General features: G+C 37.7%; 2 protein-coding genes across 5 annotated transcripts in view; both read left to right on the forward strand.

Moving 5' to 3' along the window:
- Positions 1-6,647: 6,647 nt before the first annotated feature.
- On the forward strand, positions 6,648-51,863 carry NUP107 (nucleoporin 107). The gene is made up of 28 exons (XM_073215579.1): positions 6,648-6,802; positions 8,584-8,675; positions 9,180-9,266; positions 9,939-10,054; positions 12,295-12,439; positions 16,205-16,308; positions 19,719-19,846; positions 20,531-20,579; positions 24,251-24,322; positions 24,740-24,828; positions 26,527-26,605; positions 28,183-28,296; positions 40,767-40,863; positions 41,028-41,104; positions 42,720-42,779; positions 43,441-43,586; positions 43,708-43,756; positions 45,154-45,223; positions 45,508-45,626; positions 46,332-46,370; positions 46,677-46,827; positions 47,150-47,262; positions 47,898-48,000; positions 48,445-48,605; positions 49,313-49,438; positions 49,808-49,921; positions 51,008-51,178; positions 51,539-51,863. Exons 1-28 carry the CDS (start codon positions 6,795-6,797, stop codon positions 51,644-51,646), a joined length of 2,787 nt encoding a protein of 928 aa, XP_073071680.1. The 5' UTR covers positions 6,648-6,794; the 3' UTR covers positions 51,647-51,863.
- A 12,958-nt stretch (positions 51,864-64,821) lies between these two features.
- The window catches only part of SLC35E3 (solute carrier family 35 member E3), a 15,247-nt gene continuing 7,979 nt past the window's right edge, over positions 64,822-72,089 (forward strand). For 2 of the 4 annotated variants that reach the window (XM_017656085.3, XM_017656086.3), the window contains exons 1-3: positions 64,825-65,444; positions 66,293-66,403; positions 69,903-70,061. In XM_017656085.3, coding sequence (XP_017511574.1) covers positions 65,043-65,444; positions 66,293-66,403; positions 69,903-70,061 — 672 coding nt within the window. In that variant the 5' untranslated portion in view covers positions 64,825-65,042. Of the gene's footprint in view, positions 65,445-66,292; positions 66,404-69,902; positions 70,062-71,168; positions 71,444-72,089 lie in introns of all 4 variants that reach the window. The other 2 variants (XM_073215580.1, XM_017656083.3) reach the window with 2 other exon arrangements.

Raw genomic sequence — 72,089 nt, forward strand, 5'->3', positions numbered from 1 at the left:
TGATTCATGAATTGTAATTACACATCTGAATCTTCAAGGGCACATGCAGTCTAAACTCTAGACTTAAATTTTTTCCTTATCTGTCTCATGATCTTCTTGAAACTTAACATTTTTTTCCTTTTTTTGTGCCAACCTATCTGGACCAAACACATGTCTTGCAGAGTCCCCCTAAAACACATTCAAGATCTGTTTTGCTTCATATCACTGATGTTTAACCACCTTGGATTATGACTGCTACTTATAAAGTGTTTGCTAGAATTTCAGTCTGATTACATCTGCTACATCTTAGCAGGGAGCCAAATTAAATAAAAATCATTTGGGATTTATTTTGGCTTATACATATTCAATAGACATATATATATTTAGTATATACAAGACTAAAACAATGTCTTGTTCAACAATGTGAACGTACTAAATGTCACTGGAGTGCACACTTAAAAATATCTGAAATGGTAAATTTTATGTATATGTTACCACAATTTTTTTTTTTTTGAGAGGGCATCTCTCATATTTATTGATCAAATGGTTGTTAACAACAATAAAATTCAGTATAGGGGGGTCAACGCTCAATGTACAATCATTAATCCATCTCAAGCCTAATTCTCGTCAGTCTCCAATCTTCTGAAGCATAACAAACAAGTTCTTACATGGTGAACGAATTCTTACATAGTGAATAAATTCTTACATGGTGAACAGTACAAGGGCATTCATCACAGAAACTTTCGGTTTTGATCATGCATTATGACCTATAAACAATCAGGTCAAATATGAATATTCGTTTGATTTTTGTACTTGATTTATATGTTGATCCCTCATTTCTCCTATTATTATTATTATTTTTATTTTTAATAAAATGCTGAAGTGGTAGGTAGATGCAAGATAAAGGTAGAAAACATAGTTTGGTGCTGTAAGAGGGCAAATGTAGATGATCAGATGGTCAGGTGTGTGCCTATGGACTAAGTATTAATCCAGGCTAGACAAGGGCAGCAAGACATCCACGGATGCAGAAGATTTCTCTCAAAGCAGGGGGGGTGATGTTCTGAGCCTCACCTCTGTTGATCCCCAAATTCTCACCTGATGGCCCCCCTGCGACTGTGCCTGTCTTAGGTTGTTCCTCCCTTGAGGAATCTTACCCGTCTCTGGCTAACCAGTTCTCTTCCAGGGCCATACAGGGAAATGTAAAGTTGGTAAGTGAGAGAGAAGCCATATTGTTTGCAAAGGTTAGCTTTTTACTTCTTTGCAGATTTATGCCCTGTGGCTTCTATGCCCAGCACTTGTCTCGAGGTATCTTTACACCTGGAGGAATTATGATACTCGGTAAATTCGATATGAGGCACGAATTCTATTTAAGGGTTGTAATTAGGAAGGAAGAAGAAAAGCTATAGATGTAGCATATGAAGGAAACATGGGAGGATTGATTATTTCTTTGACATATCTTCTTGTATAGTACCTTAAGTATGTATAGGTTTTAAACTACTAACTAATTTGCACACACATATTAACATAATAGGAATACGGTGACATAAACAAAGCAAATCTATAATTACCATCCATCTCCAGTTAAGCCAAGAAAACCATTTAGGCACCCTAGGCATTTGTGAAAATTTATCTATGATATGATGGATATTGTCCAACTGTGCTTGAACCATCAGACAAATTAAAGCAGCCCATTTCTGGGATCTGTTCACATCCCATATGTTCTTTTAACCATAGATAGTCTATAGTCATGAGATTTTGGAGTGCTACAACTTGCACCCCTCCCAACTCCTGGTTGAGTTCCATCAGTACAGATCTGGTCAAATTCGTTGTCTCACTGTATGCACATGCCAGCCTAGACATCTCCCTCCTCATTCCTATGGCAAGTCCAGGAGACGGTGGGCTGGATGCAGCCACAACCGCAGCATCGTCCGGATACCTGTGGAGGCTTTTTGATGATCATCCCCCTCATAAAAGATTTTAAGTAAGAATTTTAAATTAATGCCCAAGTTTTATTTGGTAACTACAATAGTAATTTAAAATATTTATGGATTCCATGTTATGATCAATTAAGCATGTTTGAATAAGTAAGTCTACATGATTTTCTTATAAGTAAATGTACTTTCCCCCCAATCTGTATCTCCCAGGTCCAAGCAAAGTGCCCAGCACATAGCAGACACTTAATAAATATGTGTGAATGGACTGAATTAAAGGGTTCTTCAGGATAATACCCACTGAACTGCTTTCTATGAAGACTTTTGCAGTCATATTTCTGTTCATCAATATAAGGCATTAATTATTTTTGAGCTTGCATATAGACAGGAAAAAGCTTCTGCTGTTGTTGAAGCATTGCAGAAAAAAGGATTGGGATTGGTTCAATTCAGTTTATGTTACTAAAGCCTCTATCACTATATCTCCAGTTTGATGTTGCCAAATATGAGTAATTTGTCTAAGGCTCCACCGAGTAGTCATTATTATATGGGTAAGAATAACATCATTTTCAAACATGAATATTATGCCACACATATAATAGTGCCTAGTTCTACTCTAGGAGTGTACACATACTAATTCTTTCAATCATCATAACCTGTGGTCTAGTACTATCTTTAACCTAAAAAGAAGAAACTAAACCATAAATTTGTGCCCAAGATCACTTAGCTCATATGTGGTGGAGCTGGCACATGATCATGGGAAATCCATCTAACATGTGTGAGCTTTTGACCACTTTGTTCTTTGGCTATTTTTATATTTAGTCCTCATAATCACCCTAACAGAATATTCTCATTTACAGAGATGAGGTTTGGAACAGTTAATAGCTGATATTAATGATTTAAAAGAAAAAAGTCTGGGGACTATTCTAAACAGAAGCAGAACAAAGCCACATGACAACTAAGTGCAAAATACTCTCTTGGTTCCTGTATTGCATGAGGGATGTTATAAATGGCAATATTTAGACAGTTGGGGAAATTTTAGTATGTTAATTAGTCAATGTTAAATACTCTGAGTGTTTATTTTATTAGGTACGAGAATGTCTTGCTCTTGATTTGGGGATACATTCTGAAGTATTTAGGGGTGGTATGTCAGGATGTCTACAACTTACTCTGAAATGGTTCAGGCAGAAAGCAAACAAAAAAGAGAGCAATTGTGGGGAAATGGTAGCAATTGGTGAATGTAGGTGAAGAGTATATTGACTATTATACTATTTTTACCAATTTGTGCAGATTTGAAGTTTTTCAAAGCAAAAAATTGGGGAGGTGGAAAAAAAGTGATGATGTTTGATTTCCTCCGCTGTTGGAAAAGAGTGAGAGGAAAGGGTGCTCCAGGTTTGAGTGTTTTGGGGATATCTTCTAGTAAATTCCCTTTTGTTTAAGTTAGTCATAGTGGATTTTTGTTATTAAAACTAAAAACCCTAAAATTAAAGCTAGAATGTATACAATATACACCACATAGGAGTTTATTACAAATAGTTTTAAGGCAATTGAACGTATTTTGAAATATGTGGGGGAAGTATGGTATTCATGCCTACAAATTGAACGTGTCAAAAGCGAACCTCAGTGCACTTTTCACCAAATGTTCTCTCCTTGTATGTACTAAAAAGACACAGGTCCAACATGCTGTCACTTCAGCTAGGCCAAGTCACCAAACTGGGATTTAATACCTAACATAATTGTAGTTTCAACCTCCCCCAGAAATGTAGTCAGTCAGGAATTTTCTGGTCAGCATGGATCAGATAAGTCACATATGCCCTCTCCATCCACAGAGGAAGATGAGGTAACCCACCTAATGAGACCCTTATCCTTGCCTCCTCTTACACACACAGATAACATCGGAATATGTATAACATGATCTTTTAGGACACTAACTAAATGTATCCATGCTACACTGATTGATGTAACTTTTCTTCAAGTATCCCTTGCTGTAGGAAAAGTATTTAAGAGGTCTCAAAGAGGATTTAGTGCAGTTTATCAGAGCACATGGATAGGCTGCTCTCCAGCCATGGTCCTCATAAATGAATTCTATCTTTCTTAAATACATGAGTCAGTGTTGAACTGAACATTGGGCTAATCCTTTGCCCCAAAATTGATCTTCCTTTTTGTGTACCTGTAGCTCTGGGCGGGGGGAGGTTTCAGCCCCAGGCAAGTTCACTATGGATTCGGTGAGACAGAATAATGACAACGGAACATTGTCGGTAAAAAGGGGCTCATACCAAGCTATATTTTCACTGCAGTCACCCAGCTGTCTATAAGTGGCAAGCCCGTCTTTGTCTCTACCCCTGGCTCCAGCCTCTGTATAGGTTCTGCCTCCACTCCAAGCTCTGCCCTCTTATTTAGGCTCTGCTCAGCCGTAAATAGCTCATTGCCAATGGGTATGCAAGCAAACACCTGTGCAGTAGGCTAAGTATTACTTCATCGTATATCTACAATGGGTGAGATTAGGATCAGGTGAGAATCATGGCTATGGAATTTCCATTTTCCCCACAGTACCTTATGGTCAATCGCATCGAGTACATTATGTGAATAAAACACATTGGAATTCAGTTGCCAGGGGATGTATGGTGAGAACCTGAGCCAGTGGCTCGCACCTTGAATAAACTTACTCCAGCAATGACAAAAGTCATTAGGACCACATTTAACTTTCCATACAAGAACAGTGCACTTTTGTATAGGACAATTAGGAAATGGGAAGAATGAGAGCACAGAGTGGGACCCATCAAGTAGGTTATTGAAGGAGGAGAAATGTAATATTCCAATGGCTACAACGTGCAGTGTACATTTGATATCTACTTTTTAATCATCACAAGAACTCTGTGATAAAAGCATTATCTCCAATCTATGTGGCAAGGGCCTCAAACCTAGAGCCCAAAGACATATTTTTTCAAAATGCCTATGTTGTCTTGGTGGTAAGAAGGGGCCTATCTGGGAACACTGCCTCCCAGTGCTGTTGGGTAATCTAGTCCTGGGAGGTGTCCCTGCATGTTCAGTGAGACCTCAGCCTGAAAGAGGGTTCTTGACTCTGATGGAGAAATAATTCATGAAAAGGTCCGACAAGTGTAGGAAGGGAAGGAATTAATTAAAGCGAGAGTGGTTGTGGATGGCAGCAGCCATGAAGGCAGCAGAGAGCAAGGAAGAGCAGAGGGAGGAAAGGAAAGTTCATTGAACTCCTGCTCAGCACAGGGCACATCCCTTGCCAAGTCCTGAAGTGAGGGCCACCTGGTGTCCATTGTCCACCTGACCTGCAACTGTGGGAATAAGCCTCCATCACCCCAGAATTAGAGGGAGCCATAGAGCACTGGATGGAGTGAGATTATGTTCTGAGAACTTCCCAAAGCAAAGGAAGATTTGGGGCAGGCCTAAAGAGAATGATCATGCAGCTGCAGTCCCATCCCAGGGACTTGCAAGCCCAAATCAGAGATCTCAGTAGCTCTTGCCTACTTGTCTGAAGTAGAACAGAGAGGGAGAGAGAGAGAGAGAGAGAGAAGACTTATACTTAAGTCTAGAAAATTGAATGAAATAGTGAAGTAACAAAGATGCTTATCACAGGAAAAGGGGTCTTTTATTAATCTCCCAAACAGCATGGAAAAGCGTGGAGACAAAACCCAAAAAGTTGAGCAGCAAGAAAGCTTTATTTAAGGTAAAGTACACACTTGAAGAAAGGGGAGTACAGGCAGCCTCGGAGGAGCAGTGTGCTTAAAGGCTTAGAATTTGGGTTTTTAAGGAATGCAAGAATGGGGTAAAGGGCCAAGGGAGTGTAGGGTGATGTGTCTTGTGACATCTATCTTTGGTGATAGAGACATTAACATGGTCAGTCCTCTAGATATTCTGTAAGACAAACAATACAAGCAATCTGTTGGTCCTGTGCTTCTCCAAGATAATGGTTAACCTCAAGCAGTGGGAACATTTAGAACTGCTTGCTCTGCCTTAACACAGGGTAGGTTATTGGCTAATAACCATAAAATATGTTACTATTATTACCTCCTAACTCCCTAGTTTTTAAAATGGTATCTTAGCCTTAACATGGAGTCCCTCATGTTCTTACTATACTATTTATATCTCAGCATTTTCATCATAGGCAGGAAAAATTAAGAATAATGCTTGTTCCATGTCCCTGCTCTACCTCTCCAAGATTAGAGCAGAATGTAAATACCTCAGGAAAAAACTTCGACTGATTGAGGGCCCAAATGTACTGTTCTGCCTGGATGGCATTTTGAAATAAGAGACAATACTATCACCTTTTATTCTTTTTAAGATAGGTGATCCCTTTTCTCCTTAATAGGGAAAAATACTAATTAGAGAACAAATAGCCATTATGAAAAACAACTGCAAATACCGTGAAGGGTTTATATACAATTCAAACACTCAGTACAGTGACAGACACGGACCCCGAGGTGTAAGGCTGAGCCTGAACGTTTGAATTCCAAGTCCAGGCAGGCTCTTTCTCAGGTAGAATACCAGAAAATGACTTCACTTTTCTGTAGTATTAGTACGTCAAGTCGGATAACCACGCCCACAAATGTAAACGAGTAAAGCCCCTATTAGTGCTTCGCCACTAATTCAGTCAGGCTCCGCTACCTGCCCGGCCGGCGGCGCCGTCACACACTGTTACAGTTTCGCGTCTGCGCAAAGCGGATCTGCGGGGGTAGGTGGAACTCGCGCATGCGCTTGGTGCAAAAGTGGGTTCGCCTCCTGACCTCTCTTCCGCGGTTTAGCAAGGAAATGCTTCCGGGTCGAAGGGCTTGCTTCCGGAGAGCGGGAAGGCTGAAACGTGGAGGTTAAGCCGGGGCCAAGTTTGCTGGATTGTCAGTGGAAAAGGCAGCTTCTATGGACAGGTCAGTTCTGGTGGTAACGGCTGAGCTCAGAGGATTGTCCTTTCTGTTTGTTGGCGCAACGAAATAGATGAAACCCGACTCCTAGAGGAAGCCGAGGAGGGCTAAGTTACTGACCCTGGGATCGCTTTCCTGGGGTGGGGAGACTGCCGCCGATGGAAGAAAGGTCGCTTGTTGGGGGAGGGATACTGGTAATGATGATCCCCTGCATTGCCACGGCGGTTCTGCCATCTACTCTGCCTTTTCAAGGGACGTTTTTCGCTCCTGGAGTGGGCGGGTGGGAGGCGGTCCTGCCCTCGCGAATGATAAGTGCCAGAGATCACAAAACAGTCAGTGACGGAACTGGGTGGGATCTTACCCAGGTTTTCTAATTACAGGTTCCAGCATTAGGTATTGAATCGAGTTCTTTCTGTGACCCTGGCACTATAGTGTTCTAATGTTATGGCACACTCAGTGACCCTGGCGCTCCCCTGGCGACAAAGATGAGTTTTTCAAGGTTCTTGGCCTCAGGAAAATCGTTGTGTAGTGGAAACAGCCGAACAGTACAAAGTAATGAGTTTTGTATTGCTCTGTAGGAAAAGAAATGAGGGAACAATTAAGTTTCCCTTAACTCTGTCAAGAGAGTTAGCAGGAAGCTCTCTCAAAGGAGGTAACTTTCTAGTTGATCTTTGAATAATAATAGTAGGCAACATTGAGTTTCTTAAACGCTTTAAATGTACTATTAGCTAATTTATTCTTCATAACCGTTCCATAAGGATAGGTACTATGATCCTCTTTTCATAGGTAAGAGTAGGACTAAAAAGAATAAAAAACTTAGTCAAAGTTAGAAAGCTGATAAATAAGAACCAAGTTACGGGCCTGGATCTGTGTCTGTGTCTCCAGACTCCAGGAGGCTGTTGTTGAGTGTTTGCTAGTCCCCCAAGAGGACAAATGAAGGTAGGCCTTGTACAAAGTTATAAGGGCATAAAAGTGCATGTTTTGTGTAGCTGCATAATTACATGCAGTATATGTTTGTATGGGAGTGATGTTACTGGCCAAATATAAGGCTAAACTGTAAGATAGGGTCAGATTGTAAACACCATGCTAGGATATTTGGACTTGATTCTGTAGGCCAGAGATAGCTACCTGATAGTTTTAATATTCGATTCTTGTCATAAATACCAGTCTCATAATTCACACAATTTATTTTCTAGACCTTTGGCTGAGAATGACATGGGAGATTCCACGTATTGTGACTATAATAGTGCTGAGACCAGAGACACCCTTGAGTGTACTCTAGAAAAAAGTAACTTGAAGGCTAATTTCTGCAGTTTGCTAGAACTTTTTTTACTTAGCCTCCCATCTCACCAGCTCAAACAACAGGTTTTTCATAGTACCCATGGTTTGAAGTATTTTGAATACTACAAAAGATGCTTCAAAGACGTAGTTCCAGCAATTTTAGGCAACTACTCAATCCAGCAGGGGAAAGATTTAACTTCATGAAGCAATTATCTAAAACAGTGTTAAATATATATTCCAGGTGTTGAAATACTTCCATAGGAGAAAATAACAATGCTAGAAAGTCAAAGAAGTGTTTGTGCAGGTAAAATTTGAGGAAAACTTCAAGGGATAAGCAGAATTTGAAGCTGGGAGGTCACTGTCAACAAAAGGATCAAAGACTTGGCTCCTGGGCTGATCTGCACCTCTCTCTCATTCAGGGTCCTTTACTCCATTCATGACGATGAAGTTCTTTGCATATGCTACAGTCTCCTTTTATTCACTTGTGCTTGATTATCCTATTTTAGGAGTGGCTTTGGAGAGATGTCCTCGCCTGTGATCCGTGAGGCAGAGGTGACACGGACTGCACGGAAACAGAGTGCACAAAAAAGAGTTTTAAGTATCCTTTGCATTTTAAGCATAACAGTAAAAATTACAGCATGTTTGTAATCAGGATTAGAGAATTTTCTTTTTGTCAGAGAAACACTAGCTATAATAATAAAATGCTGTGGCAATTAGTTGTTTTTAACTCCCCAGATGTATTTCTTGATTTTTCTTATTTGTTATATGCTATCGGTGAGATTAAGATTTATGTTTCCCTGAAAAGGAGGATGTTCCATTTTGCTGCTTTCTTAATTGTGGTTAGCTAATGCTGAAATTAGATAACCTTTTTAATTTAAAATCCAACTAAACTCTTAGTTCATAGCATAGTAATCCAAGACAGATAACTGAGATTGTGAATCGTAGAGGGAACCATTTACTCTTTACATATAAAATATAGTAGCCATAAAATATTTTTTCTTGAAAAATGTATTCACATATTTTGTATAGTATGAAATATGGTTAATTCTAACTTTAATGATGTCTTCTTTACCTGGAAAACTTTTCTTAACTCTTCCTACAGTTTGGGCATCCCAAGATGACATTTTTGCTAATACTACACCAAGAAACCAGGTTATCCCTCGAACTCCCAACTCATCTCGACTTCCTTGTAAGATTCTTTGCTTTTAGAGCATTTAGTAATAATAATAATAGCAGCTAACCCTTACACTACATATAATAAATAGACAATATTTGGTTGGAATATCAGTAATTAAGAACAAATAATAACAAATGCAGTTACTATTTGTTGAACTCCTTACCACGTGTAAAGCACTGTATTTTACGTAAGTACACAATAACCATAATGTAGGTGTTTATCTCTGTTTTGCCAAAACTGAACATGAGACTTAGAAGTTATTTAATGAAAATAACACAGCTAAGTATGTTAGTAAGGGAACCAAAATTCAAGCCATTATCTGCTTATTCCAAAACCTATGCCCTATACACTGTACTACCTCCTCAGTGAGCTTTATACACTTAGGATATGAAGAATCTATGGACTTACTAGTATCCTTATTTTTACTGGTCAGTTATGTTACAATGAAAGCATCTATACTTAATATTCTTCCTGATGGTCTTGTAGTCCCAAAAGATCAACTTTAGAAAATCAACTTAAATCTCCATATCATAAAAATCTTAATATTTAAAATATTTATTTGATTAGAACCCAGATAACTGAAGACTGAAATTATCTATTTTTTAGTATTACTTGCTGCTGATTTTGTTTTCATGATCAGTGCTCATGCACATGGAATTCTTTTTACTAACCTCTTATTTGCAGTTACTCCACTGAATCGAAGCTTACTAAGGCAGCCAGATGTTTCCTGCATTATTGGAACAGGAGGGAGGTCTCCCCGCCTTACACAGTCTTCAGGGTTCTTGGGAAATCTGTCAATGGTATGTAGAAAAATGGGGCTGAAATTTTCTACCTTTTTATTAAAGTATGATATTTAGCTTAAAAGCCTTTAATGCAAATTAAAGTCTTACTCATCATAAAAGTAGACTATACATGGCTTGAAATAATTACTTTGTTAGGCTTTCAGAAAACTTACACCTAAGCATCTCATGACACATATGGAGGCTGTGATAGCAGCCTTTAGGTGCAAATACAATGTGTGAATCTGATAGTTTGATGATCAGAGGAATTATATTCTGATTGGTTGCTGATGGCTATTAAAGCTAGGCCATGTTTTGAATCACAGAATAGTGGGAAGCCAAGAATAATCCAGGAGGAATATCCTAAGGAAGAGAGTACATTAAAAGGAAGAAAAGATTTGAGGGAAAGTAGATGAGACATTCTTTAGGAATCACTGATATAGTATTTAAAATAGCAGAAGAAATATACAAAGTGTGGTGCAGAATGGCTTGACTTAGGTGTTTAAAATATCCTATAGAGAAAGAAAGAATTGTATCTGAGAAGAAGGAAACTGAAGAATTTTGTTAGAGTAGTAGAATGTTATGGCATACTTAGTTCCAAAAAAAAGGAAAAAATGGTTCTTCTCTCTTTAGCTCCATACTTATTAAGAAGGCAGAGAGATTTTTATGCAGACTTAAAATTATCTAAATTAGGTGTTTTTGAAGAGTGGTTTTTTGCATGTTAAACTTCCCCTGTCTTAGAAGGTTAAATTGTATTATAGCCTTGTGTAGAGTGTTAATATCTATTAATGATCTAGTCATTGAACAATTTAGTCTGCTTATGAAACTGGCTTATTTTGGCAGTGTTTATCTTGTTCTACTTTAAACAGGAGTAAGTTAACTGCCTCTGGGTTTTAGCAAAAGGAGATGACTATTATTTTTTGTTTCGGAACTGTTAAGATTAATAGTAAAATTGTTACTCTCCTAAAACACCAGAATAAAGTAAAGTGTATTGATCATTATGTTTGAAATTGCTTGTGGTCAAATGTGTTTTCTCAATTTATTTTACTAGTTTTATTGTCAGCTGTGGGATGGTCTTGGATATATAGGTTGACCTGAAGGAAGTAGAATTATTTACTATGTTAATTTTACTATGTTTGTGAGGATTTCATTGTGGACCAGTTTTTTTCCGAATGTAAAATGTCATTGCTGTTTAACATTTTCGTATACTAGTGTATACTGACAATTAGTGTAGGCTACTGATGGTAAGTATCCAGAAGAGAGTGACCTGTTAATCCATCTCTTGTAGCTGAACTGAGGTTCTCCTCAGCCCATAGTTACTATGTCATGAATATATGGGGTTCCAGTGCCCATCTTTAGCATTTTTCTTGGGGAGACTGATTTAAAGGTACAATTTTATTGTGGCTTGTGCTTGAATTTTACATAAAGGTGAGTTTTAAAAAACTTTTTATTATGTATATTTGTAAACATGTCCAAAAATAGAATAGTAGAGGAAGGCCCTATGTGCTCTTGGCCCAGTTTCAATAGTAACCAACATATGACTGATCTTGTTTCACCTATACTCACAAGCATTCCCCCACATTACTTTACAACTCCCAAATTACATACCATTTTATCCATAAATACTTCATCACATAGCCCTGACATACAAGGAAGCTTTCTTTAACATAAGCAGAGTACTGTTACCTCAGGTACCGCCCCCTACACACACACACACACACACACTCTCTCTCTCTCTCTCTCTCTCACATATATTTCTTTTATCATCATGAATATTTCAGTAGGTGTTGACATTTTCTTTTTTGTATCAAATATTTTTAAGTTGCTTTGTTCAAGTCAGGATTCAGACAAGGTCAACACAAGGGATTTACTTGGTATATCTCTTAAGTCTTTTAATCTGTAAATTCCTCCCTCATTCTTTTTTGTTACCATTTGTTGAAGAAACTGAATCATTTGTCTCGTTCGGTTTCCCAAATGTGAAAAATTGATGTGAACTTAAGAGCAACAGGATTTCCTTATTTTACCTATTAATACCAGCCTAAATATTACAAAATACTGTCCTTTTGGCTTTTTATTTAAAGTATGCAGTAGTGGAAAGAAGAAAAGTTTAAAAGCCATTATTTCCTTAACAAAATAGCCCTGTGGCTATCTTTAAAAATGAGAAGTACATACATAAGGTTTTTAAAAATTGAGTACTGTTGAAGTCTGTATTCAGTCAGTGGCAATACCTCCATTACATTTCTGTATCTTTTTTTTTTGAGGTTACTAATCTGGATGACAGTAACTGGGCTGCTGCATTCTCATCACAGCGTTCAGGGCTCTTCACAAGCACAGAGCCCCACAGTGTAACAGAAGACGTAACTCTCAGTGCTGTTATGTTACGTGAGGATGATCCTGGAGAAGCTGGTAAAATGGCTTTCAGCTCTCTAATAGCGTAGTTTGTCACTTTATTAAGATCAAGAAAACTATTCGCCTCCTGTCCCTGAACATCATTATAAAATACTTTTTGTTAAGCTAATTAGTTATGTGTATGGATAAGCCATTTGATCTAGTAGCTCTGGAAGTCTGGGAACCTCCTGTTCTTAGTTGGAGCGGCATCTTGCCATTTTATCTTTCAGTGTATATCACAGCCTGTCAGGTTATTAGACAGGTCTCTAATATTTTTATTCTTTTCTATTTGTGCTGTTGTAAGAGCTCTTTTTCTTTAGGTTAAATTTTGATTTAACAATGTTAAAATGTTTTTTTTGGCCTGGATGCTAATGCTGTTTTTCAAATAGTACTGTGATCTTTCTAGTTTTAGGTTGGTTATTACCATTTCCTTTTGGAAAAAACATTTGCTTTTAATGTTGCTATATCTATGCATTTTTACATAGATACTTCATCATAAGCTGTCATATGAGTGCTAGTCAATATGCTTAACCATTGTATGAACATTAACTCATATAGTGGTCCATTAAATAGATACAGTAACTATTCCCATTTTAGGAGAAAGGAAACTGCTGTTCAAAGGGTTAAGTAACCTGCTTATCACTGACTGGGAAGTGATGGCACCAGGATTTGAAACTAAGCAGTTTGGTTACAGAGCCTCTCTTAACACTGTGGTAACCACTACTTCCTTTAGTTTCTGCAATAATAAATACTCAAATTTTGAGTGACTCAAAAACTCAAAAATACTTTGTACTTAATCTATAAAATACAAATATTTCATTTGTAGTATGAACAATGGGTGAGATCTTAAATAATATTCTATCATATTGTAGTAGAGCATATGTATTTTCCCTGAGTAGAACATATCATGTTAGAAATCTAACTTTCCCAGCTACTTTGTTATGATGTGCTTAAAATATAATTCAGATATTTTAAAATTTGGCTCATGTTTTTGTAGTAATTGTTGACAGACTAATAACCAGTACTTCTCTAGAGTCTTAAAAAACTTGAGCTAACAAAAGAAAAATCATGTAAGTTGGTCTACATCAAAATTTAAACCTTCTATGTATCAAAAGATACAATCAGTAAAATGAAAAGGCAACCCACAGAATGGGAGAATATATTTGCAAATCATATATCTGGGAAGAGGTTAATATCCAGAATGTAGAAAGAACTCATCCAACTCAACTACAGAAACCAAACAACCCAATGAAAAAAATGGGCAAAGTACTTGAAAGGACATTTCTCCAAAGAAGATCCAAAAGTAGCCAATAAGCACATGAAAAGATGCTCAACAACACTAATGAATAGGGAAATGCAAAACAAAACCACAGACACCACTTAACACCCATTAACATGCCTGCTATCAAGACAAACAGAAAATAACAAGTGTTGACAAGGATGTGGAAATCATAGACCTTGTATATGGTTGGTGGGAATGTAAAATGGTGCAGAGCTATGGAAAACAGTATGTGGTTCCTAAAAAAATTAAACATAGAATTACCATATAACCTAGCAATTCTCCCTCTGGGTATGTACAGAACTCAAAGAGATTTGTATACTCTTGTTCATTGCTTCATTATTCCTAATGGCCAAAAGGTAGAAGCAATCCAAATGTCCATTGATGGGTGAATGGATAAACAAAATGTGGTCTATACATACTGTGAGATATTATTCAGCCTTAAAAAGGAAGAAAATCCAGACACATACTGCAACAAGCATGAACCTTGAGGACATTATGCTAAATGAAATATGCCAGTGACAAAAGGACAAGTACTGTATGATTCTACTTATAAGAGGTACTTAGAGTAAATTCGTAGACAAAAAGAATGATGGTTGCCAGAGTTTGGGGAAGGAAGGATTGAGAGTTATTGTTTAATATGTACAGAGTTTTTGTTTTTTTAATTGAGATATAATTGACATATGACATTGTGTAAGTTTAAAGTGTACAAAATACTGATTTGATACATTTGCATATTACAATAAAATGATTAATGTTAGCTGATGCCTTGATTACATCTTCATATATAATTACCATTTCATTTTTGTAGTGAGAATATTTAAGATCTAGTCTCTTAGCAACTTTGAACTATATAATGCAGATTTGTTGACACTATCAATGTTGTGCATTAGATTTCTAGAACTTACTCATTTTCTATTACAAGTCTATACCCTTTGTCTGATAGGTCTCCAGTCTACTCCCACCAGCCTCTGGTAAAAAAACATTCTACTCCCCATGTCTATAAGTTTGGCTTTTTAGATTCCACATATATGTAATATGATGCAGTGTTTGTTTTTCTATCAAATTTACCTCACTTGGCAGAATGCCCTCGAGGTCTATCCATGTTATTCTAAATGGCAGAATTTCCGTTCTTGTGGCTGGACAGTGTGTGTGTACATCCCACTTCTTTATGCCTTCATCCAGTGATAGACAATTGGGTTGTTTCCATATCTTTGCTATTGTGAATAATGCCCCAGCGAATCTGTGAGAATCCTATTCTCATTTCCTTTGGACATGTACCCAGAAATGGAATTGCTGGGTCTTATGGTATTTCTATTGTAAATTTTTTGAAGGACCTCCATACTGTTTTCCATAGTGCTGAGCCAATTTATATTCTCAGTAATAGGGCACAAACGTTCTTTTCTCCTTCCCTTTGCCAACACTTGTTATTTCTTGTCTTAATGATAGCCATTCTAACAGGTGTGAAGTGCTGTCTCATTGTGATTTTGATTTGTATTCCCTGATGATTAGTGATGATAAGCATCTTTTTATGTACTTGCTGGCCATTTGTATGTTGTCTTTGAAGAAAAGTCCATACAGTTACCCTGCCCATTTATCAGTCAGTCTGTTGTTCTTGTTCTTGAGTTGTATGAGTTCTTATATTTTGGAGAGTAACCCTTTACCAGGTACATGTTTCACAAATAGATTCTATGAGTCCATAGGTTGCCTTTTCATTTGCTGATTGTTTCTTTTGTTTTTCAGAGCTTTTTAGTTTGACATAGTCCCATTTGTTGATTTTTTTTTCACTGCTTATGCTTTCGATATCATATCCAAAAAATTATTGCCAAGACTAGTGTCACAGAGCTCTTTTCCCTACCTTTTTTCCTAGGAGTTTTACAGTTTAAGGTCTTCTGTTTAAGTCCTAATCCATTTTGAGTTCATTTTTATGAGTGATGTGAGCTAAGGGTCCAGCTTCATTTTTGTAAATGTGGTTACCTAGTTTTCCCATCACCATTTATTGAAGGGGCTATCCTTTCCCCATTGAGTATTCTTGGTTCCCTTTTTAAATCCTAGTTGACCATTAAAGTAGGAGTTTTATTTCTGGACTCTATTCTGTGCCATTGGTCTGTGTGTCTTTTTTAGGCCAGTGCCATACTATTTTGATTACTACAGCTTTGCAGTATAGTTTGAAGCCAGACCATTTGATGCCTCAAGCTTTGTTCTTTCTCAGGACTACTTTGGCTGTCCTGGGTTTTAGTTTTGTAAGATAAAAAGAATTCTGTGGATGAATGGTGGTGTTGGTAGCACAACAGTGTGAATGTACTCGATACCACTGAACTATACACTTAAAAATGTTCACGGTGGTAAATTTTGTTATGTGTATTTTACCACAATTATGATTTCTTAAAAATACAGCAGTAAAAAAAAAAAGGAATGGTAGCTGTATTTTTAAGTTTTGCAGAATTACCTAGAAGTGTGTCACTCAATTTTAATTGTTCCTTTTCTTTCTTAATGTGTTCTAGCATCCATGAGTATGTTTTCTGATTTCCTGCAGTCTTTTTTAAAGCATTCTTCAACTACAGTTTTTGACCTTGTAGAAGAGTATGAAAACATCTGTAGTAGTCAGGTATTTAATTTCATTCCATTGTTTCATTGTTGGTCGAACTTCAGTACTCTTAGTTTTTTTGAATAGCATCAACCTGTGAATTTCCATGTTGTATTAAAGGGAGATGTCTTTGGGGTATAATAGCAGGAGTGAATGGTTGGCAGCCAGAGCAACTCTTTTTATATATAGAGGGTCCATATATGATTTCTTTTAGGGGCAAAAGGATTCTGCTGCTTTAAAAAATGAAAATCCTTAATATAAGAACTTTTAAAACTCAACCATAATGAAATGAACAATCCAGTGAAAAAATGGGGAAAACATGTTACCAGAGAAGACATACAGATGGCAAATAAGCATAACAAAAGACGTTCAGTATCATATGTCATAGGAAATTACAAATTAATCAGTGAGATGCCACTGTAACAGCAAAAATCCAAAACACAAACAACACTAAATGCTTGCAAGGATATAGAGTAACAATAATTGTCATTCATTGCTGGTAGGAAGGCAGAATGGAACAGCCACTTTGGAAGATAGTTTCTCAGTTTCTTAGAGAACTAAATATGCTCTTACCATACGATCCAACATTTGTATTCTTTGGTATTTACCTAAATGGGTACAATCTTGAGTCCATGCAAAGACTTGCAATTAGATAAATGGCTGCAGCAGCTTAATTCATAATTACCTAAACCTAGAAGCAACCAAGATGGCCTTTAATATGTGAATGGAGAAATTAACTGTGGGAGATGCAGACAGTGCAATATTATTCAGCACTAAAAGGAAATGAACTGTCAAGCCATGAAGAGACAAGAAAAAGAAGCCAATCTGAAAAGGCTACATACCATATGATTCCAACAACATGACATTCTGGAAAAGGCGAAACTCCAAGTAAAAAGATGGGTGGTCGCCAGGGCTTAGGAGGAGGTAAGGATGAAAAGTGGAGCACAGCCTATTTTTAGGTGAGTGAGATTTTACTGTATGATACAGTGGATACATGTCATTATACATTTGTTAAAACTCATAAGACACACAACTCTAAGTGTGAGCTCTTACGTAAACTATGGAGTTGTGGGTAGTTATGATGTGTCTATAGGTTCATTGATAACAAATGTACCAAGGTGCTGGATATTGACAGTGGGAGGTGAAGTTGTGCATATGTTGGGGCAGAGAGTAATGAGAACTTTCTGTATTTTACATTCAGTTGTGCTGCTCTAAAACTGGACCTAAAACTGCTTTAAAAAATAAGTCTATTTAAAAAAAGGAAAAGGCTACAAGAAACTCTGGGATTCAAGAAAAAGTGAAAAAATAGCCAACACTTATGAACATTTAATATTATTGCAATAATCAATCTCTGAATTGTTCCCTTACAAAAAGCGGTAGCTTCATTAAATAACCAAAGCAGTAATCACTTTGAATCACTGGCATTAAGATTACAACCAAGAATTTAATAAATGAGTGAGAAGTACAGGTAACACTTTTCCTAAACACTGGCCTTTAGAGAGAAGTAACATAACCAAATACTTTCTAAAGGGAGGGAAAACCTGTTGTGATGGTGTTGAGTTTTCATGTTTTGAATGAGAACAATCCTGTTTCTTAACTCCTTGGTAAGATGAGGAGGCTCTCTTCATAACCTTTGAGAAAGGTTTCCTGTACCCTGGGTCCTTAACACTCCTGATAAACAATTTTGTGTGTGTTTCTGGGGAGAACATCCATACCTTTTATTAGCTTCTGAAACTTGCCTCAACCCCAAAGAACTACTGCTATAGAACTAGGAGTGACTTTGGTTAAATTTGGGTTAGAAATGACAATGTTTCGGTACCAATCTTAGGAAAATATTTTTCTTGGTTATGTGGTATAAATTTTTCAGACGTAAGTTGACGATACTGCATTTTTAATTTTCAGTGGTGCTCTGAAGTTCTGTTATGAATTTGTCAGGTGTAGATTAGATTTAGCTTATCTTCTGGGTAGATTATACACGGAGAAAAAAATGTGCCCATGGCTCTTACTATTGAGTATGAAATCTAGAGTATATTGATCTTTAACATAAATATTCATATAAACACACCTTAGTTCAAATTAAGGCCATTTCTAGTGGGAATGTTGCATGCAATTGTAAAACAATAGGCAAGAAAAATTTATATAAATATGTGGGTGTGTATGTATATAATATAATTTTAGCAGTAAGTACTTGAAGAACACAAAGTTTGACTCAAAATCATAGAGGAGTCTGAATATGAGTCTGAGGAGGAGGAGACTGAGGAGGAGAAGGAGTCTGAGGAGGAGGAGGAGACTGAGGAGGATGGCCACCTTGGAGCCGCCCGCGGAGCTGGTGGAGGCGCCCGAGGGGGAGGCAGCTGATATGGAAACCGAGGGTCCGGGAGAGCAAGGGAGAACCTCCCGTGGCATGAGCACAGGCCTTAAGGTGGATTGATTCATGTACATCCCAGTATGGCCTCTCAAGCTAAAGAAAAGGCATTTATGGAGTTAGGCAAGCGGGACAAGTTTGGTATAGTCACGTGATCTAACCCACCGGTTCCACCGGCATCCTATGGGAAAGGAATATGGAGTCAAAGGACGTTTCCATTTGTTTGCCTTTTGAAAGTAACAGGCCACCACTGCTTATCTGTGGAGAAATGCTAATGAAGAGAAAGATTACCGTTACAAGACAGAAGTCCTTGAGGTGGCCACAGGAGATGGCAATTCCCGTGCCCTGCTGTCAGAGTGCTTTCCAAAAGGGCACTTGTGATGATGCAATTCCTCTGCTCCAAAATTCTTCATGGCTCTCCACTGCCTACTACATGAACCCAACTTTCAAGACTGGAACCCAGCTCCAACCAAACCTTCCAGCCTTGTTATCCCTCAGCAAGTCCCCATGTGTATCCTCTGTGAAAGCCAACACAAGCTACTCACTGTACCTTCATACTCTGTGTTCTCATCTCCAGGGCTTTGCTGGCACCCTCTGCCCTCAGTTCTGTCTGCTAAAAGCCTCATGCTTCAGTGCCTTCCCTGACATCCTAGCAAGAAATAACCCCTCACTGCCCCAGTGCCTGCAGCACTATGCAGTTCTTAAGGCCTGTACAAAAAACTGTCAACTGTAAACACTCATAGTTTCAGATTATAAAGGACATATGTATGTTCTCATTTAGCCTCCTAATTAACACTGTCTTATCTAATAAAATGTTGAGTTTGAGGATGAGTCTTCTCTCTCCCACTAAATGATCCGCTCTCTGAGGTCAAGCACTAGGCCTTAGTCCTCTTTCAAGAGGCACAAAGCCAGTGCTCACTAAATGGTGTAGCGATATGAAATGATGCTGGATCTACCTCTGTGCGCAGGTGTATCTCAATGCAGCAAACATGTTTCTGAAAGTTAAAAAGCATCCTGAAAAAAAAAAAAATCATAGAAAAACTCTTCACATCTGTTTTTAATTCAGGTGAATATACTGAATAAAATAGTGAGCCGAGCAACACCTGGACTTCAGAAGTTTTCTAAAACAGCTAGTATGCTCTGGCTTCTTCAACAGGAGATGGTCACATGGAGGCTGCTGGCTTCTTTGTATAGGTAAGGTTGTATAGGATTCAAAAGTGAAAGAAACAAGATAACAAACCAATAAACAAATTAATTTAGAAGTTATGATAGGATGTGTTTGGAAATAGATTCTGCTATTTTTGATTCTTATCGTTTCTAATACCTTAGTTGTCAGGAGTGAGTTAGTGGGGAGGAGGGAAATATTAGGCCATAAAGCTGGTGACTACTAAAAATTGGATATGTATAAAGATTTAAGGAAAGTGCATAATACTGTATGTAACGAGAGGATAAATTTGATCAAATTGGAAGCTTGAAAGAAGTTAACTAGATTTTCCTCCTCTTAGATGCTCAGTGGTTTTGGCTCTCATTCTGTTGTGTTCTCACCCTGACTTCAAAGAAAATCAGATTATTTAATTTTTGCCGTGTGAAAACATGACATTAAAAAGTTAGGAATGTGCATTTTTGGGGTAGCCATTAAAGACTCTTTGCAGTGTATTCCATGGGATTTTTAGTAAATACCAGTTTTATTCCAGTATCAAAATCAGAATCAGAAGGTATTTACTATCTGTATCTTATTTTTAAAGAATGATGGCTAAGTTCACTGGGAACTCATTTGTTTATGCTAAATAGAATGCAGGTTTATCCATGTATGTAGTTTAAAAGGTGATTTCATTATTCATGTGAAATTAGATTTTCATTTTGTTATTTTTTCCCCAGAGACAGAATACAGTCTGTATTAGAAGATGAAAATATGTTTGTAATTACTGTGAGTTTTATATTACTTTTTCTGTATAAATGTTTAAAAATTAAAATGTTCTTTCGTAGTAGAATTTTATTTTTCATCCTCCATCTTGAGTTTTTTCATTTTTAAAATTTTTTAAGTAAATAAGATACAATCTCATAAAATAATCAAATACTGGTTTATATTACAGAGTAAAAGAGTAAAAGAGTATATGGAGTATATCATGCAGTCCTCTTTTATCCCTCTTACTATTCAGTCTAGCAGTATGGGATGTATCCTACCAGATGTTTTTCTGTGCATCTTTATACCTACATACAGACACACACACAGTCACAGTTTGCTTTTTTAATTAGTATTAACTTAATTTATGATTTTATTTATATACTAACAGTTTTAGTTTTTATTCATCAATATTTCTTAGTTTTTTCATGTCAATTCATATAGGTTTGCATTATTTTTTTATAGTATGCCAGACTATAAATAAATATACTATAACTTTTTCAGGCATTTTGCTGATTGCTTCCAGTATTTTTGCTATGGCAATCAGTAATGTAATGAATGTTCATCTTCATATTTATCTCCTTATTTGAGTATTTCCTGTATTTTGGAAGTGTGATTGTTGGGTCAAAGTTTGATAGAGATTGTTACATTGCCTTCCTAATGGAATGTAGGCAGCAGTTTATCCTCACTAGCATTGTGTGAAAAATCTTTGCTCTGATTATCAGTCATTTGGCCAGTTGGAGGGAAGGTACCTCATTTTAATATGCATGTCATTGATCAGTACTGAGATGGAATGTTCTTCATTCTTAAGTATTTACATTCTTATATGAATTCTATAGTCGTATCCTTTGCTCATTTTTCTATTGTCTCATTGTTTCCTCATATATGCTAAATATGGTTCTCCTTTCTATCACTTGTCCTTTAACTTTGTTTAAGGAATCTTTGTCAAACAGATATTTCTATTTTTATGGGATCACAGTCATGTTTTCTTTGCTCACTCATCTTGTGTCTTGTTAAGGAAAGCCCCTCCTACTATCATAAATATATTCTACAATGTTTTCTTCGAAATCTTATCTTATTTTCTGCAAAGTAAGGTGTTGAATTCATCTGGATAAGTTTGTCTACGAGATAAGGAAGAAATTTTAACTTTTTAAAAATGGATATCCATATCCGAACACCGTTTATCAAATGAATTTATCATGTTTATACAGGGATCTTTTCTGTTTTTATGCATTTGAAAGCCAGTACTGTACTATACAAGCAAATCACTCTAATTCAGAAGTTTTGATATTTGGTAAAGTAAGTCTCCTACTCATTTTGAAATTCATTTTTGCACAGTTTTCCATATGAACGTCATAATTTTCCATTTTTGGAAGTCCTATTGGAATAGTTACTGAAGTAATAATGAATTTGCAAATTAATTTGGGGAGAAATGACATCTTCACTATGTTGAATCTTTCTATTTATGATCAGGGCATATCTCCATTTATTTAGATCTTCTGTAATTTACCTAGATTCATGCTCTTCCCTTCAAAAGTCTGTGTGAATCCTACTGTAAATGGATTATCTTCCCTATTGCATTTTCTGCCTATTACTGTCAAACATAAGGTTTTTGATTTACATGTGATGATTTTGATTACATATTATGATTTATGTGTAGAGCTCATATTTAGCCAACTTCCAGAACTCTTTAACTAAGTCCAGTAGGTTTTTCGTTTGATTTCATTGGGTTTTCTATGTTGGCAGTACTCATCTGTGAGAGTAAGTTTCCTTTGATCCTTTCTACTCTCTCATTTCCTTTACTTGCCTTATTGAATGAGTAGGAGCACCCACAAAATGTTGAACTGTATCAGTAATAACATTCTTGTTCCTGGGTTTTGATAAGAATACTTTTGTTTTATTGCATGTTGAGGGTTTCCTTTCTTCCTCTTAAGAGTTGGGATGAGTATTGGATTCAGTCAAATATTATTTAGCTTCTATAAATGTCTGCTTTAATGTATTAATGTAATGGCTTTCATTAATAGTTTTTCTAATGTTGAATTATCTGCAGGTAGGATAAATTCTCAGTTATGACGTATTCCTAAATATACTATTAAATTTTATTGGCTAATATTTCATTTACAACTTTCCCAAATATGTTTTCTTTCTTTGTGACTTATCTTCATCCACTTTTGGTGTCTAGAATTGTGTTAGCTCTCCAGAACAAGTTCATAAATCTTCCACCATTTTTTTGTGCCCTATTTGAAGAATAAATGAACTGTTTTTTAAAGTCTTGGTAAAGATAGACCTTTAAAACCATAAAGGCCAGATGCACTTTTTAGGTTCATTGCTTATTTTTCATACTATAAACGTAATTGGTGTTTGACGCAACTCTAAATAATCAAAAAAGGAGAACATAAGTACAGTTGACGCTTGAACAATATGGGTTTGAGTTGCGTGGGTACACTTTTACACATATTTTTTTCAATAAATATATTGGAAAAGCTTTCAGAGATTTGAGACAGTTTGAAAAATATTTTCTGTAGCTTAACTTTATTGTAAGACCACAGTATATAATACATGTAATGTATAAAATATGTATTAATTGACTGTTGTTATTTGTAAGGCTTCCAGTCAACAGTAGACTGTTAGTAGTTAAGTTCTGGGGGAGTCAGAAGTTATATGCAGATTTTTGACTTGGGTGGTATCAGCACCCCTAACTTCCATGTTGCTCAAAGACCAACTGTATACATTTTTATAATAAATTATTTCAACCACACATCCGTTAATCTGCTTTTTCACCTAAAATATTTTTAAATAACTTTCAATCTTTTCGTTAATTTAATCTACAAATAGTTACTTCATTCTAATGAAGTGACTTGCACATCTGGGAAGATTATTTCCTGTATATTTGGCTATTTATTGAACTCACTTGTTAGTTTTAATAGTTTTGCTTTGGTGGTCTTATTTTTCTTGGTAGACAATCCTATTACCTACAAATAGTGATGACTCTCACTCTTTTTCCATACTTACTACTACTTAGTTCTTTTCCTGATTTGATATATTAGCTAGAACTTTCAAAGTAGTTAAATAATGGCAAGAATTTATATTCTTTTCATCTTCTGGATTTTAAAGGAATTAAAGATATTCATGTGGCTTTCTCCTTTACCCCACAAATAAGATGTATTAATAGACTTGACCCATGCTTGCACTGGTCACACTATATTATCCTTCTGATATATTGCTTAATGTTACTTAATGATACTTACTTCAAGTTGTCTTTTAACAGCCTTTAATTGTTAAGTATTATCACCTGTCAACTTCTGCCATGTAGGATGAAAAGATTTTAAATGTTTATATTCTAATGTATCATGTAATTTCCTTTAGCCTTTCATAATTATGTTTTCGTTTCATTTTACTTTGTGTTTTATTTTTTCCTAAAAAACATCTATGGGGAAGTAGAATTTTATAAATCTGGTATGTGGCCAAAGAATTAAATTAACAAGTAAGAGCTGCTGTACATTGATTTAGGTAAAAACTTGAAATTTATTAATGAAAACTTTTCAAAGATGAATATACAGATGTGCTATGTGGTAAAATGTTTATGGGGACTAAGTGTACTTATTTTAGGTTTGCTTTTGCCTTTTTACTAAAATAATGATCTTAGAGCGTCTTCTTTCTTTAATATAATCTTTAAATAATCTTTTTAAAAATAGGCTCTTAATGCCAGTGAAAAAGCAGTGGTGGAAGCGTTATTTCAGAGAGATTCACTTGTTCGACAAAGTCAGGTATGACTAGAATTCAAAAATATTTTTTAATGAAAATGAAGGAAAGGAAGATGACATAAAGAAATAAAGTTTTTTAAATTTAAAACTTTATTTTAATTTTTTTTCTTTTGACCCTTTCCTTTATAATTAAAAGGAGTTATGAGCCTTGTTCTTTTATTTTTTAAATAATTGTTCTAGCATTTCCAGGTATAGCCTTTTTAAAACTGTATATTATTCTTATAGAACATTTCATTCTTTTGCCATAATATTATATCTGTTGAAGTAAAAATAGTGGTTGGAAAAATTGTTATTTGGTCTTTTGAATCAGAAACTGTGGAGTTAGGGATAGGAGTATCACCCCAAATAAAACACTTAACAGATTTTATCGTTAATAATCTTTTTCTTTTTCTTTTTTTTTTTTTCATTTTTCTTTCTTAGCTGGTGGTAGATTGGCTAGAGAGCATTGCCAAAGATGAGATTGGAGATTTTTCTGATAATATTGAGTTTTATGCAAAATCAGTGTATTGGTAAGTCACTGAACTTTAATACTGAAGTCACTTAATGTTAGTTTTGTTTACTCATCCTTCAACAAGTATTTACTCATTTTTACTACTTATTCAGTCTGTGAGCAAAACAGATAAAAACCCTGCCTTTATGGAAATACAATTGTTTCAGAGTTAGATAGCAAATAAACAAATATTAGCCTGTTGAGTATTAAGAGCTTTGGAAAAAAGAGTCAGTCAGACTTGATGGATAGAAGATGACAGTGGGAACTACTTTAAGTAGAAGAGATTATTGGGGGAGGCCTCTCTAAGGCAGTAACTGGTAAAAGTAAGAGGTGTTTAAGAAATAAAGGAGGCAAACCATGCAAAAATCTGGGGAACAAGTGTTCTGGGTGGGAACAGAAACTGCAAAGATGCTGTGAAGGTAAAGCATTTGCACAGAGGCCAGGGTGAATACAGCAAAAGAAAGAAGAGTAGGAAATGTGATTGAGGAGAACCAGATCATAGAGGACTTTCACAGTTAGGGCAAGGTAGGGCTTTGGGATTTTATTCTTAATAAGATGGGAAACCTTCAGAGTAGAAGAGTGGCATGGTCTGATTTATGTTTTCAAACAATAACCTTGCTTCATTTTCTTAATAATTGTAATTTGATCATTAAGGAGACACTTCTAATATGTTTCTAGGTACTTGTGATTTTTGTAGAAAATTTATTTTCCCTACATCCTTCAATAGTTCTAAATTATTGTAGGGCTAGAAAGCACTCCTAGGTTAAAAGGACAACTTACTTCAAGACTTGAAGAGAACATTCAGATAGCCTTTGATTTCAATAGCATTACGTATGTATGAAGTGTGTAAATCAACCACAACTTTTCTCTGCTTAACTAGAAAGTTAGTGCTGTTCAGTTTTGTTAAAAATTAAATCATGAGTAGTTGAGATTTTTCTGGGAAAAAGAGAAATTTTTAATTTTTTAAAATTTCTTTAAGTTGTAATTCCCTATTAAAGTGTTTGCAAATTTTTATGAGTTAGTCTCCTTTTTTTATTGGCCTATAGAGAACCCAAAAACAGACTCACACTTATTTGATCAATTGGTTTTCAACAAGGCATCAAAGCAATCCAGTGGGGAAAGGAATATCTTTTCAACAAACCATGCAGAAAAAAACTGGATATGTATGTGAAAAACAGTTAACCTTGACACCTCCCTCATATCATACCCAACAGTTAATCCAAGATGAACCATAGTCCTAAATGTAAAAGTTGAAACCATAAAGCTTTTAGAGGAAAACATAGGAGGACATCTTTGTGACTTAGAGGATGGCAAGAGTTTCTTAGGCCACAGGAAGCAGTAATCTGGGAAAAAATAGATTTGACTTGATCGAATTTAAAACTTCTCATTAAAGACATCATTGAGAAAATGAATGGAGGAAAACCATAGACTGGAAGAAACATTTAAAACATGTACTTGATAAAGAACTACAACTCGGTAATAAAAAGGTGATCCAATAAAGAAGGGTGAAGATTTGAACAGATACTTCATGCAAGCAGATGAATGGCTAAAAAGAACCTGAAAATGTGCTCAGCATCACTAGTCATCTGAGCTAAAATGCCTCTTTATATTTAGCATCTTTGCATGCTTTTTCTGAGTTGCTTTGACTTGAGTTTTTAAAATACAGGCCTATTACAATCACTCTTGTAAAAATTTTTGTACTTACTTTTTCTTTCAGGGAGAATACCCTGCATACCTTGAAACAGCGGCAGCTGTCTTCTCATATAGGAAGTGTCCGTCCTCTTGTCACTGAATTGGTAAGTGTTCTTTGAAATGAAAGTTGTCTTCAAAGTTGTGATTTTTCTTTTTCTATAAGGCTGAGTATTTCTTATCTTGGATCCTTCTTTTGGTTTCTCCACAGTTTGCATATAGTGCCATTTAAACTCTAAAACTACTAATTGTAGTTGATTTTGATGGGATGTATTTGAACACATCCATGGCCTATGAATTGTAAATTGTACAAGAAGATATAGAAAGGATTCCTGATTTGCCAGCATAGAAACAAGTTAACCTTGGTGTTCTAACAAGGTTTGACTCTTCAACCATGAAGTGGTGACCTGCGAAAGCTCTTTTATGTAGAAAGCAAGGGGGAAGAAGCTTTGAATTAGCTTGAGTTAGAAAGGTCATTCTATGATATGAGTAATGGGCGTAACAGTGGATTAAAAAAAACCAGGAGTCTAATTATGTAGAAATAAAGGGGTAAGAGCTTTGGTGGTGTTTGGTTTTTCTTCTTGAAACAAACCTTTGTGACAAGTGGGGGCAAGTAAATTAAATGCTTAGAATAAAGAGTGGTTGAAATAACTACCAACTGAAAAATTGATATAATTCATTTTAGTAACAAAAGCAGTTTTTGATTAAAATTGTTTGGAAGCTACTAGAAGAGCTTGAAGTAAATTGTAGCTAAATTACTCCATAGCAAGCAATTGAAAGTCATTTACTCTTAACATTTGGAAAGTGGTGATTTCCTTTTGCCAGAAAGAAAATGTGTTCCAAAATTGAATGATATTGTCTGTCTGCAACTACTTCTTATGACCTAATACACATTCCACTGCCTGAATTGATAGTCATATTTACCATACACTCAGTAACATTTGGAATATGAATTACTTCCTTTCTTAAGTCTTCAGTTCTCATTTGAAATCATTGTGCAGATCATGTGTGCTGTTTGCTGCAAAAGTGAGGACAGTATGTTATCCTGATTTTTTTTTAATCCCAAATGTTTAAGACACATTTTTTTCTATCCCTGAAAGGTATAGGTAGGAATAACTTTTAGGGGAGGTTTGCTTATTAGAAATCTGTTTTGTTGTTTTTTTTATTTCACTGGACATTGGTATCTTTTCTGTAACATCCCATAATCGGTTCCCTTTTCATATTTTCTCAGAAAGTTACCAGCTAAGTACTTTCTAATTACAGCATGCATTGTGGTTTCTCCAGTTTCTCCTCTCTGCTCATTCATTCTCTGCCTAGGCCTAATTCTGTTGAGGTTTAACTTGGCTGTGTAGTTACTACAACAGGATAAAGCCCAAGTCATCTTGAATTATGAGTAACATCTGTAACCAGGCTGGGCTGGGCTAGTGGTGTGTTCCACTGACGTTGGCATGTACCTTGTGGGCCAAGAATCTATTTCGAATGGGCAGTGGACAATTAATGTGGCAATTTGGAATGTTTGTAACACTTTCATTTACTGTTACTTAATTAAATTGTAAATGAATTTATTTAAGTATATAAACTCAGGAGAGATTTATTATCTCTTCATGTTCAAAATGTATGTCAGTACAAAAGATTTATAGTTGATGTGTTTTTGTGTTTAATTTTTAATTATTTTTTTTGGTAGGACCCTGATGCTCCCATAAGACAGAAAATGCCCCTTGATGATCTGGATAGAGAAGATGAAGTCAGATTGCTCAAATATCTTTTCACTCTGATCCGTGCTGGAATGACAGAAGAGGTAAATTATGTATACCCGGCTTGTCCAATTTCAAAAAGTCATAGGTACTTTAAGTTGGAAGGTATCTTTGTGAACTAGAATACCTCCTCAGTGCAGTAGTCTCTTTCACAATATTTCTGGATCTAACTACTGTTTGGAGCATCTCCAGTAATAAACACATTGTTTCAGAAAGCAGTGCCTTCTAGTTTGCTCATCTCTAGTAGAAAATTCTTTATAAAAAGTCAAACTTGAAGAGGCGGAGCCAGGATGGCGGCGTGAGTAGAGCAGTGGAAATCTCCTCCCAAAAACACATAGAGCTATGAAAATATACCAAAGAAAAATCTTCCTAAAATAGAGACCACAGGACACAGGACAACATCCAGACCACATCCACACCTGCAAGAACCCAGCGCCTTGCGAAGGGGGTAAGATACAAGCCCCAGCCCGGCGGGACTTGAGCGCCCCTCCCCCCGGCTCCCGGCGGGTGGAAAGAAACCGGAGCGGTTTTTTTTTGGCAAGTGCTTTTTGGAAGCCTTAAAGGGACGGGCCCCCGTTGCTAGGGAGGCAGGGTGGCGGGACCGGTGAGCAGGTGCCTGGGACCGGCGCCTGAGGACAAAGAATATCCCGCGTTTCTCCCTGCGGGACCGGCGGGCGGGTGCCTGAGACTGGCGCTTGAGGACGGAGGAAATCGCGCGTTTTCCCCCCTTTTTTTTTTTCTCTTTTTGGCGAGCGCTTTTTGGAAGCCTTAAAGGGACAGGGACCCCGGTGCTAGGGAGGCAGGGTGGCGGTACTGGTGAGCGGGTGCCTGGGACTGGCGCCTGAGGACAAAGAATATCCCACGTTTTTCCCTGCGGGACCGGGGGGCGGGTGCCTGAGACCGGCAATTGAGGACAGAGGAAATCGCGCGTTTTTCCCCCCCTTTTTTTTTTCTCTTTTTTGCGAGTGCTTTTTGGAAGCCTAAAAGGGACAGGGACCCCGGTGCTAGGGAGGCAGGACGGCGGGACTGGTGAGCGGGTGCCTGGGACCAGTGCCTGAGGACAAAGAATATCCCGCGTTTTTCCCTGTGGGACTGGTGGGCAGGTGCCTGAGACCGGCACCTGAGGACGTAGGAAATCGCGCGTTTTTCCCCTTTTTTTCTCTCTTTTTGGCGAGTGCTTTTTGGAAGCCTTAAAGGGACAGGGACCCCGGTGCTAGGGAGGCAGGGCGGCGGGACTGGTGAGCGGGTGCCTGGGACCAGCGCCTGAGGACAAAGAATATCGAGCATTCCTTCCCTGCAGGACCGGTGGGTGGCTGTTTTTTGGAAGCCTTGAAAGGACAGGGACCCTGGTGCTAGGGAGACAGGGCAGCAGGACCAGTGAGCGGGTGCCTGGGGCTGGCACCTAAGGACAAAAAAAAAAAAAAAAAAAAATTGCGTGTTTTTTCCTTTTTTTTTCCTTTCTGTTCCCTCTCTCATTGCTGCTGTTGTTGTTTTGGTTTGGAGAGTGCTTTTTGGAAGTCTTAAAGGGGCAGGACAGGTCACTTAGACCAGAGGCAGGGAATCTGGGGATCTCTGGGCACTCTAACCCTCTGGGCAGCAGGGAGCACAGAGGCCCCTTATGGAGATAAATAGCCTCCCGGCCGCTCCCCCTCCAACGGGGCTCCACCATTTGGGAGGAACAGCCCCAGCCAGGCCAAGCCCACAGCAACAGCAGAGATAAACCCCAAAGCAACTGGGCTGGAAGCAGAAGCCCTGTCTGCGCACAGCGGCCCAGCACAAGCCACTAGAGGTCGCTATTCTCCCAGGAGAAGGCCACAAACCAACAAGAAGGGAAGCTCTTCCAGCGGTCACTTGTACCAGATCGGCAAACTATCTCTATCACTATGAAAAGGCAAAACTACAGGCAGACAAAGATCACAGAGACAACACCTGAGAGGGAGACAGACCTAACCAGTCCTCCTGAAAAAGAATTCAAAATAAAAGTCATGAACATGCTGACGGAGATGCAGAGAAAAATGCAAGAGCAATGGGATGAGATGCAGAGAAAAATGCAAGAGCAGTGGGATGAAGTCCGGAAGGAGATCACAGATGTCAGGAAGGAGATCACAGAAGTGAAACAATCCCTGGAAGGATTTATAAGCAGAATGGATAAGATGCAAGAGGCCATTGAAGGAATAGAAGCCAGAGAACAGGAACGTATAGAAGCTGACATAGAGAGAGATAAAAGGATCTCCAGGAATGAAACAACACTAACAGAACTATGTGACCAAGTCAAAAGGAATAATATTCGTATTATAGGGATACCAGAAGAAGAAGAAAGAGGAAAAGGGATAGAAAGTCTCTTTGAAGAAATAATTGCTGAAAACTTCCCCAAACTGGGGGAGGAAATAATCGAACAGACCATGGAATTACACAGAACTCCCAACAGAAAGGATCCAAGGAGGACAACACCAAGACACATAGTAATTAAAATGGCAAGGATCAAGGACAAGGAAAGAGTTTTAAAGGCAGCTAGAGAGAAAAAGGTCACCTATAAAGGAAAACACATCAGGCTAACATCAGACTTCTCGACAGAAACCCTACAGGCCAGAAGAGAATGGCATGATATACTTAATGCAATGAAACAGAAGGGCCTTGAACCAAGGATACTGTATCCAGCACGACTATCATTTAAATATGATGGCGGGATTAAACAATTCCCAGACAAGCAAAAGCTGAGGGAATTTGCTTCCCACGAACCACCTCTACAGGGCATCCTTCAGGGACTGCTCTAGATGGGAGCACCCCTAAAAAGAGCACAGAACAAAACACACAACATATGAAGAATGGAGGAGGAGGAATAAGAAGGGAGAGAAGAAAAGAATCTCCAGACAGTGTATATAACAGCTCAATAAGCGAGCTAAGTTAGGCAGTAAGATACTAAAGAAGCTAACCTTGAACCTTTGGTAACCACGAATCTAAAGCCTGCAATGGCAATAAGTACATATCTCTCAATAGTCACCCTAAATGTAAATGGACTTAATGCACCAATCAAAAGACATAGAGTAATAGAATGGATAAAAAAGCAAGACCCATCTATATGCTGCTTACAAGAAACTCACCTTAAACCCAAAGATAAGCATAGACTAAAAGTCAAGGGATGGAAAAACATATTTCAGGCAAACAACAGTGAGAAGAAAGCAGGGGTTGCAGTACTAATATCAGACAAAATAGACTTCAAAACAAAGAAAGTAACAAGAGATCAAGAAGGATACTACATAATGATAAAGGGCTCAGTCCAACAAGAGGATATAACCATTCTAAATATATATGCACCCAATACAGGAGCACCAGCATATGTGAAGCAAATACTAACAGAACTAAAGAGGGAAATAGAATGCAATGCATTCATTGTAGGAGACTTCAACACACCACTCACCCCAAAGGATAGATCCACCGGGCAGAAAATAAGTAAAGACACACAGGCACTGAACAACACACTAGAACAGATGGACCTAATAGACATCTATAGAACTCTACATCCAAAAGCAACAGGATATACATTCTTCTCAAGTGCACATGGAACATTCTCCAGAATAGACCACATACTAGCTCACAAAAAGAGCCTCAGTAAACTCCAAAATATTGAAATTCTACCAACCAATTTTTCAGACCACAAAGGTATGAAAGTAGAAATAAATTCTACAAAGAAAACAAAAAGGCTCACAAACACATGGAGGCTTAACAACATGCTACTAAATCAATGGATCAATGAACAAATCAAAATAGAGATCAAGGAATATATAGAAACAAATGACAACAACACTTAGCCCCAACTTCTGTGGGATGCACCGAAAGCAGTCTTAAGAGGAAAGTATATAGCAATCCAGGCACACCTGAAGAAGGAAGAACAATCCCAAATGAATAGTCTAACATCACAATTATTAAAACTGGAAAAAGAAGAACAAATGAGGCCTAAAGTCAGCAGAAGGAGGGACATAATAAAGATCAGAGAAGAAATAAACAAAATTGAGAAGAATAAAACAATAGCAAAAATCAACGAAACCAAGAGCTGGTTCATTGAGAGAATAAACAAAATAGATAAACCTCTAGCCCAACTTATTAAGAGAAAAAGAGAGTCAACACAAATCAACATAATCAGAAATGAGAATGGAAAAATCACGACAGACTCCACAGAAATACAAAGAATTATTAAAGACTACTATGAAAACCTATATGCCAACAAGCTGGAAAACCTAGAAGAAATGGACAACTTCCTAGAAAAATACAACCTCCCAAGACTGACCAAGGAAGAAACACAAAAGTTAAACAAACCAATTACAAGCAAAGAAATTGAAACAGTAATCAAAAAACTACCCAAGAACAAAACCCCGGGGCCGGACGGATTTACCTCGGAATTTTATCAGACACACAGAGAAGACATAATACCCATTCTCCTTAAAGTGTTCCACAAAATAGAAGAAGAGGGAATACTCCCAAACTCATTCTATGAGGCCAACATCACCCTAATACCAAAACCAGGCAAAGACCCCACCAAAAAAGAAAATTACAGACCAATATCCCTGATGAATGTAGATGCAAAAATACTCAATAAAATATTAGCAGACAGAATTCAACAGTATATCAAAAGGATCATACACCATGACCAAGTGGGATTCATCCCAGGGATGCAAGGATGGTACAACATTCGAAAATCCATCAACATCATCCACCACATCAACAAAAAGAAAGACAAAAACCACATGATCATCTCCATAGATGCTGAAAAAGCATTTGACAAAATTCAACATCCATTCATGATAAAAACTCTCAGCAAAATGGGAATAGAGGGCAAGTACCTCAACATAATAAAGGCCATATATGATAAACCCACAGCCAGCATTATACTGAACAGCGAGAAGCTGAAAGCATTTCCTCTGAGATCGGGAACCAGACAGGGATGCCCACTCTCCCCACTGTTATTTAACATAGTACTGGAGGTCCTAGCCACGGCAATCAGACAAAACAAAGAAATACAAGGAATCCAGATTGGTAAAGAAGAAGTTAAACTGTCACTATTTGCAGATGATATGATACTGTACATAAAAAACCCTAAAGACTCCACTCCAAAACTACTAGAACTGATATCGGAATACAGCAAAGTTGCAGGATACAAAATTAACACACAGAAATCTGTAGCTTTCCTATACACTAACAACGAATCAATAGAAAGAGAAATCAGGAAAACAATTCCATTCACCATTGCATCAAAAAGAATAAAATACCTAGGAATAAACCTAACCAAAGAAGTGAAAGACTTATACTCTGAAAACTACAAGTCACTCTTAAGAGAAATTAAAGGGGACACTAATAAATGGAAACTCATCCCATGCTCATGGCTAGGAAGAATTAATATCGTCAAAATGGCCATCCTGCCCAAAGCAATATACAGATTTGATGCAATCCCTCTCAAATTACCAGCAACATTCTTCAATGAATTGGAACAAATAATTCAAAAATTCATATGGAAACACCAAAGACCCCGAATAGCCAAAGCAATCCTGAAAAAGAAGAATAAAGTAGGGGGGATCTCACTCCCCAACTTCAAGCTCTACTACAAAGCCATAGTAATCAAGACAATTTGGTACTGGCACAAGAACAGAGCCACAGACCAGTGGAACAGATTAGAGACTCCAGACATTAACCCAAACATATATGGTCAATTAATATTTGATAAAGGAGCCATGGACATACAATGGCAAAATGACAGTCTCTTCAACAGATGGTGCTGGCAAAACTGGACAGCTACATGTAGGAGAATGAAACTGGACCATTGTCTAACCCCATATACAAAGGTAAACTCAAAATGGATCAAAGACCTAAATGTAAGTCATGAAACCATTAAACTCTTGGAAAAAAACATAGGCAAAAACCTCTTAGACATAAACATGAGTGACCTCTTCTTGAACATATCTCCCCGGTCAAGGAAAACAACAGCAAAAATGAGCAAGTGGGACTACATTAAGCTGAAAAGCTTCTGTACAGCGAAAGACACCATCAATAGAACAAAAAGGAACCCTACAGTATGGGAGAATATATTTGAAAATGACACATCCAATAAAGGCTTGACGTCCAGAATATATAAAGAGCTCACACGCCTCAACAAACAAAAAACAAATAACCCAATTAAAAAATGGGCAGAGGAACTGAACAGACAGTTCTCTAAAAAAGAAATACAGATGGCCAAGAGACACATGAAAAGATGCTCCACTAATTATCGCTAATTATCAGAGAAATGCAAATTAAAACTACAATGAGGTATCACCTCACACCAGTAAGGATAGCTGCCATCCAAAAGACAAACAACAACAAATGTTGGCGAGGCTGTGGAGAAAGGGGAACCCTCCTACACTGCTGGTGGGAATGTAAATTAGTTCAACCATTGTGGAAAGCAGTATGGACGTGCGTCAAAATGCTCAAAACAGACCTACCATTTGACCCAGGAATTCCACTCCTAGGAATTTACCCTAAGAACGCAGCAATCAAGTTTGAGAAAGACAGATGCACTCCTATGTTTATTGCAGCACTATTTACAATAGCCAAGAATTGGAAGCAACCTAAATGTCCATCGGTAGATGAATGGATAAAGAAGATGTGGTACATATACACAATGGAATACTACTCAGCCATAAGAAGTGGAAAAATCCAACCATTTGCAGCAACATGGATGGAGCTGGAGAGTATTATGCTCAGTGAAATAAGCCAAGCGGAGAAAGAGAAATACCAAATGATTTCACTCATCTGAGGAGTATAGGAACAAAGGAAAAACTGAAGGAACAAAACAGCAGTGGAATTACAGAACCCAAAAATGGACTAACAGGTACCAAAGGGAAAGGAACTGGGGAGGATGGGTGGGCAGGGAGGGATAAGGGGGGGGAAGAAGAAGGGGGGTATTAAGATTAGCATGCATGGGCTGTACAACACAGAGAGGACAAGTAGTGACTCTACAGCATTTTGCTAAGCTGATGGACAGTAATCGTAATGTGGTTGTTAGGGGGGACCTGATATAGGGGAGAGCATAGTAAACATAGTATTCTTCATGTAGGTATAGATTAAAAATTAAAAAAAAAAAAAAAGAAAGAAAGAAAAGGGGGATTACTCCTTGATAGGATAAAACTATCCTATCCAAAGATCAACGCATGCTTTAAATATCCTTAATGTTGATCACTTAAAGGGTGTCAGATGATCAGCTATGGAGGTACTCTTTTCTGATAATATTCCTTTCTCTTAATAAAAAAAAAAAAAAGCAGTTACTGTGTGCTGACCTCCAATGAGTTCTGCACAGTGGTATAGAGGGCATGTCAAAGTGTGGGCAAAGGGTCTGTTTGTTTCTATGCAGAAGATCAAGGCCTAGCTTGGATACCCAGAAAATGAACTAAGATACGATATGAGGAGCTTCCGGCATCAGCACTCTCTGGAGGACTTGTGCCAGGGGATGATCATCAAAAAGCCTCCACAGGGATCCGGACGATGCTGCGGTTGTGGCTGCATCCAGCCCACCGTCTCCTGGACTTGCCATAGGAATGAGGAGGGAGATGTCTAGGTTGGCATGTGCATACAGTGAGACAACGAATTTGACCGGATCTGTACTGTTGGAACTCAACCAGGAGTTGGGAGGGGTGCAAGTTGTAGCACTCCAAAATCTCATGACTATAGACTATCTATGGTTAAAAGAACATATGGGATGTGAACAGATCCCAGAAATGGGCTGCTTTAATTTGTCTGATGGTCCAAGTACAGTTGGACAATATCCATCATATCATAGATAAATTTTCACAAATGCCTAGGGTGCCTAAATGGTTTTCTTGGCTTCACTGGAGATGGATGGAAATTATAGATTTGCTTTGTTTATGTCACCGTATTCCTATTATGTTAATATGTGTGTGCAAATTAGTTAGTAGTTTAAAACCAATACATACTTAAGGTACTATACAAGAAGATATGTCAAAGAAATAATCAATCCTCCCATGTTTCCTTCATATGGTACATCTATAGCTTTTCTTCTTCCTTCCTAATTACAACCCTTAAATAGAATTCGTGCCTCATATCGAATTTACCGAGTATCATAATTCCTCCAGGTGTAAAGATACCTCGAGACAAGTGCTGGGCATAGAAGCCACAGGGCATAAATCTGCAAAGAAGTAAAAAGCTAACCTTTGCAAACAATATGGCTTCTCTCTCACTTACCAACTTTACATTTCCCTGTATGGCCCGGAAGATGACTGGTTAGCCAGAGACGGGTAAGATTCCTCAAGGGAGGAACAACCTAAGACAGGCACAGTCGCAGGGGGGCCATCAGGTGAGAATTTGGGGATCAACAGAGGTGAGGCTCAGAACCTCACCCCCCCTGCTTTGAGAGAAATCTTCTGCATCCGTGGATGTTTTGCTGCCCTTGTCTAGCCTGGATTAATACTTAGTCCATAGGCACACACCTGATCATCTGATCATCTACATTTGCCCTCTTACAGCACTAAACTATGTTTTCTACCTTTATCTTGCATCTACCTACCACTTCAGCATTTTATTAAAAATAAAAATAATAATAATAAGAAAGGGAGAAATGTGGGATCAACATATAAATCAAGTACAAAAATCAAACGAATATTCATATTTGACCTGATTGTTTATGTCATAATGTGTGATCAAAACCAAAAGTTTCTGTGATGAATGCCCTTGTACTGTTCACCATGTAAGAATTTATTCACTATGTAAGAATTCGTTCACCATGTAAGAACTTGTTCGTTATGCTTCAGAAGATTGGAGACTGATGAGAATTAGGCTTGAGATGGATTAATGATTGTACATTGAGCGTTGACCCCCGTATACTGAATTTTATTGTTGTTAACAACCATTTGATCAATAAATATGAGAGATGCCCTCTCAGAAAAAAAAAAAAAAAAAAAGTCAAACTTTGCCCCCCTACATTGTACTGCATTACCCTAGGTATATCCCCATCATTATTAGTTCTGGTCTTTAAGAGTTGAAAAAAAGTGACCCTAATTGCTCTTCTAGGTGATGCTACTTAGCATTTGAAGAGTGGCCTTCAGAATTCTTCCTTTTCATCTTACCTATTTGAAGTGTAATTTGCCTTGTGATATTTAAGATCCTATGTAGGAGTCCCCCCTTATCTGCTGAGGATACTTTCCAAGACCCCCAGTGGATACCTAAAACCACAGATAGTAGCAAACCTTATATATAGTGTGTTTTTTCCTAAACATACACAGCTACAATAGAGTTTAGTTTATAAATGAGGCACAGTAAGAGATTAACAATAACAACTAATAATAAAATAGAGCAGTTAAAACAGCACACTGTAATAATAATTATGTGAATATGGTTTCTCTCCCAAAATCCCTTATTGTCCTGTACTCACTCCTCTTGTGATGATGTGAGATGATGAAATACCTACGGGATGAGATGAAGAGAGGTGAACAACATAGGCATTGTGTCGCTGCATTAGGCTTCTACTGACCTGACATGTTAGCAGGAGGATGGTCTGCTTCCAGACCCCGGTTGAGTGGGTAACTGCAGATAAGGTGGGGCCCTTGTATATAGGAAGTTAAGTATCTGATGGGACTACTTACTGGATGGCTTTGTTGACTCTAAGTGATGAGTCTGGTGCCTAAGGGCTTCAAGCTCCATGCATTATGTTATACCTGTTTGCAGAACTTTGGGTTGTACTCGTTAGATTAGAAATATGTTAATTCAGAGTGTTGTTATCTGTTCTTTTGTGTTAGAAACTATTAGAATATATTAAGTAATTTCTTACAGTAATAGGTCTTGAATCATTAAGCATTATTCTTACTTTTTAAGAAAAGAAGTTGCTATTACATACTCATTTATTCAGGAAAAGTTCCAGTCACTCTGCCAGGTGATGTGGAAGAATGTTAGAATTGTGGTGGCAAACAAGGGTGTATTTTTCAAAACAGAAAACAAAAACATGGTCACGTTACTGAAAGCTTGAAAAACCAAAACTCTAAAGGTCCCACTATTTTTACATAACCGCATATGTAATATATGATAGGGGGTTCCAAATTTTTCTTATAACCTTTTTCCTTTTGTACCTCTTTTCTTTCTTATTAGAGATAGAAAGAGCTTAAATAAAGTCCATGTTTTCTAACATTCCCATTTACAAGCAAACAGCAATAAAACCCTGAAATCCTATGAGGCTGGGTGACCTCTGAGGTCACAAAACTAGTAAGAAAGTCAAGGCTGGAATCAAGGCTCTGACCCCAGTCAGTGCCTCTTCCACCTCTTCTGTTACACTGTGGTCATGCTGACTCTCTGTGTCTGTGAGTAAGCTAAGCACATTCTGTGTGCCCACTTTTCTCATCTGTTCAGTGGAGACATAATTATCACGTCTCTCTAGGGTTCATATGAGGTATTTCATGTGAATTGACTCACAGTCTGATTCATAGTAAATATTCAATAAATGAGAACTGTCATTATTTTTACTGTTATTAATATTACCATCTTATATATGAAGAATCTCAGTATTAGAGCCTAAAAAAACAAGAGAACAAAATTTTTTTCTTCTGATCCTCTTCACCCATTTCTTCCCCACTGACCCACCCCACCCTCTGGCAACCACCAATCTATTCTCTGTATTTATGAGTTTGGGTGTATGTGTGTGTAATTCCACACGCAAGAGAGATCATATGGTATTTGTCTTTCTCTGTCTAATTTATTTCATGTAGCATAATACCTTTGAGGTCCAGCCATGTAACAAATGACAGGAGTTCCTTCTTTTGTATGGCTGAATAATATTCCCCTGTGTATATATACCACATCCCCTTGATCCACTTATCCATCAGTGGACACTTAGGTTGTTTCCACCTCATGGCTGTTAACAGTGTTGCACTGGACATGGGGTTGCATGTCTTTTTGAGTTAGTATTTTCATTTTCTTCAGATAAATACCCATAAGTGGAATAGCTGGATCATATGGTATTTCTGTTTTTAGTTTTCTGAGGACCCTCTATGCATACTGGCTGCACCAGTTTGCATTCCCACCAGAAATGCACAAGGGTTTCCTTTACTCTATATTCTCTCCAACACATGTTATTTCTTATCTTTTTGATAAGCCCTTTCTTTTGTACCTCTTTTTCACATAATCATTACTATAGTATACATTCAGTCTTTTTTTTTAACATCTTTATTGAGATATAATTCACATACCATAAAACTCACCCATTTAAACTGTACAATTCAATTGTTCTGGTATATTCCATTATTAATTTTTTTTAATTGTGGTAAAGTATATATGACAAAATTTGTCATCTTAACCAGTTTTAAATACACTTTTCCATGGCATTAGTTACATTCACAGTATTGTGAAGCCAAAACTACTGTTTTCAGTACTTTTCCATCACCCCACACAAACTAACCATCATGCAGTAACTCCCCAATCCCCCTCTTCTCAGCTCTTGGTAACCTCTAATCTACTTGCTATGAATTTTCCTATTCTAGCTATTTCATGTAAGTGGAATCATACAATATTTGTCCTTTTGTGTCTGGTTTATTTCACTAAGAAAAATGTTTTCAAGGTTCTATATTTAGTTTTTATCCTGTCTTTTTTGGATAGCATATCAAAACATTTTTCTGTGTTGCTGCATAGCTTTCATGATGTTTAGAAGCCATAACCCAGAGTGATGTTTGGGTTATTATATTCTTTAGCTGGTTGTATGAATCAGCTAATCTGGGTTCAACTGACAGAAACCTAACTCAGGTTACTTATGGGAGGACTTGATTGGCTCCTGGAGCAGAGAATGTAGAGAGGTAATATCTGACTTTAAGTAGGATCCAAGGACTCAAAAGATAAGCTCTGCCCTTCTCTCTGTGGTTTCATTCTCAAGAAGCTACCTCTCATGTCACTGGTGGCCAACAACAGCTCCAGGCTTATTATATCCTCCTGCCAGCTTCCAATTCCAACAAAAGGAGTGTGTCTTCTTCTCGATATCTCCAAGAGGAATCTGGGATTGATTTGTGTTCGATCACATGCCTAACCCTAGATTTCAGAGATGGGTCATATGATCTACCCAAACCGTATAAACTAAATATGAAGAGATGTTTCCTAAAGAGGTGATGGGCCATAAACATGTATCTGAATGAGCAATTGCATATTGTCATTGTAGAGATTAACAGTGTTTTAGAATACTATGCAAATCAAGGGTCATCAACCTCTTTAGCCCTGTTTGTCTATAGCAGGATTAAATGCCCAAGGTACCATGGGAATATGTTGGTAAGCCCAAAATCAAAAAGCAAAGAAATTACTAGGAAAAGAGAGACGAGACCACAGAAAGACATGCAAGTGGTGGTATAGTAAAATATCGTTTGTTTTCTCCATCATCCTTTGTAACATGTATGCCATAAGTTATTTAATCCTGCCATACATTGCTTACATTTTCTTAAAGGCACAAGTATTCTTCTTGTACCACACTGGTTATATAACTAACTGCTCTTTCTTGTATCTAAAGGCGCAACGGCTCTGTAAACGCTGTGGTCAGGCATGGAGAGCTGCAACGCTTGAAGGCTGGAAACTCTATCATGACCCTAACCCAAATGTTAATGGAGGTAATTTTAGTAGATTTTATTCTGAGAATTGGGGATATATTTAGCTCTAAATGCCAATCTTTGTGAAGCCTAGCTTTTGTTTTTCGAATAAGCTTTTGTTTTTAGAAGTCATTGAAATAAGATTTCATTTTAAACTACATTTTATTTTTCTTACTGTTTTATAGGAACAGAATTAGAACCTGTTGAAGGGAATCCATACAGATGCATTTGGAAAATAAGTTGCTGGAGAATGGCAGAAGATGTAAGATATAATGAAATATTTACTGATATTGATTTTTACTCTAATTAATTGAAGGCCTGCTAAAGGTTCTGTGAAACATTCAGAGTAGTATAAGACTAATGTTCCTGTTTTCCAAAGATTATCCAATTGCATTAAGCAATAGGAGTGGATAGGTTTAACTACTGTTCAGAATTATTTAGATACTAAGTACTAAGAATTTAATACTGATACATGGCAAAAATACAAAGGAGGTACCACATGAATTCAGAGAATGAGCATTGGGCTAAAGCTGGCTTCACAGGAGAGATAATTGAATTGAACTTTTAAAAATTAGTAGGATTTGAGTTGTTAAGCTAAAAAGAGAAAGGAATTCTAGGTAGAATACATAGGTTGGAAAACTCAAGGGAAGATAGATGTACCATATGGAGCAAAAAACTCACAAAAGGAAATAGAGTCAGTTCTGTTGTGACATCATCTATACATTCCTAAAAACCACTTTAGCATGCAAAATTGTGCAAAAACCCACAGGGTTTTGGGGGAAAATGGACTTAAGAGCACATTACTCAGAAACCATCAGTGATACATAAAAAGATGAAAACTTCATAAAGCACTGTTAAACGGTTAGGAAATACATAAGAGCTACAATAGATGATACTTTACTGTGAAGAAGAACTGAAGTTTGTAGAATTGGGTGTCAGCTTGGGAGTTACTGTGAAGTGGCAAAGGAGGTTATCTGGAATCAAACAGAAAATTGTAGCACTCAGTATGGGTGGATTTAGCATCTAACACACCTGGTGAGCTAAGGTTGCTGGTAGGTGGTTGAGGTGTGTCAGTTTTGTGTATTTCTAGTGACTTGGTTCATCTAGGTGTGGTTTTCTGCATTCATCTAGTGCTTCTTGTGGATGAAACTACATAAGCAAATGGGAAATTTTCATCATGTCAGGTTGTTCTTTGATGTATCAGTTTCATTGGAACAGATTCACATTTTCAAAACAAGTGTAGCAGAACTGACTGTGATGGGAAAGATGATTGGAAAAAGTAAATTAAGAACAGGCAGTGGTAGTCCCCTGTACTGCTGTAAGGTATGAGAACTTGACATAGATGTGGTGAACCATCAAAAACCTCAAGGGCACATGACAACAGTGTTTTAGGAAGATTAGCATGGCAGTGGAGAACAGGCTTAAAATTGAAATGACTAGTTAGGAGCCTCTCAGGATTAATATAATTAATTCTGTTTACTGATGAATGACGGGTTCCAAGAGCCTTGTCTTGATGTTCTCAGGTTAGTATCAGGTAGTACTAGGGATTTAGAAGCTGTCTCTGGGAAAACACCTATACAGGTTCTATCTGGAATAAAACTTAATATGGTAAATGATAAAAGCGTCCTTTAGAGGTAGATCTGCTCTAACTCTGTACTTGAATTTTAGATGTTTGACTTTTCCTGAGGAATCAATTTTATCATCAAATTAAGGGGTCCTTCCTTATTATTCCACTAGATCTTTCACTAAAGTTTAGAAACTGTCAAGTGAATAAATAGGTTCAGTTTAGAAGATATGGCAAAATTCCAGATTATGAAAAAAATGAAGATGCTAAGAAGAGCAATTTTTGAAATTTATTTATATTCATTGTATTTCAGGAGCTTTTCAATAAATATGAGAGAGCAATTTATGCAGCTTTAAGTGGGAATCTCAAGCAGGTATGCAGTCTATTTCATCTTTTTTCCTGTAGAACAAAATCAGATACAGTAAATATTTTTATAATTGTATATAATAATTCTTAAGTGTAAGCTGCTTTCTAAGAGTAGCAATGATAGAAATAATCATGAAATAGAATAGTGACTTAAGCTGCTTAATTTGCTGTATTCCATATACCAAATGTTTTCATGTGTGAAATCTCACTTCCATTTCTAATTGTAAATTTGATTTCATTAATTAATGAAATTAATTGGCTAAACACATATTTATCTATGACTTATTATATCCATAGATTTATCCAGAAGTTACCCTGAGACACCATGACTGTTCAGATTGTCTTGCCACATGTGTGTTTGTGCTTCTCACAACCCCTACCACCCCTTAACATTTTACAATTATTTTAAAGGAAGTTATAATAATTAGTTGAAACACCATCTTATGTAAAACTGATGCTGTTGTAAACTCAGTATGGAAAATGTCTTAACAGTTCATGCTTCTTAGAAGAGGTGGTTTGGTGGGGGGAAGGACTGTTCAGTGTGTTTTATGGTCTACAGTGTTTTGCGTCATAGTGACCCTGTACAGTCCGTATCATGATGGATATGATATAACTGCTTTTCCTTTTTTGTTGACTGTCTATGTGTTTGTTTTGGAATGGGGAAAAAGCTGCTTCCTGTCTGTGATACCTGGGAAGACACAGTGTGGGCCTACTTTCGGGTAATGGTGGATAGTCTGGTAGAACAGGAGATCCGGACGTCAGTAGTGCATCTGGATGACACAGAAGAGCTCCCTAGAGAATATTTGGAAGCAAAGTGAGTTTGTTGGTTTGTTTTTCATCATGGTGATTGGTCGTATGCTCTGTGAAGTTTGTTTTGTAGCCCTTGTTCATATTATTTAATATTATTTTATTGCTTTTCTGTTCTTTTTTTGAAGCTGGACCTTAGAAAAGGTTTTTGAAGAACTTCAAGCTACTGATAAAAAGGTAAATATTAATATGATTAACTTAGAATAATTAGAATGGGAAACAGTAAATGTTACACTCTGTTTTGAAAGGCACTGTTGTTTAAAGGCAAAAAATATATGAAACCTTGTCATATTCTCTCTTTTCCTCACCTCTTAGCCAAATGAGAGACATTTTTTAAAAAGAAGACACTATTGCATATTGAAATGACACATCATTTCTCTAAATATATGTGTATGCATGTAAGCTAATTTATTCCTGTCTGTTTCCTTTGGGAAAGTTAAAATACATAATAGAAAATTAACCCAAAAAAAGTCCCATTTAAAATATTGACCAAAACTAGGTGATACCTAGGAATAAAATTAACCAAGGGTTTGAGGACCTTCATAAAGAAAACTATAGTCTTAATGAAAGACACAAATAGATATAGCACGTTCCTGAATGATAGGGTATGATGTTAATATCAGTCATTCCAAAATTAACACAGAAAGCTAACGCTTTGGGGGGTTTTTTTCTGAAGAGAATATTTCAGTAGAAGAATAAGTGAGGATGGCAAGAAAATTTAGAAAAGAAAAATAGTTGTGTGGTACTTGTCTTCATAAAAAAATAATATAAAGATAAAACACTATGGAACTGGCACAGGAGTAGATAAGTGGAACACAAATATTCATATTGGATCAATGTATACATGAGAACTAATAGATGACAGAAATGACCTTTCATTTCAGGGGAAAGGGGGGGATGGGTTTTTTTACGTACATGTTACGGCTGTAATTGACTTTCCATCTGGAAGGAAGCACGGCTAGATCCCTACCTCATGCCATATATTAAAATCATTTCCAAATGGAGCAAAGACTTGAATGTAAAAAATAAATGCTGAAAAAAAATCTAAACAAAAAATGAAAACTAAAACATATTTGAAAAAAATAAATGACAAAAAAAAGTCCAACAGTGCATTACTTGCAAATGTTTTTTTCTGCTCTGCGCCTCATCACTATTATGGTTTTTTTACTCTTAGTGCTATGTGCAGAAGAGAGCACCCAAAGAATGGTTTCAGGAACTGCTGTTCATGTTGAAAGAAAACTTATAGTTTATTTTGCTTAGGTCACATGTGCCCTTCCTTTCTGGTTCACCATGTGATGCCAAGGAAAATAGTAGTAAAATATAAAAAATAACAGTTTAATAGCATTCACAGAGATTAAGTTCCTTTATCACAATTCTCTGCCTTCAAAGATATTGTTCAGCCTTGAGTATATTCTAAAGGCAATATCTTTCTCATATTTTGTTTTGTTCTCCTAAGACCCTTAATTTCTATCTTTTTCCTTATATATGTACCTTCAAAAGTTGAGATTTTTAGTTTACCAATCAGTATATAGTGCAGAATGGCCACTACATGATTTATGTAAAAATTTTTCCAGAGAGTTCTAGAAGAGAATCAAGAACATTATCATACAGTTCAAAAATTCCTTATCCTGGGAGACATTGATGGTAAGATACAGTTTTATTTTTCTTTGTATGAGTTGTTTTCTCAGTCATTTTGTAAGAAGTTATCAAAACAATGCCTATGATGCAACCATTTTCTAACTTTATAAATATCAGTCTATTAGAATGCCAGTATTTACTTAATTGTTAGCAAATAAAGTTTGAGTTTAATCCAAAACCTGTTTTAGATGTTTATTAACAATGAGATAGTAGTGCTATAGGAGTGCAGGGAATGTCCTTGGTAATGTTTATTTCTCTTATTTTTGATTTCTGTCTTTGATGGCTTATAGGCTTGATGGATGAGTTCAGCAAATGGCTTTCCAAAAGCAGAAGCAGTCTACCTGGACACCTCCTCCGCTTCATGACTCACCTCATTTTGTTTTTCCGCGCTCTGGGACTACAGACCAAAGTAAATAAAAATGAATGGATACCCTTCTCTGCAAGGCTGATGCTATGTATCATCAGGAAACAGGCTACCTTTGTGGTGGTGTTTTCTAGAAACGGTGGTGAGGGTTACCTATGGTCACACACTGTCAATCCATGATAACTCACTATGGGTGACCCTTTAGGATTCTAATCTGCAACTGCAGAATGCCAGTGATTACCTGGTTTTTGAAAAATTCATAACTTTATCCTCCACAGTACCTGAGTCTGAATCAACCAGCTAAGCTAACTGAACCAGACTAAATTTTTTATGAGATTTTAAACCTTAGGGGGCTTTTTCTTTTTGTTTTTTCCTAAATTGTTGATAACATTTTGATCAGGATACATGTAGAAGGCAGAATGATGGGGTAATTAAAAGCTTGGGCTTGGAGTATGAATCCTGTGTTCACATTATTACTCAGCAGCATTTGGCTATGTAATTCTGGATAAGTAAATCCTCAGTAGGCCTTAGATTCTTCCCTCTAAAACGTGAACAATAATAGTAACTACCCACAAAGAGTTACAATGGTAAGGTTAAATAAGGCAGCACATGACCTTTGCTAACCACTTGGCCTACCATGTACTTATTGCTCAATGATAAAACCATTAAATTGTTTAATAACAGAGTTAGATGTATTGCTGATACATATAAGTGGTTGTGTTTATAACTGAATCTTTTTTTCCTCTGAAGGAAGAAGTTTCCATTGAAGTTTTAAAGACATACATACAGGTAAACTTTGAGAATCCACAACAGGAGTCCTTTTTTTTTTCTTTACTATTTTAATGAAAAAACATCAGATTGATAATATTTTAATGCCTACTGGCAGGAAAGTCATCAGAATCCATAAAAAGGGTCTTTTAATTATCATAAGTACTTTTTTTTTAAATTAAAATTATTCTGTTCAGCAGTACAAATCTGTATCTATGAATCTCTCTTAAATACATTTGAAATTTTGATAGGAACCTTTTCAAAAGTTCTGCTTATCCAAGAATCTGCTTTATTATTGACATACTTTGATCTTTTTCTATCTTTTAGCTCTTAATAAATGAGAAACATACAAATCTCATAGCATTTTATACCTGTCATTTGCCTCAAGACCTAGCCGTTGCCCAATATGCATCATTTTTGGAAGGTGTTACAGAATTTGAAGAGCGCCATCATTGCCTAGAGCTGGCCAAGGAAGCAGGTAGTTGAGAACTTCATCTTTTGGGCTTTGTAAGCAAATTATCATTTTGGCTTTAGTAAAATTTATCCTTCTAGCTTCAAATCTTACTTCTCTTGAGAGAAAAAAAAAGGAAATTTTCAATGAAATTCTGCTTTATGAATAAAATAACACTGTAACTCATGTGTAAAATACCTTTTGATTTTTGGCATTTTGTTTTATAATGTCCTGCATATCTCACATGTTATATTTTTAAAGACTTATCCCAAATTTGCCAAATTATTGTGGGTGTTTAGAGGGTATCAGTGTGAATGATTAATTCTTGTCTTTAAACAAAATTCCTTAGATTTGGATATTGCAACTATAACAAAGACTGTAGTTGAGAATATACGGAAGAGGGATAATGGTGAATTCAGTCATCATGACCTGACCCCAGCCCTAGATACTGGCACTACTGAGGTAAAATGAGGGAGAGGGGGTGGTGTGTAGTGTAATTCGTGATAATCTGTGACGATGTTCTTTGGTGAACTTCTACCTTACAATACTCTGGCTGCTTTTTTTTTTTTTTTTTAAGAATTTTTGTATTTCAGCTAAAACCTCTTAAATAATAAAAATTGACAGCAAACTTAAGGTCTTGTGTAAGGGAGAACTTACAGTAGTAGTATATTAAAGGAAGGTTCTTTAGTGGGATAAAAATGTGAGCATTGAATGTTGGGTTTTTGCTCATCTTTTCTTGATATGTGATCAATCACCAACTCTTCTGTAGTTTACTTATTCCTATTTTCAGAAAGGAATAGAATGTTTTATCTAGCAAAGAAAAACATGTAAGAGTTGCACTTAAAGGAATCACATGGTTAAGTTGGTAAGACATAGAATATATAATTCCAGATTCACAGTCCAGTAAGCTTTTCCTATAATTTGTTAGCTATTAAATGTGAAAATAAACTAAGGAAAGCTAGATTCTTTCACGTGTTTGTATAACTTGAGGGAAAATGATGTTCACTAGAAATGCAGGTATAAGTTAATTATACTAATTTGCAGATTATCATGGAAAAAAACAAAACTGATGTTTCTTTTCTCAATTAAATGAATAGGAGGACCGTTTAAAAATTGATGTGATTGACTGGCTGGTATTTGACCCGGCACAGAGAGCAGAAGCACTGAAACAAGGCAATGCAATAATGAGGAAATTCTTGGGTATGTTGCCTTCTTACATCATTTTTAAAGTTTATGTTCAAATCCATATATTCTTAAATTTTGTTTGCTTTTCTGACCCTTCCAACAAAACACTCACTCTCATATATTACTAAACCTGGTGCCATGAAACAGAACATATTTAACAATGAATTTTCCTTGACCTAATCAATTTTGCTTATTATCTCAAGGCTTCAAAAAATGTAATTGCTTTTTTTTAAGACTCAGAAGTATGTAAAAGCAAACTGCATTCAATGTCTCCTTTTGTGACTGTTACATGGAAACAAGAAAAAAGCCTGCCATTAGGTAGGAAGATCACCCAGACCTTTAACCTTGGGACCAAAATGGTTACCCAAATGTAAAAGCTGCAAACCAATTATCTCACTCCTTTAGAAACCATGACACAGGAATTCATGTATGTGGAAAAACTGTATATCTTTTTCACAGCATCAAAAAAGCATGAAGCTGCAAAAGAAGTATTTGTGAAAATTCCTCAGGATTCTATAGCAGAAATCTACAATCAGTGGGAGGAACAAGGAATGGAAAGTCCACTTCCTGCGGAAGATGATAATGCCATCAGAGAACATTTGTGCATTAGAGCTTATTTGGTGAGATTGTAAAGAAACTACAGATGTGCCTGTCTTCATGATGACTTTGCTGGTTCTCTCTCAGACTTTGAACTGTTTTTCCAGAAGTGGTGATTGACTCATTATCTTATCTCACTTGTGACTGTGGTACTGATTCACAAGGACGTTGAAATCATGACGTGGTCTTCATTAGCATGAGCCTCTAATCAGTGCTGACTGACCAAGAACATCTAAAAATGTTTTCTTAAGATTCCTTGAATACTTGTGTCAACTTAAATATTTCTTCTTTTGGCAGTAATTGAGAAAAGTAAGACATTCTAGATTTTGTTAGAACTAAATGGACTCATTCAAATTTCACTTAATGAAGTGATTACACTGGACTAGATTCTAGGGCTAAATCTGTAGGTAGTATTCTGTTCTTGCTCTCTAGAAGCTGATAGGCTTGTCAGGAAGACAGACAAATGTGCACATCACAGAGTGATAAATGTCAGCATGTGTGTGTGTATGATCAGGGTGCTGAGATAGAAGTAGGAGCCAGAAAATACAATATATATGACCTTACTGGTGTTTAGCACTTGAGAGAGCATTTATGATTTTTTGCATGTATGTGAAATATACTAAGCAGTTCTAATTCTTTATATTGCAAAATTATTTCTAAGAACTAAATTTTAAAAGATTTTTTGAATATATGGGAAACTTATTTCCTTTTGTTTTATTTTATGATTTAGGAGGCCCATGAAACCTTTAATGAGTGGTTTAAGCATATGAATTCAGCCCCACAAAAACCTGCTTTGATACCTCAAGCAACTTTTACTGAGAAAGTGGCTCATGAACACAAAGAGAAGAAATATGAAGTAAGTTGTATATATACAACTTGATATAGATGAGACATATCTTCTGCATCTTAAAATTACATGTCGTATATTTAAGAAGATAATTTTTTGCCAGTTTATATTCCTGTTACAATCGTTGATCTTCCTGTCACCTTCAGGTGACATTAGTGTTAATTTACAGAATTAACATTTAGTGTTTTATTATAATGGCAATCTATTGATATTTCATTTTACATTTGGCTGACTGAAGTCAACTCTTTTGAGTGATGTTCCACATGTGTATGTGTATTCCTGTCTGTACTTTACAAATAATATTACTTATTGGTTTTGGTTTATATTTGTTTTGCAGGTGGATTTTTGGTTTATGCTTGCTTTATATTTGTTTTGCAGATGGATTACAGTATTTGGAAAGGACATTTAGATGCCCTAACTGCTGATGTGAAGGAGAAAATGTATAATGTCTTGTTATTTGTTGATGGAGGGTGGATGGTGGATGTTAGAGAGGTAAGCTGTGTGCATAACTCAAACTGTGTTTATAGCTAAAAGCAAAAAAAAAAACAAAACAAAAAAAACACCAGAAAAAAAACTGTCTGTTTTTAAAAGTTTTGTCTCTGAATAGGAGTGTCTTATATGTTACCTTTGTGCTTATAACTGAACATCCCATAATTTAAGCCTAAATTGAAAATACTAGCCGGAGGTAAGAATATTTGTCTCTTGAGCAAACTACTTGTTCAGATTTAATATGTTGACTCAGGATACTAAAATCTAATTTTTTTAAAAATATGGACCTAAGAAATTATACATGTTTTCATTTAGTGCAGGGATCTGAAGATAGTGTAGTTGCAGTGGCTGTCACCCCTGAGCTGTCCATTTAAGTTGCTGGGGAGCTTTTAAAAATATTGAGGTCCCTGAAGATTCTGGTTTGATTGGTCTGAGGTAGGGTGGGGCTTTTTTTTAATTGCAGGGAGAGCTTTAATGTGTAACCTGGGTTGAGAACCAGTTACAAAAGTATAACTAGTTACAAAATGCATAAGAAAAGCAGAGACTAAGTATTTGTGAGTTCAGGAAAAGAAAAGGTCCCTTCTACCTGGGAGAGGTCTGGACAGGATGCTTGAAAGGTGTAACATTTGACTGAGTCTTGAATGATGGGAGAAAAGGAAGCATACTGCAGGAAATAATCATGTGAGGGAGAAAGATGGAGGCCTGAAGCTGGGCATGATACAAACATTGTAACTCCATTTTGCCTCTGTAGACCTGATCTATCCAAGAAGAATAGGAAACACTGGATTTTTGGGTATTTTGGTATATTTTGAACAAGAAAACCATTTGAGTGTACTTGATATCTTTCCTTCTGTTGTTCTCCATATCCTACTATATTCACCACTCCCTGTTTTGTTCATTATCTTGCTTATTTACCAAAACAATCTTGTCTGTAGACTGATTGAAACCCTGCCTTGTTTTATTTTTAATGGGCACAATAAGCTTTAAAGAACTCCTTTAGCTCCTACCTGTTGTCTTTTGATTTTGATTCAGCATTTGACTTTTTTATAACAGTATTTAGCTTAAAGTTGTTAAAATGACTGTCTATAGGATGATGCTGAAGAAGACCATGAAAGAACACATCAGATGGTTTTGCTGAGAAAGCTTTGTCTGCCAATGTTGTGTTTTCTGCTTCACACCATATTGCATAGTACCGGTCAGTATCAAGAATGCCTGCAGTTAGCAGATATGGTATCCTCTGAGCGCCACAAACTGTATTTGGTAAGTTCTAGTGCATTTGCAATTTTAAATTTTAGTGATTTGATAAACTCTGTAGTAATATTTAATTTTGTGAGATGTGTTTCCATTTTTTAGGTATTTTTAGATTTTCTTAAAAGTAACAGTCCAGTTCTAGTGTTTGTTCTTTTATTTCCAAATATGCATATATTCCTAAGCAGTTGGATGTATATAGACTGGCTCAGAGAAACAGTGTTGAAGTTCCTGGACCATGCCAATATCCTGGCCTTTGGCTACATAAATGCTAACAGAATTTCTTCCTGTATTAAACTACTCAGGTTGACTATGTGACTAAGTTCATATTCTTCTTATCATTGTTAACTTTTCTCTTTTTAAAAAAATCAGGTATTTTCTAAGGAAGAACTAAGGAAATTGCTACAGAAGTTAAGAGAATCCTCTCTAATGCTCCTCGACCAGGGACTTGATCCATTAGGATATGAAATTCAATCATAATTCATCCACTCTTTGTAATTTCACTAATTTCCATGAAAGACAGTGTTTTTTGTAAAATATACATATTTATAACTGGGTTTTTTTTCCTTTGCATTATCATGGGGAAAAGTGTAAAATTTCAACATTTGAATTTTGTATTTTTCAGAATATTACAGTGGCACTAAAACTTGAATGTATTATTTCAGCTGTTTATTAATAAAATTACATAAAAATTAAATTTTGTGTTCTTATAAATTCTAGGATTGACTATTCTGTAGTATGAAATTAAATCCTACTTCTACTTCTTTCCTGTGATTATTAAGTATTTTGATATCTTAAAATTATAAACAGAATGGAAAATAGATTGTTTTTAAGCCAGGTATGTAATTTATCATAAAATGTAATGTTTTTTAAATATTGCATTAAGAAGATAAGTATAGCAAGAATGGTTCCTAAAATACTATTATGCTATTGGTTTCTTAATTTTGAAGACATTTCTAGTTATCTCATTAAGCAAACATGCTACTAAAATAAGTTGGAGCACATAAATACTTAGCATACAGTAAGCACTGAATAAATTGGGAAATAAAAAATGAGTAAGATCTAACCCAGCCCTTCTATTAGGGGAAATAAAAACAACTATGTATTTTAAATGCCATTTAAAAATACATGTATTCTGAGCAGGAAGAAACTAATTCCAGTGAAAAGGTTCTGAGGAAGTAGCGTTTGGGCTGGGGTTTGAGTAATGCACTGAATTCGCAAACGCAAAGATAATGCATAGGAAGAGTGAGGCAATGCAGGTTAGGAAATCAGGGTGAGTGAGGCCCAGAAATGGTAATGTGTGTTTATGAATCAGCAGATGTGCCAAGCTGACTATAGAGTGTAGGACTCAGACATGAAAAATAACCAAGAGAATGTGATTCTAATAGAAAACCTGGTAGGTAACCCCCAAAGCTGACCTGTCATCTGAATTGCCTCAGGAATTTGTTTAAATATTTATTTATAGATGCCACCAGTCGATATGTCTGGCTCAGGAGGCCTGAGATGGGGGCCATGTACTTTGTATTTTTAAGTATAACATGCCATAGGTGATTCTGATTAGCTAAGTTTAGGGCATCCTGGCTTAAATCAGAGATGATACTGATCCATCTCCAGAGAATCAGCAGTAGCTGATCTTAACAGCGTGCTGGCATCAGGGAGAGTGTAGAGGCAATGCAGTGGGCTCTGCCTTAAGTTTTTACTTACGCTAGCTAACCAAAGTGACCCAAAGATGAAATACTTAGCAAAACTTCTTTAATTCTTATAACCCTTACTGTGCAACCATTAAAAAAATTACATAGAGCAGTATGAATGGACATGAAAGTCTAAATCTAACAAAATATGTACAAGATTCATGGGCTGAAAACTACAAAATAATTAAAGAAGCCACAAAAGAACAAAGGGGAGAGACACCATGCCCATTAATGGGGAGACTCATCATTGTAAATGTGTCCTCCCCAAATTGATACAGGTTTAACACAATTCCTGTCAAAATTCCAGCAAGATAATAGATTGTACATTAGTTATGATTTTTTTTTGAATATTTATATAGGCATTTTATTTTATTTATTTTTTTTTTTTTGAGAGGGCATCTCTCATATTTATTGATCAAATGGTTGTTAACAACAATAAAATTCAGTATAGGGGGGTCAATGCTCAATGTACAATCATTAATCCATCTCAAGCCTAATTCTCGTCAGTCTCCAATCTTCTGAAGCATAACGAACAAGTTCTTACATGGTGAACGAATTCTTACAGAGTGAATAAATTCTTACATGGTGAACAGTACAAGGGCAGTCATCACAGAAACTTTCGGTTTTGATCATGCAATATGACCTATAAACCATCAGGTCAAATATGAATATTCATTTGATTTTTGTACTTGATTTATATGTTGATCCCACATTTCTCCTATTATTATTATTATTTTTATTTTTAATAAAATGCTGAAGTGGTAGGTAGATGCAAGATAAAGGTAGAAAACATAGTTTAGTGCTGTAAGAGGGCAAATGTAGATGATCAGATGATCAGGTGTGTGCCTATGGACTAAGTATTAATCCAGGCTAGACAAGGGCAGCAAAACATCCACGGATGCAGAAGATTTCTCTCAAAGCAGGGGGGGTGAGGTTCTGAGCCTCACCTCTGTTGATCCCCAAATTCTCACCTGATGGCCCCCCTGCGACTGTGCCTGTCTTAGGTTGTTCCTCCCTTGAGGAATCTTACCCGTCTCTGGCTAACCAGTCATCTTCCGGGCCATACAGGGAAATGTAAAGTTGGTAAGTGAGAGAGAAGCCATATTGTTTGCAAAGGTTAGCTTTTTACTTCTTTGCAGATTTATGCCCTGTGGCTTCTATGCCCAGCACTTGTCTCGAGGTATCTTTACCACCTGGAGGAATTATGATACTCGGTAAATTCGATATGAGGCACGAATTCTATTTAAGGGTTGTAATTAGGAAGAAAGAAGAAAAGCTACAGATGTAGCATATGAAGGAAACATGGATTGATTATTTCTTTGACATATCTTCTTGTAGAGTACCTTAAGTATGTATAGGTTTTAAACTACTAACTGATTTGCACACACATATTAACATAATAGGAATATGGTGACATAAAGCAAATCTATAATTACCATCCATCTCCAGTGAAGCCAAGAAAACCATTTAGGCACCCTAGGCATTTGTGAAAATTTGTCTATGATATGATGGATATTGTCCAACTGTACTTGAACCGTCTGAGAGAAATCAGACAAATTAAAGCAGCCCATTTCTGGGATCTGTTCACATCCATATGTTCTTTTAACCATAGATAGTCTATAGTCATAAGATTTTGGAGTGCTACACCTTGCACCCCTCCCAACTCCTGGTTGAGTTCCAACAGTACAGATCCGGTCAAATTCGTTGTCTCACTGTATGCACATGCCAACCTAGACATCTCCCTCCTCATTCCTATGGCAAGTCCAGGAGACGGTGGGCTGGATGCAGCCACAACCGCAGCATCGTCCGGATCCCTGTGGAGGCTTTTTGATGATCATCCCCTGGCACAAGTCCTCCAGAGAGTGCTGATGCCGGAAGCTCCTCATATCGTATCTTAGTTCATTTTCTGGGTATCCAAGCTAGGCCTTGATCTTCTGCATAGAAACAAACAGACCCTTTGCCCACACTTTGACATGCCCTCTATACCACTGTGCAGAACTCATTGGAGGTCAGCACACAGTAACTGCTTTTTTTTTTTTTTATTAAGAGAAAGGAATATTATCAGAAAAGAGTACCTCCATAGCTGATCATCTGACACCCTTTAAGTGATCAACATTAAGGATATTTAAAGCATGCGTTGATCTTTGATTTACCAATAGTTTTATCCTATCAAGGAGTAATCCCCCTTTTCTTTCTTTCTTTTTTTTTTTTTTTTAATTTTTAATCTATACCTACATGAAGAATACTATGTTTACTATGCTCTCCCCTATATCAGGTCCCCCCTAACAAACACATTACGATTACTGTCCATCAGCTTAGCAAAATGCTGTAGAGTCACTACTTGTCCTCTCTGTGTTGTACAGCCCACCCTCCCCTTTCTCCCTCCCCCCCATGCATGCTAATCTTAATACCCCCCTTCTTCTTCCCCCCCCTTATCCCTCCCTGCCCACCCATCCTCCCCAGTTCCTTTCCCTTTGGTACCTGTTAGTCCATTTTTGGGTTCTGTAATTCCACTGCTGTTTTGTTCCTTCAGTTTTTCCTTTGTTCCTATACTCCTCAGATGAGTGAAATCATTTGGTATTTCTCTTTCTCCGCTTGGCTTATTTCACTGAGCATAATACTCTCCAGCTCCATCCATGTTGCTGCAAATGGTTGGATTTTTCCACTTCTTATGGCTGAGTAGTATTCCATTGTGTATATGTACCACATCTTCTTTATCCATTCATCTACCGATGGACATTTAGGTTGCTTCCAATTCTTGGCTATTGTAAATAGTGCTGCAATAAACATAGGAGTGCATCTGTCTTTCTCAAACTTGATTGCTGCGTTCTTAGGGTAAATTCCTAGGAGTGGAATTCCTGGGTCAAATGGTAGGTCTGTTTTGAGCATTTTGACGCACGTCCATACTGCTTTCCACAATGGTTGAACTAATTTACATTCCCACCAGCAGTGTAGGAGGGTTCCCCTTTCTCCACAGCCTCGCCAACATTTGTTGTTGTTTGTCTTTTGGATGGCAGCTATCCTTACTGGTGTGAGGTGATACCTCATTGTAGTTTTAATTTGCATTTCTCTGATAATTAGCGATAATTAGTGGAGCATCTTTTCATGTGTCTCTTGGCCATCTGTATTTCTTTTTTAGAGAACTGTCTGTTCAGTTCCTCTGCCCATTTTTTAATTGGGTTATTTGTTTTTTGTTTGTTGAGGCGTGTGAGCTCTTTATATATTCTGGACGTCAAGCCTTTATTGGATGTGTCATTTTCAAATATATTCTCCCATACTGTAGGGTTCCTTTTTGTTCTATTGATGGTGTCTTTCGCTGTACAGAAGCTTTTCAGCTTAATGTAGTCCCACTTGCTCATTTTTGCTGTTGTTTTCCTTGACCGGGGAGATATGTTCAAGAAGAGGTCACTCATGTTTATGTCTAAGAGGTTTTTGCCTATGTTTTTTTCCAAGAGTTTAATGGTTTCATGACTTACATTTAGGTCTTTGATCCATTTTGAGTTTACCTTTGTATATGGGGTTAGACAATGGTCCAGTTTCATTCTCCTACATGTAGCTGTCCAGTTTTGCCAGCACCATCTGTTGAAGAGACTGTCATTTTGCCATTGTATGTCCATGGCTCCTTTATCAAATATTAATTGACCATATATGTTTGGGTTAATGTCTGGAGTCTCTAATCTGTTCCACTGGTCTGTGGCTCTGTTCTTGTGCCAGTACCAAATTGTCTTGATTACTATGGCTTTGTAGTAGAGCTTGAAGTTGGGGAGTGAGATCCCCCCTACTTTATTCTTCTTTTTCAGGATTGCTTTGGCTATTCGGGGTCTTTGGTGTTTCCATATGAATTTTTGAATTATTTGTTCCAATTCATTGAAGAATGTTGCTGGTAATTTGAGAGGGATTGCATCAAATCTGTATATTGCTTTGGGCAGGATGGCCATTTTGACGATATTAATTCTTCCTAGCCATGAGCATGGGATGAGTTTCCATTTATTAGTGTCCCCTTTAATTTCTCTTAAGAGTGACTTGTAGTTTTCAGAGTATAAGTCTTTCACTTCTTTGGTTAGGTTTATTCCTAGGTATTTTATTCTTTTTGATGCAATGGTGAATGGAATTGTTTTCCTGATTTCTCTTTCTATTGATTCGTTGTTAGTGTATAGGAAAGCTACAGATTTCTGTGTGTTAATTTTGTATCCTGCAACTTTGCTGTATTCCGATATCAGTTCTAGTAGTTTTGGAGTGGAGTCTTTAGGGTTTTTTATGTACAGTATCATATCATCTGCAAATAGTGACAGTTTAACTTCTTCTTTACCAATCTGGATTCCTTGTATTTCTTTGTTTTGCTGATTGCCGTGGCTAGGACCTCCAGTACTATGTTAAATAACAGTGGGGAGAGTGGGCATCCCTGTCTGGTTCCCGATCTCAGAGGATATGCTTTCAGCTTCTCGCTGTTCAGTATAATGCTGGCTGTGGGTTTATCCTATATGGCCTTTATTATGTTGAGGTACTTGCCCTCTATTCCCATTTTGCTGAGAGTTTTTATTATGAATGGATGTTGAATTTTGTCAAATGCTTTTCAGCATCTATGGAGATGATCATGTGGTTTTTGTCTTTCTTTTTGTTGATGTGGTGGATGATGTTGATGGATTTTCGAATGTTGTACCATCCTTGCATCCCTGGGATGAATCCCACTTGGTCATGGTGTATGATCCTTTTGATATACTGTTGAATTCTGTTTGCTAATATTTTATTGAGTATTTTTGCATCTACATTCATCAGGGATATTGGTCTGTAATTTTCTTTTTTGGTGGGGTCTTTGCCTGGTTTTGGTATTAGGGTGATGTTGGCCTCATAGAATGTGTTTGGGAGTATTCCCTCTTCTTCTATTTTGTGGAACACTTTAAGGAGAATGGGTATTATGTCTTCTCTGTGTGTCTGATAAAATTCCAAGGTAAATCCGTCCGGCCCCGGGGTTTTGTTCTTGGGTAGTTTTTTGATTACCGTTTCAATGTCTTTGCTCGTAATTGGTTTGTTTAACTTTTGTGTTTCTTCCTTGGTCAGTCTTGGGAGGTTGTATTTTTCTAGGAAGTTGTCCATTTCTTCTAGGTTTTCCAGCTTGTTGGCATATAGGTTTTCATAGTAGTCTTTAATAATTCTTTGTATTTCTGTGGAGTCTGTCATGATTTTTCCATTCTCATTTCTGATTATGTTGATTTGTGTTGACTCTCTTTTTCTCTTAATAAGTTGGGCTAGAGGCTTATCTATTTTGTTTATTCTCTCAATGAACCAGCTCTTGGTTTCGTTGATTTTTGCTATTGTTTTATTCTTCTCAATTTTGTTTATTTCTTCTCTGATCTTTATTATGTCCCTCCTTCTGCTGACTTTAGGCCTCATTTGTTCTTCTTTTTCCAGTTTCGATAATTGTGATGTTAGACTATTCATTTGGGATTGTTCTTCCTTCTTCAAGTGTGCCTGGATTGGTATATACTTTCCTCTTAAGACTGCTTTCGCTGCGTCCCACAGAAGTTGGGGCTTAGTGTTGTTGTTGTCATTTGTTTCTATATATTCCTTGATCTCTATTTTGATTTGTTCATTGATCCATTGATTATTTAGTAGCATGTTGTTAAGCCTCCATGTGTTTGTGAGCCTTTTTGTTTTCTTTGTAGAATTTATTTCTACTTTCATACCTTTGTGGTCTGAAAAATTGGTTGGTAGAATTTCAATATTTTGGAGTTTACTGAGGCTCTTTTTGTGAGCTAGTATGTGGTCTATTCTGGAGAATGTTCCATGTGCACTTGAGAAGAATGTATATCCTGTTGCTTTTGGATGTAGAGTTCTATAGATGTCTATTAGGTCCATCTGTTCTAGGGTGTTGTTCAGTGCCTCTGTGTCCTTACTTATTTTCTGCCCGGTGGATCTATCCTTCGGGGTGAGTGGTGTGTTGAAGTCTCCTAAAATGAATGCATTGCAGTCTATTTCCCTCTTTAGTTCTGTTAGTATTTGCTTCACATATGCTGGTGCTCCTGTATTGGGTGCATATATATTTAGAATGGTTATATCCTCTTGTTGGACTGAGCCCTTTATCATTATGTAGTGTCCTTCTTTATCTCTTGTTACTTTCTTTGTTTTGAAGTCTATTTTGTCTGATATTAGTACTGCAACCCCTGCTTTCTTCTCACTGTTGTTTGCCTGAAATACGTTTTTCCATCCCTTGACTTTTAGTCTATGCTTATCTTTGGGTTTAAGGTGAGTTTCTTGTAAGCAGCATATAGATGGGTCTTGCTTTTTATCCATTCTATTACTCCGTGTCTTTTGATTGGTGCATTAAGTCCATTTACATTTAGGGTGACTATTGAGAGATATGTACTTACTGCCATCACAGGCTTTAGATTCGTGGTTACCAAAGGTTCAAGGTTAGCTTCTTTAGTATCTTACTGCCTAACTTAGCTCGCTTATTGAGCTGTTATATACACTGTCTGGAGATTCTTTTCTTCTCTCCCTTCTTATTCCTCCTCCTCCATTCTTCATATGTTGTGTGTTTTGTTCTGTGCTCTTTTTAGGGGTGCTCCCATCTAGAGCAGTCCCTGTAGGATGCCCTGTAGAGGTGGTTTGTGTGAAGCAAATGCCCTCAGCTTTTGCTTGTCTGGGCTTTGTTTAATCCCGCCATCACATTTAAATGATGTCGTGCTGGATACAGTATCCTTGGTTCAAGGCCCTTCTGTTTCATTGCATTAAGTATATCATGCCATTCTCTTCTGGCCTGTAGGGTTTCTGTCGAGAAGTCTGATGTTAGCCTGATGGGTTTTCCTTTATAGGTGACCTTTTTCTCTCTAGCTGCCTTTAAAACTCTTTCCTTGTCCTTGATCCTTGCCATTTTAATTACTATGTGTCTTGGTGTTGTCCTCCTTGGATCCTTTCTGTTGTGGGTTCTGTGTAATTCCATGGTCTGTTCGATTATTTCCTCCCCCAGTTTGGGGAAGTTTTCAGCAATTATTTCTTCAAAGACACTTTCTATCCCTTTTCCTCTTTCTTCTTCTTCTGGTATCCCTATAATACGAATATTATTCCTTTTGACTTGGTCACATAGTTCTGTTAGTGTTGTTTCATTCCTGGAGATCCTTTTATCTCTCTCTATGTCAGCTTCTATACGTTCCTGTTCTCTGGCTTCTATTCCTTCAATGGCCTCTTGCATCTTATCCATTCTGCTTATAAATCCTTCCAGGGATTGTTTCACTTCTGTGATCTCCTTCCTGACATCTGTGATTTCCCTCCGGACTTCATCCCACTGCTCTTGCATTTTTCTCTGCATCTCATCCCATTGCTCTGCATTTTTCTCTGCATCTCTGTCAGCATGTTCATGATTTTTATTTTGAATTCTTTTTCAGGAGGACTGGTTAGGTCTGTCTCCCTCTCAGGTGTTGTCTCTGTGATCTTTGTCTGCCTGTAGTTTTGTCTTTTCATGGTGATAGAGATAGTGTGCAGAGCTGGTACAAATTACCACTGGAAGAGCTTCCCTTCTTGTTGGTTTGTGGCCTTCTCCTGGGAGAATAGCGACCTCTAGTGGCTTGTGCTGGGCAGCTGTGTGCAGACAGGGCTTCTGCTTCCTGCCCGGTTGCTATGGGGTTTATCTCTGCTGTTGCTGTGGGCGTGGCCTGGCTGGGGCTGCTCCCCCAAAGTGGTGGAGCCCCGTTGGAGGGGGAGCGGCTGGGAGGCTATTTATCTCCATAAGGGGCCTCTGTGCTCCCTGCTGCCCAGGGGGTTAGAGTGCCAGGAGATCCCCAGATTCCCTGCCTCTGGTCTAAGTGACCTGTCCTGCCCCTTTAAGACTTCCAAAAAGCACTCTCCAAACCAAAACAACAACAGCAACAATTAGAGAGGGAACAGAAAAAAAAAAAAAAAGGAAAAAACACTTGATTTTTTTTTTTCTCTTCAGTCGCCGGTCCCAGGCACCGCTCACTGGTCCTGCTGCCCTGCCTCCCTAGCACGAGGGTCCCTGTCCCTTTAAGGCTTCCAAAAAGCACCCGCCCACTGGTCCCGCAGGGAAAAACGCGCGATATTCTTTGTCCTCAGGCGCCGCTCCCAGGCACCCACTCACCAGTCCCACCGCCCTGCCTCCCTAGCACCAGGGTCCCTGTCCCTTTAAGGCTTCCAAAAAGCACTCGCCAAAAAGAGAAAAAAAAGGGGGAAGAACGCGTGATTTCCTCCGTCCTCAGGTGCCAGTCTCAGGCACCAGCCCACCGGTCCCGCAGGGAAAAACGCGGGATATTCTTTGTCCTCAGGCGCCGGTCCCAGGCACCCTCTCACCAGTCCCACTGCCCTGCCTCCCTAGCACCGGGGTCCCTGTCCCTTTAAGGCTTCCAAAAAGCACTCGCCAGAAAGAGAAAAAAAAATGGGAAAAAAGCACGATTTCCTCCGTCCTCAAGTGCCGGTCTCAGGCACCCGCCCACCGGTCCCGCAGGGAAAAACGCAGGATATTCTTTGTCCTCAGGCGCCGGTCCCAGGCACCCGCTCACCAGTCCCGCCACCCTGCCTCCCGAGGACCGGGGTCCCTGTCCCTTTAAGGCTTCCAAAAAGCACTTACCAAAAAGAGAAAAAAAAAGGGGAAAAACGCGCGATTTCCTCCGTCCTCAAGTGCCGGTCCCAGGCACCCGCTCACCGGTCCCGCCACCCTGCCTCCCTAGCAACGGGGTCCCTGTCCCTTTAAGGTTTCCAAAAAGCACTCGCCAAAAAAAAAAACAAAAACGCTCCAGTTTCTTTCCACCCGCCGGGAGCCGGGGGGAGGGGCACTCGGGTCCCGCCGGGCTGGGGCTTGTATCTTACCCCCTTCGCAAGGCACTGGGTTCTTGCAGGTGTGGATGTGGTCTGGATTTTGTCCTGTGTCCTGTGGGCCCTATTTTAGGAAGATTTTTCTTTGTTATATTTTCAAAGCTCTATGTGTTTTTGGGAGGAGATTTCCACTGCTCTGCTCACGTCGCCATCTTGGCTCCGCCTGCCCATTAGTTATGATTTTATATAAAATTAATACCAATTTTCTTACAATTGAACTAACATTAATTTTCCTTTGGTGTGATAATGGTACTATGGCTAGGTAGGAGGGTGTCCTTACTCTTAGGGGATACATACTAAAATACTTAGAGATGAAAGGTTATGAAGTCTATACTTTGAGATGGTTTAGCTTTAAAATAAGTACATAGATAAACGTGGCAAAATGTTAACTAGTGAATCTATGTAAAGGTCACAGGAGTGTCATACTAGGCTTTCAACTTTTCTATAGATTTAAAAATTGTCAAAAGATTTAGGTGGAGTTAATTGAGATGTAACAACTATATGGAAAATAAGTGATCCTTGACCTCCACTTTATATCATACAGAAAATTTATCCGAGATGGATTGTAAGCTATATCAAAGCTGAAACCTGTTAAAGCTTTTAAGAAAACTAGAGAATATCTTAATGACCTGAAGGTAGGCAGAGATTTCCTATACAAAAGACAAATCAATAACCATAAAATAATTACTTAGACTTCATCAAAATATAAAACTTATGCTCATCAAAGGACCATTTATAAAAAGTCAACCTCCTATGGGGAGAAATATTTGCAAAACAAAAACCCCTCATACCCAGAATGTTTAAAGAACACTTAAAACTCAGTAATAAGACAAAAAGAAAAGATAATTCAAAAAGGAAGATACATATATAACCAGACAATATACATAATCATTATGTATGTATTTCATAACATACATAATGAAAAGTACTCAAATCAGTGAGGCATGCAAATTAAAACAAGGTACCAGTACATATCCATCAGAATGGCTAAAATCAAAGAGACTGACAACAAGTGCAATCTTTGGGAAAAGTATTGACATCCTCATAAGCTATCACCTATCCTATAACCCAGAAATTTCACCCCTGTATATTTACCCAAGAGAAATAAAAATGAATTCCACAGAAACACGTACAAAAGTATTCACGGCAGCATTGTTTGAAATAGTCAAAAACTGGAAGTGACCCAAATGCCCATCAACAGGAGAATGACTAAAGAAATAGTGGTATGTTTATACAAAACAATATAGTGAGCAGTATAGACAGGAAAGAACAGATCTACTTAAGAGAACATAGACAAAAAGAATATGTATTGTATGATACATTTATATGAAGTTCTAAAATAGTCCAAACTATGGTGTGAAAAATTATGAAGAGTGGTTTCCTCTTAGGGGTGGGGTGGGGATTTTCTAGGAAATTTTGTGGAAGTGTTCTGTATCTTGATGGCTATAGGTTACAAAGGTGCATCTGTTTGTCAAAACTTGTACGGGCATAGGTGTACATGAAACAAGAATGGCAGTTGGTGAAACCATGTGATGGCTACAGGAAGGTTCACACTACTATTTTAACTTAGCCCAAGTTTGAAGTTTTCCATAATAAAAACTTTTTGGAGGTTTCATTGCAATGACCTGGGGAGTTAGAGCAATTTGGCTTTGAATCTTAGTGTCATCATCCCATGCTAACTGCAAGATAACAGCCATGAGCCTGTATTTTCAACATCTTTAAATGAGAATAAGAATAATAAACACACTTCAGGATGAGTAAGGATTGGGGCACCTGTGCCCAGGCTCTTATCTTAATCTGGGAGCAGGTGAGGGTAGACATCCTAAATTATTGACCAGGCAGGGTTCTGTAATCCAAACTGGAAGAATGGCAATATAAATATACAGTGGAAAAAGCACATGTACAATAAGAATTGGTAGTTTGGTGGTATGATAGGAAGAAAAGCTTACCTGGAAAGCCAAGTTATGTTAGGAAAACTAGACTTCAGATATTGCCAAATTCTACTCATTCTCAAGTATTAGTTTAAGCATCAATTCCTTAGGGAAGCCCTTGACCACCTCTTACTCCCCAAGTTTAGATCAAGTTCTTTACACCTTTATAGGACCATATTTTGTTACTTCAGAATATTCATCTATGATGATTTCTCATTGTTTAGTACCAGTCTCCTCTCACTAAGTTCTGAGCTGGTTTTATTCTCACCTCCCAAGTGCCAAAGAAAGATAATGCTTGGTGCAAAGCAGGTGCTCATTATTTGAAAAATTCTATCGAAGAGGAAATTAAAACTGTCAATCAGATTGCTTAGGAATTAAAGACAGAATATTACATTGACCTGAGGACTGTGGGCAAAGCTATTCTCAAGGGGGAAACTCATAGCCATAAATACTTTCATTTTCAAATAAACGAATTGAACATTCTATTCAAGAAATTAGGGGAGAAAAGTCAAATGAAAAAAGTAATGACAAAAAAAAAACAGTAGAAGTGATCTTTGAAAAGGCCAGTGTAATTGACAAATTACTGTCTAGACAATCCAGGAACAAAGAAAACCCAAATGAATGATGGTTAGAATAAGTGATGTACCAACAGATGAAATAAATTTAAAATATGGTAGAATACTATATACAACTCTAAACAAGTATATTAGAACATGTTCATTAGTATATGTTCTTTTCTAGAAAAATGAAAAGGCCAAACATTTGACTCAAAAAAATGTGAATAGTTTACGAGCCATTATGAGTATACGAGAATTACTATACTGTCTACTCTTCTGCATGTTTGGATTTTTTTAATTAAATGTTTAAAAATATGCTTTCAAGAAGCAGTGCTTTCCCCTCTTCTGCCAATGACTAAATTTGTTCAGCACCTGTGTCATACATAAAATTCGCCAACAAGTGTCTGCCCTCCACCAGCTTTGAGAGCAGCTGTCCAGCAAGTGAGGCATCTGACACACAGGAAGCGTCGCGCACCCTGGGAGGGGACCCAGCTAGTGCCGGGCTGGGCAACCACAGGGCCTGGAGGAGAACCTCAAAGCTTCCCGCACCCGGCCCCCAACGCGCCTGCGTAGCTAGGGCGGGGAGAGGGACAGGGCGGAAACGAGGGGCGCCTGGGCCACGTGGTCGGGGGCGGGGCGGGGAGCGCGGGACGTGCTGCCGCGTCGTTAGCGTCAGAATGGGCGGTGGCGGAGCACGCGTGTGTGCTCCTGAGGCTGCTGCTCGCCGGATCGGGAGGTGCATGCCTGTTCCTGGCCGTACCGTCAAGCCGGCGGCTGCGAGGACGCGGCGGCGGCGGCGGAGGAGGGCAAGGGCAGCCGGAGACAGGCGGGGTGTCCCTCTCGGAGGCTGAAGGGCCCCGGCTTCCCGGGGGTCATGGCATCGCTGGCGGACCGACTGCGGGGCAACGGGCGCATCGCCGCGGGTCTCCTGCTCAACCTACTGGTGTCCTCCTGCATCGTGTTCCTCAACAAATGGATCTATGTGCACCACGGCTTCCCCAACATGAGCCTGACGCTCGTGCATTTTGTGGTCACCTGGCTGGGCTTGTATCTCTGCCAGAAGTTGGACATCTTTGCCCCCAAAAGCCTGCCGCTCTCCAAGCTCCTCCTCCTGGCCCTCAGCTTCTGCGGCTTCGTGGTCTTCACCAACCTCTCTCTGCAAAACAACACCATAGGCACCTATCAGCTGGCCAAGGCTATGACCACGCCGGTGATCATAGTTATCCAGACCCTCTGCTACAAGAAAACCTTCTCTCTCAAAATACAGCTCACGCTGGTGAGTAGCTTCAGCTTCGCCAGGCACACCTCTTAACAACCCAACCCCCTGGACCGCCTCTCTGCCCGGGAAATTTGAATGTTTAACCTCGCGCCTCTGTCTTTCCCATCTTCTTGAAATCCACAAATGAGATATCTGTGAGCATATGAAATTAAGTTTTATTTGGGAGAAGTGGAGGGAAAAAAACCATCTGGGCTCTATAACCCAGAAGAGTGTCCTTGTGTAAGTTTTAATAACTACTGTTTGATTGCAACTCCTTAAATGCTGTAATCGGTAAGAAAAGAAAGCTGTATTAGGTGATGTAATTCACTATATCGGAATATCTGCGAACGCTCAAACTGAAAAATGACCCTTCTCCCCGAGGGAATCAAACCGTGTTTGATAAACGTTAAAGGGTTAGCGTAAAATACCATTCTCAGCATGCCTGCGTACTGCAAAAGTTTCTTAGTCTTAAGGAGATAGACTAAAATAATTTTAGCACTTAATAACAGTACTTAAAATCTTAATGCTTTCGTTATACTTTTAAGTTTGTACGTTGTTTAGACACTTGGGGGTCCATTTACTCCTATGTGCATGCATGTGGTATTCGTTTCTTGCAAAGTGCAATGCATCCATTATTCTACCCAGAATTTTAAATAGAATTAAATATGAACATAAATACAGAATTACCATATTTCATTTTGAGGAAATAGGACTAACGGTTGTTTTCTCAAATGGAAAAAAAACATTTATAGAGGTTCATTGTTTCTCGATGTTTTTATGATTATCCTTGTAAGACACTATGAAAGGATGCTCAATTTATGGCTCATGAATTTAATCTGAATAACTTTACCTCTTTTTCTTTACAGATTCCTATAACTTTAGGTGTAATCCTAAATTCTTATTATGATGTGAAGTTTAATTTCCTTGGATTGCTGTTTGCTGCTCTTGGTGTTGTAGTTACATCTCTGTATCAAGTGGTTGGTAATTTTTTTTTCTTCATGTACCTTTTTAGCAGATTTCATTTCTTTTGAAGCTGTATCCCAAGGTTTAGAAAATACAGTATAGAGGCAATAGACTTGGGAAGAAAGCATAATTGCTTAAACTGTCTGACTCAAGGTGAAGAGAAGAAAGGAGACAGACTTGGGTGTGTGATGTTCACCAAATACCTACCTACCTGTTTGTAAGTGTATAATACCCATGCTTAACAGTCTGGGTTTAGGGTGATAATGTGTAAATTTTCTGGGAAATCTTTACAAAATGACTAAGACTTTGTACTTGAGGCCCGAGTTTACTGGTTATATTTATCATTTACTCTTGAATTACAACATTACTTTGAAGGATTGAGTACACTGCCAAAAATTTGAGCAGGGAAGGAAAATTGCAGTTCTATAAATCTTTCCCTCAAAAAATAGGTTGCTATTACTACTTATGTATTGGCTTCTAATAATTTGTCTGTATTGATACTGTATAGATGTGGGTATTTCACTTCTTGTACTAGCACAAGTGCTTTGCCTATCGCAGACATGCATTAAAAATTTTTTCATGGATTCATTTCTTCATTACCATAAAATCACAACAAATAGGATTTTTGCTTCTTATTTAGTTGGGGGAAGATAACTTAGAGTAGGATACAGTGAAACAGTATTTTCTCTTTACTGAAAACCTTGGACTGGAAATTCTGGGTGTGCCTGCATGGGGAATCAGAGCCAAAGTGTGTAACCAATTGTACTTTTTTCACAAATATTCACTGGTTATAAACTCAGATATTCTTGTTATGAATCTCAGGAGTTGAATAATAAAGTCTTAGCATCTTAAACTTCCTAGTACCAATTATTTCAGAAACATTGTTACATAAGAATTCTGGGGTTGAATACATTTAAATGTTTATTTGAAATAGCAAGAGATTTTATTTGTTGAGCATTAAAATTTCTTGTATTCTTTATACATAATTTCGTTTAGAGTACTCACTGTCCATAAGTCTTAAAATTGCTATCGATCGACTCTGAGGATTCTGCTGAAGTAGATATGTGAGATGAGATTGGCCAACAAATGACTGTAGACTAATTGGAGAAGTTTTCCGTTTCAGTAAATGATAAAGGTACTGCTGCAGACTAGGTATATTCCCCAAAAATTCATCTTAAAAAAAGTTGTATTTTCCCATTATGCCCAGGAGTAATTTCTAAGCTATTCCTTCTTATAGTACTGGGGCATTAAAAGGAATTAAAAGATGAATGATCAGCTATTAGCTTCAGTTCCGGAAAGACAGCTAACTCATCATTCAGCAGACATTTCTTGTACTTGATCCTTAGCCTTGAGGGTACAAAGATGAAAAGTAGCCACAATCCAGCATTGTGGAACCCAGCTAGACAGCTTATCACAAGCAGTGCAGCTCAGGGTAGAGGAAATGGCAGTTCTTCAGAGGGATAGTGAGGTAAGACTATGGAAAAGTTCACAGCTGAAATCGAAGGACCCACAGGGATTTCCTTAGCAAAAAAATAGAGTAGAAGTCTTTCTTTGAAAGATGTGTGAAAGTACGGAGCATTTTTGGAGCACTTGATTTGTTTGGTGAGACCAGACTTAAGCCATATTTTGGCAGGACCAGGCTCAGGGATGGGTGAGACCAGATGGCAGCCTTGAATGTCATGCCCAGAGGTGTGCTCTTAGTACTGCAGGCACCATTAAGGGAGTTGGGTAGGGGCACGACTCGATCCATCCCTATGTTTTATAAAGTTAAGTCTGGTAGCAGTGGAGGGTAAATGGGTGAGGGGCAGAGCAGTCTGGAAGCTCTCTGTGGTTCAACAGGAAGATGGGAAGGGCCTGAACAGTCAGTAGTCATCGACATGGAAAGGAAAAAAAGACTCCTGGAACCTTTTGGAGAAAGAATAGGACCTGACTGAATGTGAAAGTGAGAAAAGTAAGGCAGCTGATCCTGGGAGGAGATTCTATTGTTGATTGTGAGATTGATACAGGAGTAGCTAATTTGGGGAAGGAAGTTATGAGTGGCTCCCTGCAGATTATCGAAGTGAAGATGGCCGGTAAGATGTTGAAGATGTAAGTTGAAGGATGCTCAGGGAAGGAGATCAGAGCTGTGGATGTCCGCGGATAGTAAAAAAGGTCAGGCAGGCAGGTAGATAAAAGAGGAAGGCCAGACATACATTAAAAAGCGTAAGTGAAGGAAGGAGTGAGGAAACTGGGCAAACCAGAAGTCTTGTTCTTCTGATAAATGTGCAGGTTCTGCAGAGCCCTGGAAGCTAGAGGGCTGAGGGGAGTCCTTTGGATGTGTCCATGGAGGTGACGGTGTCTTTTGGGAGAGTCATTTCCTTAGAAGGTGGCAGCCGAGGCCAAGATGCTCTGCAGTAAGGGACGGTGAGGACCCTGAGAGCTGCCACCATTCCACGCGGTCCTGTGTTGGCAACGCACGGCTGCCTAGTGAGGCTGCTATGGAACAGGAGCAGGCGTACACTCTCTGCATTCATTTTTGCTCAGACGGTGCCCCACCAGTGGTTAGCAGAAGAATCAATTCTTTGTCCTTCATATTCACAGAAGGCTCTTAGTTAAGACTGGCAGGACAGGAATATGTTTTGGATTTCCTACTCTTCTATTTTTTTTCTTGGTGAATTTCTATAGACTTAGAGTTTATATAACAGGATACCCAGACTCACAGGAAGAAGAATTATTTAGGAGCAGTTGTTCAAAAGCCTGGCAGCTCTTGCCAGATCTTATTCAAACACTCCTATCAGGCTGTCTTTAAAGCCTCCCTTTCAGTGGTATTTGTGAACCGTTTTGAGAACTGATGGGATTTGATGGTATGAGATGTTGGTTCTACTGAACAATATACAGTCTTTTAGGGTTTGTGATGATCTAATTTCTTAAGGTGTATTGGTGGGGGATTACCCACAGAGAAATCTTCCATAAAGAGGAAAATGCCTTCTACTATTGATTGGGTTTTTCCAAAGTGAATGAAAAGATCTCACATACTTTTTTGGTCACACACATTGGCAACCACCAGGTAACACTGAGTTTCCTGTTAATCTCTTTCTGCACTGCCTGCTTCTGACCTGTTTAAGGGCCATTTTTTGAAAGAAATGAAGTCTGGCACTTTATCTGTATTCCTGCTTACAACCTCAATTTCCATTCCTCCCTTATTTTCTGAAGACCCCTGATGCTTGTGGGCCCCTGTGTATTGCCTTTCCCCATTTACTAGGATCAGGAGGGAAGAAAGGATTTTTTTTCTCCTTTAAAATTGAGAAGAAAATAATTTTCAGACATTGAATTTATGAAGCTGCTTTCATCCAAGGTGCTTAATGAACATTCATATACATTATTGATCTTTAACATCTTATAGAATAATTAGGCATTCCCTCTGCTCCCAGTCCCACCCTACATGGTCATCTTAGCAGCTAAATGTGCATCTCTCATTTATTAAGTGCTGCTGTTCCTTTTCCTGCCTAACTTGTTTCATCTGCGAATTTTCAGTGGGTGGGAGCCAAACAGCATGAACTGCAGGTGAACTCGATGCAGCTGCTGTACTACCAGGCCCCGATGTCATCAGCCATGTTGCTGGTGGTCATGCCCTTCTTCGAGCCAGTGTTTGGAGAAGGAGGAATATTTGGTCCCTGGTCGGTTTCTGCTCTGGTAAGTTCTCATTGTTTTGGTGTCTTAAGAAACAAGATAACAGTAATCTCTCCATTGTTAATGTGGTTTTAATTTTCAGAGCATTCTATCAGATCTGTGCTCACATTTGCTGTTCATCACCCTTTAAGGGAGGCAAGGCAAGGATTATTTTTTAGGTGAAGAAACTGAGGCCTAGCATGCATGTATGTGATTTAATATACATGGCATCATATCTTATATGCTGTTTTTATCATGGATTCCCTTCCCCAGCCCTCCTACCCATTACATGTCAATGTTCCATTGCCCCATCCCTGCCCCTTGAAATGAATCAAGTTAACTTTCTTTTTCTCTATGCTATGCAGACCCATGTTACACAGAACACACACATGCATATATACACTAAATATCTTTTTCTTTTACAAAAGTGGGATCATAACATACATAATTTACTGTGTCTTGCTTTTCTCACTTAATAGCTCACAAAGATCTCTCCATGTCGTTCTTTCTAGCCTCTGTATCATAGTTCCAGTTGTTGCCACTATGAACAGTGTTGCAGTGAAAATCCTTATACATATGTTCTCGTGAACACTGGTGCTTCTTTTTTTCTTATGAAATAGAGTCCCAAGAGTGGAATTGCCAGATCAAAGGGATATGTGCTTTGGGGACATTTTAAGTTAGAAAGTATAATCCTCTCACAAAGGGAAGGAATTTCTGCTTCTCATAACTTTAACCTTTGGACACAGCCAATGGGAGTGTCTTACTGGTGTTAATTTATCAGGTTTACATAGCCCTTACTCTATTCCAGCACTATTCCAAGCACTTTGCAAATATTAATTTATTTAATCCTCATAACAACTTCATTAGAAGGATACAATTATTATCCTTATGTTTATTGATGAGGAAACTCAAAGACTGAGAGCAAAGTAGCTGACTCAGGTTCCCAGTAAGCGCAGCCAGAGTTTGCATCCACACATGCTGGCTCCTAAGTCCATATTCTTAAACTACTCTGCTTTGCTCCTGTGAGCAGATTGATAGTTGTTTCAAATTGATGTACTATGGCATATGTCCTTTTTTCCAAAGTAGAAATCATTGGGGCATCTTTCATAATATTTTCTCTTAATTTTACAGGAGTTCTGGCCTTCTTGGTTATCTGGTCTTCATACCATGGCAGCTCACATACCTGAAACTAGAAGGAGAGAGGTTTTATTCAGTAGGCCCTCTGACAGATTTGAAAAAGAGGAAAGTAGCAGAAAGGCCATTAAAAAAGGCAAGGAAACTAGAGCAAGCAGTCTGAGGCCACCTAATAAGGGAATGTCATTCCTTCCTTACTGTCCAAAGAGTACATTATTGCCTCAAAGTAGAGCAAGTGCTCATGTTTCTTAATGATGTGCCAAATCATCAAGGTATGTAATATTCTGTGAACTCAATAAAATTAACAACAATATACTTCTAGAAACAGTTTAAAAAAGTCTTTAAGGAACAGGCTTCTCTTAGTTGAAAAGTTTAAGGAGCTGTACTGTTATGAAACAAATGAGATTGAAACAAATGAGATATTAACTACTGTTTTTACCTAAAAAGAACACAAATCCAACCCCTCTAGTCCTCTTATGACTGCAGGGATTTAAAACTGATAAAACCCACAGGGACAAAAGGCATCTTCAAATATGACATATTGTCTTTGGAATTTATATTTCTTAATAATTCAAATAATAACTAATATTATACCTAAATTTTCTAGTTTTGTAAATAGAAACTGGCTTTATAACTTAAAAAAAAAGTGTGGGCTAAGTTGGAACAGAATGTGGTATGTGTATACAGAGGTACAGCCACACTTTGTCCCCTGTTCTCAGCCAAGTGGGGTTATTCACTGTCCTCTGCACACCTTGTGCTTTCATGCCTCCCTGCTTTGGCCCATACTGTCCCTCCTGCTTTGGAATCCTACTTCCTCTTTTTTAATTTTTACATACATTTTAAATCTGAAGACTTTTCTCACTATCCCAGCCCAAAATGACATCTCCTGCCTAGAGATTAATATAGACCCTATCGACT

The sequence above is a fragment of the Manis javanica genome, chromosome 10, assembly GCF_040802235.1.
Source record: "Manis javanica isolate MJ-LG chromosome 10, MJ_LKY, whole genome shotgun sequence".
Taxonomy (NCBI): domain Eukaryota; kingdom Metazoa; phylum Chordata; class Mammalia; order Pholidota; family Manidae; genus Manis; species Manis javanica.

Excerpts from the sequence above, each read along its gene's own strand:
- NUP107 (XM_073215579.1), top strand. Across the intron at positions 16,309-19,718 it reads AAAACATCTGTAGTAGTCAG|GTGAATATACTGAATAAAAT; the intron begins GTATTTAATTTC and ends TTTTTAATTCAG. Across the intron at positions 42,780-43,440 it reads TAAGTGGGAATCTCAAGCAG|CTGCTTCCTGTCTGTGATAC; the intron begins GTATGCAGTCTA and ends ATGGGGAAAAAG.